Source organism: Procambarus clarkii, chromosome 28 (assembly GCF_040958095.1).
Source record: "Procambarus clarkii isolate CNS0578487 chromosome 28, FALCON_Pclarkii_2.0, whole genome shotgun sequence".
In the NCBI taxonomy this organism is placed as follows: Eukaryota; Metazoa; Arthropoda; class Malacostraca; order Decapoda; family Cambaridae; genus Procambarus; species Procambarus clarkii.
In genome coordinates this window covers 41795334-41867422 of record NC_091177.1, presented here as the reverse complement: position 1 = coordinate 41867422, position 72089 = coordinate 41795334, and the positions used below count along the sequence as shown (strand labels likewise).

General features: G+C 40.6%; 2 protein-coding genes across 9 annotated transcripts in view; both read left to right on the top strand.

Moving 5' to 3' along the window:
- Positions 1–1053, top strand: part of LOC123755066 (deoxynucleoside triphosphate triphosphohydrolase SAMHD1) — a 134884-nt gene extending 133831 nt beyond the window's left edge. For all 8 annotated transcript variants that reach the window (XM_045737537.2, XM_069332952.1, XM_069332950.1 and 5 more), the window contains 2 exons: positions 23–137; positions 562–1053. In XM_045737537.2, the coding sequence (XP_045593493.1) occupies positions 23–137; positions 562–645 (199 nt within the window). In that variant the 3' untranslated portion in view covers positions 646–1053. The remainder of the gene's footprint in view (positions 1–22; positions 138–561) is intronic.
- A 43514-nt stretch (positions 1054–44567) lies between these two features.
- On the top strand, positions 44568–45266 carry LOC138369466 (uncharacterized). The gene has a single exon (XM_069332720.1). It carries the CDS (start codon positions 44568–44570, stop codon positions 45264–45266), a length of 699 nt encoding a protein of 232 aa, XP_069188821.1.
- The last annotated feature ends 26823 nt before the right edge of the window (positions 45267–72089 follow it).

The following is a 72089-nucleotide window of genomic DNA, read 5'->3' as shown; positions in this document are numbered from 1 at the left end:
AAGTAATATTCCATTTTTACAGATTTCAAGAAAGACGATTTCGTTTGATTTACAAGAGTTATCAGGAAAAAGAATTTAATGATGCTGAAAAAGCTTTCAAAGATGCTTGCCAGAAACTAAATATGCAGGAGCCTTCTGTAAGTATTTTGCTATTAATGTATCAAGTTAACTTCACAGTACAGAATTTATTGTATCCTAACCTTTCCCTTGTCTTCTTTCATCAGTCATCTTTCAGAAAGTCATCTTTCATTTGTTTAATTTTACCCCCATTGTCTTCTAGATTATAATGTACTACATATTATATTTCCCAAATGACATGAGTGCTCTTACCCAGGGAAGGAGGTACTAAATGTAAAACGTTTCTTCTTTCCTGGTGAATATCAACTGCAGCATGATTGGAACATCCTCTTCCTCATTCTCATGGCCTGTTTTAACATTCATTTAAAAGCATGTGTGCAGTTGTGTATACACTATCCATGTCTAGATAGTGTGTTTTTTGTGAGTGTTTTATCATGGTAAATAATGTTCTCACATAAGTATTAATCATATTTCTCATTTCAGGTTGACTCTTGGCCCAGTCACCTGCCACACATGATGCACCATCACACCAGCGGCTCTGTTGCTCTGAATGGCATTGGGGTATAAATACTTTGTAGATTTATTATTTTCAATTTTTTTTATTTTTTAAAATTTGAGACAATCATTTATTTTAATGATTTTTTTTTATTTGGGACTGTTTTTGGTTGCAATTATCAATTAACTGCATTATAAAACTGGTTTACAAAATTGTATACTGTTGCATTGTAAATTAATTAAATGTTATGGTCCCTGAGTAATCAAGTGGATCATAATAGTTTTGTTATTTTCTTACGATTGCAAAATCAGAATCTGCTTTTTCTAGGATTATAATTTGCTTTTTATTTGAATTATAGTACAGTACTGTTATTTTTTAAATATAATATTTATATCTGTAGTACATTTTTCTTTTGTTTTATCCAAGATGCATATTTTCCTGTATTATCTCTCCAACTTGCAATAAAAATAACAAATCCAGCATTTAATATAATTTACACAACTTTCTGGTGGGTCCCTTCAGTAGTTCCCCATACAACCTGCCTGGCCAGCTCCAAGCATAAAGTACACCACCAGGCCCTTGTAATAAGTGTCTTGTGCAGGAATAGGTTAAAAATTTGGCTTCCTCAGTTGAGGTGAGGATGTATGGAGATATAGGATCATCTCAGGCCAAAGGAGAAAACCACCAGAAAGGCACTGTGCCTAAAAACAAACCGCATGGTAACAGAGGCAACTTTGACAAACTATGACAACGCTGATTATCCAGAGCCAAAGTGTAGATAGATACTGATCATCAGGTGGCAGGCATGGCAACTTGTGCCCTTTGCTGGCTGCACACCTCGGTCATACCCAACCCAAGCCCTGAAACCCCTGGAATGAGGAAAAGGTAGGAGGTAGAAGGAAGACCTACCTACCTACCTACCTACCTCAAGAAGGTAGGAACAGGGAACCACCAAAAAAAAAAAGAGGCATATAATTATTTTCAACACTGCTTTTTTGGGATGGCTTCTCTTGATGGCTAAATGAGCTCTCACACTATGGAGAACAAGGAAAAGAGGGCTTACCAGGGCTAAGAGGTGCATCAAAGGGAAGCAGGGCCAGGACACACGTCATTAACCCCCAGTCAAAGGAACCAGGACAATACCCAAAGGAACCAGGACAATACCCAAAGTATGCCGGTCGGCCGAGCGGACAGCACGTTGGACTCGTGATCCTGTGGTCCTGGGTTCGATTCCAGGCGCCAGCGAGAAACAATGGGCAGAGTTTCTTTCACCCTATGCCCCTGTTACCTAGCAGTAAAATAGGTACCTGGGTGTTAGTCAGCTGTCACGGGCTGCTTCCTGGGGGTGGAGGCCTGGTCGAGGACCGGGCCGCGGGGACACTAAAAAGCCCCGAAATTATCTCAAGATAACCTCAAGATATCCCTCTGAAGCCCCACTGTTGCAACCAGAGCCAAGAAGGATGCATTGTGGACAAAGGAATTGACCCAAAGACAACCACCAGACTGAATGGGACAAACAAAAAGAAAGGAACATGATCTAAAGACCAGGAAGGCTCAGGAGGAGGAATAATTGACCAGAGATTAAAGACGGCACCAGATCACTTATAAAATGGCAAAGACATAAACCAAAGAAAGCAACAGTATTAGGCATCAGATGGTGGTCAACAAACAGCCTAGAATGAAAAGATAACCAGGACAGACACCAAATGCAAGTGACAAAGAATAATTAAAAACTGCCAGGCAATCCCCCCATACTGCCAGAGGGAAGAAAAACAAAAATGTAACTCCATCAGACATAACCTGGACATAATACAGATTGTTAAACCAGACTCATTACAAATGTGAAGATCAGCAGAGAACCTTGAACTATCGAGGAACATCAATAGCAGCATCTTCTGACCTGTCCTCTAAAACAAGTGGAGCTATGAAAAATGCACTGGCTCAAACACCAAGCTAGAAGAATTAGCCGAGCCATAGCCGAGCTGCCCACTATAGAGGCAAAAGACCACCTTACCAGTAAACCTTGCAGTTTTCAAAATGTCTGAAATGTCGGAAATTTGACTCCTGAGCGTGATTTTTTATCCGAATTCTGACTCTCTGCACCTATTTTCAGTTTCAAATTACGACTTTTTATACCGAAAATATGCCAATTACTGAAAACAGAGATGGTTCATATTTTGCCCAAACCCCCCTGCAGTTTTCAAAATGTCTGAAATGTCGGAAATTTGACTCCTGAGCGTGATTTTTTATCCGAATTCTGACTCTCTGCACCTATTTTCAGTTTCAAATTACGACGTTTCATACCGAAAATATGCCAATTACTGTAAATGGCGATGGGTCATATTTTGCCCAACCCCCCATGCAATTTTAAAAATGTCTGAAATGTCGAAAATTTGACTCCTGAGCGTGATTTTTTATCCGAATTCTGACTCTCTGCACCTATTTTCAGTTTAAAATTACGACGTTTCATACCGAAAATATGCCAATTACTGAAAACGGCGATGGGTCATATTTTGCCCAAACCCCCCTGCAGTTTTCAAAATGTCTGAAATGCCGGAAATTTGACCCCTGAGCGTGATTTTTGAGCCGAATTCTGACTCTCTGCACCTTTTTTCAGTTTCAAATTACGACGTTTCATACCGAAAATATGCCAATTACTGAAAACGGCGATGGGTCATATTTTGCACAAACCCCCCTGCAGTTTTTAAAATGTCTGAAATGTCGAAAATTTGACTCCTGAGCGTGATTTTTTATCCGAATTCTGACTCTCTGCACCTATTTTCAGTTTCAAATTACGACTTTTTATACCAAAAATATGCCAATTACTGAAAACGGCGATTGGTCATATTTTGCCCAAACCCCGCTGCAGTTTTCAAAATGTCTTTAATGTCGAATATTTGACTCCTGAGCGTGATTTTTTATCCGAATTCTGACTCTCTGCACCTATTTACAGTTTCAAATTACGAATTTTTATACCGAAAATATGCCAATTACTGAAAACGGCGATGGGTCATATTTTGCCCAAAGCCCCCTGCAGTTTTCAAAATGTCTGAAATGTCGGAAATTTGACTCCTGAGCGTGATTTTTGAGCCAAATTCTGACTCTCTGCACCTATTTTCAGTTTCAAATTACGACGTTTCATACCGAAAATATGCCAATTACTGTAAACGGCGATGGGTCATATTTTGCCCAAACCCCCCTGCAGTTTTCAAAATGTCTGAAATGTCGGAAATTTGACTCCTGAGCGTGATTTTTTATCCGAATTCTGACTCTGCACCTATTTTCAGTTTCAAATTACGAAGTTTCATACCGAAAATATGCCAATTACTGAAAACGGCGATGGGTCATATTTTGCCCAAACCCCCCTGCTGTTTTCAATGTCTGAAATGTCGGAAATTTGACTCCTAAGCGTGATTTTCGAGCCAAATTCTGACTCTCTGCACCTATTTTCAGTTTCAAATTACGACGTTTCATACCGAAAATATGCCAATTACTGTAAACGGCGATGGGTCGATCATATTTTGCCCAAACCCCCCTGCAGTTTTCAAATTGTCTGAAATGTCGGAAATTTGACTCCTGAGCGTGATTTTTTATCCGAATTCTGACTCTGCACCTTTTTTCAGTTTCAAATTACGACTTTTTATACCGAAAATATGCTAATTACTGAAAACAGCGATGGTTCATATTTTGCCCAAACCCCCCTGCAGTTTTCAAAATGTCTGAAATGTCGGAAATTTGACTCCTGAGCGTGATTTTTTATCCGAATTCTGACTTTCTGCACCTATTTTCAGTTTCAAATTACGATTTTTTATACCGAAATGAAGCCAATTAATGAAAACGGCAATGGGTCATATTTTGCCAAAACCCCCCTGCAGTTTTCAAAATGTCTGGAATGTCGGAAATTTGACTCCTGAGCGTGATTTTTGAGCCGAATTCTGACTCTCTGCACCTATTTTCAGTTTCAAATTACGACGTTTCATACCGAAAATATGCCCATTACTGAAAACGGCGATGGGTCATATTTTGCACAAACCCCCCTGCACTTTTTAAAATGTCTGAAATGCCGGAAATTTGACTCCTGAGCATGATTTTTGAGCCGAATTCTGACTCTCTGCACCTATTTTCAGTTTCAAATTACGATGTTTCATACCGAAAATATGCCAATTACTCTAAACGGCGATGGGTCATATTTTGCCCAAACCCCCCCTGCAGTTTTTAAAATGTCTGAAATGTCGGAAATTTGTCTCCTGAGCGTGATTTTTTATCCGAATTCTGACTCTGCACCTATTTTCAGTTTCAAATTACGACTTTTTATACCGAAAATATGCCAATTACTGAAAACGGCGATTGGTCATATTTTGCCCAAACCCCGCTGCAGTTTTCAAAATGTCTGTAATGTCGAAAATTTGACTCCTGAGCGTGATTTTTGAGCCGAATTCTGACTCTGCACCTATTTTCAGTTTCAAATTACGACGTTTCATACCGAAAATATGCCAATTACTGTAAACGGCGATGGGTCATATTTTGCCCAAACCCCCCTGCAGTTTTCAAAATGTCTGAAATGTCGGAAATTTGACTCCTGAGCGTGATTTTTTATCCGAATTCTGACTCTCTGCACCTATTTTCAGTTTCAAATTACGACGTTTCATACCGAAAATATGCCAATTACTGAAAACGGCAATGGGTCATATTTTGCCCAAACCCCCCTGCAGTTTTCAAAATGTCTGAAATGTCGGAAATTTGACTCCTGAGCGTGATTTTTTATCCGAATTCTGACTCTCTGCACCTATTTTCAGTTTAAAATTACGACTTTTATACCGAAAATATGCCAATTACTGAAAACGGCGATGGGTCATATTTTGCCCAAACCCCTCTGCAGTTTTCAAAATGTCTGAAATGTCGGAAATTTGACTCCTGAGCGTGATTTTTGAGCTGAATTCTGACTCTCTGCACCTATTTTCAGTTTTAAATTACGACGTTTCATACCGAAAATATGCCAATTACTGAAAACGGCGATGGGTCATATTTTGCCCAAACCCCCTTGCAGTTTTTAAAATGTCTGATATGTCGGAAATTTGACTCCTGAGCGTGATTTTTGAGCCGAATTCTGACTCTCTGCACCTATTTTCAGTTTCAAATTACGACGTTTCATACCGAAAATATGCCAATTACTGTAAACGGCGATGGGTCATATTTTGCCCAAACCCCCCAGCAGTTTTCAAAATGTCTGAAATGTCGGAAATTTGACTCCTGAGTGTGATTTTTTATCCGAGTTCTGACTCTCTGCACCTATTTTCAGTTTCAAATTACGACTTTTTATACCGAAAATATGCCAATTACTGAAAACGGCGATGGGTCATATTTTGCCCAAACCCCCCTGCAGTTTTCAAAATGTCTGAAATGTCGGAAATTTGACTCCTGAGCGTGATTTTTGAGCTGAATTCTGACTCTCTGTACCTATTTTCAGTTTCAAATTACGACGTTTTATACCGAAAATATACCAATTACTGAAAACGGCGATGGGTCATATTTGGCCCAAACCCCCCTGCAGTTTTCAAAATGTCTGAAATGTCGAAAATTTGACTCCTGAGCGTGATTCTTGAGCCGAATTCTGACTCTCTGCACCTATTTTCAGTTTCAAATTACGACGTTTCATACCGAAAATATGCCAATTACTGAAAACGGCGATGGGTCATATTTTGCACAAACCCCCCTGTAGTTTTTAAAATTTCTGAAATGTCGGAAATTTGACTCCAGGGCGTGATTTTTGAGCCGAATTCTGACTCTCTGCACCTATTTTCAGTTTCAAATTACGACGTTTCATACCGAAAATATGCCAATTACTGTTAACAACGATGGGTCATATTTTGCCCAAACCCCCCTGCAGTTTTCAAAATGTCTGAAATGTCGGAAATTTGACTCCTGAGCGTGATTTTTGAGCCAAATTCTGACTCTCTGCACCTATTTTCAGTTTCAAATTACGACGTTTCATACTGAAAATATGCCAATTACTGTAAACGGCGATGGGTCATATTTTGCCCAAACCCCCCTGCAGTTTTCAAATTGTCTGAAATGTCGGAAATTTGACTCCTGAGCGTGATTTTTTATCCGAATTCTGACTCTGCACCTTTTTTCAGTTTCAAATTACGACTTTTTATACCGAAAATATGCTAATTACTGAAAACAGCGATGGTTCATATTTTGCCCAAACCCCCCTGCAGTTTTCAAAATGTCTGAAATGTCGGAAATTTGACTCCTGAGTGTGATTTTTTATCCGAATTCTGACTTTCTGCACCTATTTTCAGTTTCAAATTACGATTTTTTATACCGAAATGAAGCCAATTACTGAAAACGGCAATGGGTCATATTTTGCCAAAACCCCCCTGCAGTTTTCAAAATGTCTGGAATGTCGGAAATTTGACTCCTGAGCGTGATTTTTGAGCCGAATTCTGACTCTCTGCACCTATTTTTAGTTTCAAATTACGACGTTTCATACCGAAAATATGCCCATTACTGAAAACGGCGATGGGTCATATTTTGCACAAACCCCCCTGCACTCTTTAAAATGTCTGAAATGCCGGAAATTTGACTCCTGAGCGTGATTTTTGAGCCGAATTCTGACTCTCTGCACCTATTTTCAGTTTCAAATTACGATGTTTCATACCGAAAATATGCCAATTACTGTAAACGGCGATGGGTCATATTTTGCCCAAACCCTCCCTGCAGTTTTTAAAATGTCTGAAATGTCGGAAATTTGTCTCCTGAGCGTGATTTTTTATCCGAATTCTGACTCGCTGCACCTATTTTCAGTTTCAAATTACGACTTTTTATACCGAAAATATGCCAATTACTGAAAACGGCGATTGGTCATATTTTGCCCAAACCCCGCTGCAGTTTTCAAAATGTCTGTAATGTCGAAAATTTGACTCCTGAGCATGATTTTTGAGCCGAATTCTGACTCTGCACCTATTTTCAGTTTCAAATTACGACGTTTCATACCGAAAATATGCCAATTACTGTAAACGGCGATGGGTCATATTTTGCCCAAACCCCCCTGCAGTTTTCAAAATGTCTGAAATGTCGGAAATTTGACTCCTGAGCGTGATTTTTTATCCGAATTCTGACTCTCTGCACCTATTTTCAGTTTCAAATTACGACTTTTATACCGAAAATATGCCAACTACTGAAAACGGCGATGGGTCATATTTTGCCCAAACCCCCCCTGCAGTTTTCAAAATGTTTGAAATGTCGGAAATTTGACTCCTGAGCGTGATTTTTTAGCCGAATTCTGACTCTCTGCACCTATTTTCAGTTTCAACTTACGACGTTTCATACCGAAAATATGCCAATTACTGTAAACGGCGATGGGTCATATTTTGCCCAAACCCCTCTGCAGTTTTCAAAATGTCTGAAATGTCGGAAATTTGACTCCTGAGCATGATTTTTGAGCTGAATTCTGACTCTCTGCACCTATTTTCAGTTTTAAATTACGACGTTTCATACCGAAAATATGCCAATTACTGAAAACGGTGATGGGTCATATTTTGCCCAAACCCCCTTGCAGTTTTTAAAATGTCTGAAATGTCGGAAATTTGACTCCTGAGCGTGATTTTTGAGCCGAATTCTGACTCTCTGCACCTATTTTCAGTTTCAAATTACGACGTTTCATACCGAAAATATGCCAATTACTGTAAACGGCGATGGGTCATATTTTGCCCAAACCCCCCAGCAGTTTTCAAAATGTCTGAAATGTCGGAAATTTGACTCCTGAGCGTGATTTTTTATCCGAATTCTGACTCTCTGCACCTATTTTCAGTTTCAAATTACGACTTTTTATACCGAAAATATGCCAATTACTGAAAACAGCGATGGGTCATATTTTGCCCAAAATCCCCTGCAGTTTTCAATATGTCTGAAATGTCGGAAATTTGACTCCCGAGCGTGATTTTTGAGCCGAATTCTGACTCTCTGTACCCATTTTCAGTTTCAAATTACGACGTTTTATACCGAAAATATGCCAATTACTGAAAACGGCGATGGGTCATATTTGGCCCAAAACCCCCTGCACTTTTCAAAATGTCTGAAATGTCGAAAATTTGACTCCTGAGCGTGATTCTTGAGCCGAATTCTGACTCTCTGCACCTATTTTCAGTTTCAAATTACGACGTTTCATACCGAAAATATCCCAATTACTGTTAACAACGATGGGTCATATTTTGCCCAAACCCCCCTGCAGTTTTCAAAATGTCTGAAATGTCGGAAATTTGACTCCTGAGCGTGATTTTTTATCCGAATTCTGACTCTCTGCACCTATTTTCAGTTTCAAATTACGACGTTTAATCATACCGAAAATATGCCAATTACTGTAAACGGCGATGGGTCATATTTTGCCCAAACCCCCCTGCAGTTTTCAAAATGTCTGAAATGTCGGAAATTTGACTCCTGAGCGTGATTTTTGAGCCGAATTCTGACTCTCTGCACCTATTTTCAGCTTCAAATTACGACTTTTTATACCGAAAATATGCCAATTACTGAAAACGGCGATGGGTCATATTTTGCCCAAACCCCCCTGCAGTTTTCAAAATGTCTGAAATGTCGGAAATTTGACTCCTGAGCGTGATTTTTTATCCGAATTCTGACTCTCTGCACCTATTTACAGTTTCAAATTACGAATTTTTATACCGAAAATATTCCAATTACTGAAAACAGAGATGGTTCATATTTTGCCCAAACCCCCCTGCAGTTTTCAAAATGTCTGAAATGTCGGAAATTTGACTCCTGAGCGTGATTTTTTATCCGAATTCTGACTCTCTGCACCTATTTTCAGTTTCAAATTACGACTTTTTATACCGAAAATATGCCAATTACTGAAAACGGCGATGGGTCATATTTTGCCCAAAGCCTCCTGCAGTTTTCAAAATGTCGGAAATGTCGGAAATTTAACTCCTGAGCGTGATTTTTGAGCCGAATTCTGACTCTCTGCACCTATTTTCAGTTTCAAATTACGACGTTTCATACCGAAAATATGCCAATTACTGTAAATGGCGATGGGTCATATTTTGCCCAACCCCCCATGCAATTTTAAAAATGTCTGAAATGTCGAAAATTTGACTCCTGAGCGTGATTTTTTATCCGAATTCTGACTCTCTGCACCTATTTTCAGTTTAAAATTACGACGTTTCATACCGAAAATATGCCAATTACTAAAAACGGCGATGGGTCATATTTTGCCCAAACCCCCCTGCAGTTTTCAAAATGTCTGAAATGCCGGAAATTTGACCCCTGAGCGTGATTTTTGAGCCGAATTCTGACTCTCTGCACCTTTTTTCAGTTTCAAATTACGACGTTTCATACCGAAAATATGCCAATTATTGAAAACGGCGATGGGTCATATTTTGCACAAACCCCCCTGCAGTTTTTAAAATGTCTGAAATGTCGGAAATTTGACTCCTGAGCGTGATTTTTGAGCCGAATTCTGACTCTCTGCACCTATTTTCAGTTTCAAATTACGACGTTTCATACCGAAAATATGCCAATTACTGAAAACGGCGATGGGTCATATTTTGCCCAAACCCCCCTGCAGTTTTCAAAATGTCTGAAATGTCGGAAATATGACTGCTGAGCGTGATTTTTTAGCCGAATTCTGACTCTCTGCACCTATTTTCAGTTTCAAATTACGACGTTTCATACCGAAAATATGCCAATTACTGTAAACGGCGATGGGTCATATTTTGCCCAAACCCCCCTGCAGTTTTTAAAATGTCTGAAATGTCGGAAATTTGACTCCTGAGCGTGATTTTTTATCCGAATTCTGACTCTCTGCACCTATTTTCAGTTTCAAATTACGACTTTTTATACCAAAAATATGCCAATTACTGAAAACGGCGATTGGTCATATTTTGCCCAAACCCCGCTGCAGTTTTCAAAATGTCTGTAATGTCGAAAATTTGACTCCTGAGCGTGATTTTTTATCCGAATTCTGACTCTCTGCACCTATTTACAGTTTCAAATTACGAATTTTTATACCGAAAATATGCCAATTACTGAAAACGGCAATGGGTCATATTTTGCCCAAAGCCCCCTGCAGTTTTCAAAATGTCTGAAATGTCGGAAATTTGACTCCTGAGCGTGATTTTTGAGCCAAATTCTGACTCTCTGCACCTATTTTCAGTTTCAAATTACGACGTTTCATACCGAAAATATGCCAATTACTGAAAACGGCGATGGGTCATATTTTGCCCAAACCCCCCCTGCAGTTTTCAAAATGTTTGAAATGTCGGAAATTTGACTCCTGAGCGTGATTTTTGAGCCGAATTCTGACTCTCTGCACCTATTTTCAGTTTCAACTTACGACGTTTCATACCGAAAATATGCCAATTACTGTAAACGGCGATAAGTCATATTTTGCCCAAACCCCTCTGCAGTTTTCAAAATGTCTGAAATGTCGGAAATTTGACTCCTGAGCGTGATTTTTGAGCTGAATTCTGACTCTCTGCACCTATTTTCAGTTTTAAATTACGACGTTTTATACCGAAAATATGCCAATTACTGAAAACGGCGATGGGTCATATTTGGCCCAAACCCCCCTGCACTTTTCAAAATGTCTGAAATGTCGAAAATTTGACTCCTGAGCGTGATTCTTGAGCCGAATTCTGACTCTCTGCACCTATTTTCAGTTTCAAATTACGACGTTTGATACCGAAAATATGCCAATTACTGAAAACGGCGATGGGTCATATTTTGCACAAACCTCCCTGTAGTTTTTAAAATTTCTGAAATGTCGGAAATTTGACTCCAGGGCGTGATTTTTGAGCCGAATTCTGACTCTCTGCACCTATTTTCAGTTTCAAATTACGACGTTTCATACCGAAAATATCCCAATTACTGTTAACAACGATGGGTCATACTTTGCCCAAACCCCCCTGCAGTTTTCAAAATGTCTGAAATGTCGGAAATTTGACTCCTGAGCGTGATTTTTTATCCGAATTCTGACTCTCTGCACCTATTTTCAGTTTCAAATTACGACGTTTAATCATACCGAAAATATGCCAATTACTGTAAACGGCGATGGGTCATATTTTGCCCAAACCCCCCTGCAGTTTTCAAAATGTCTGAAATGTCGGAAATTTGACTCCTGAGCGTGATTTTTGAGCCGAATTCTGACTCTCTGCACCTATTTTCAGCTTCAAATTACGACTTTTTATACCGAAAATATGCCAATTACTGAAAACGGCGATGGGTCATATTTTGCCCAAACCCCCCTGCAGTTTTCAAAATGTCTGAAATGTCGGAAATTTGACTCCTGAGCGTGATTTTTTATCCGAATTCTGACTCTCTGCACCTATTTACAGTTTCAAATTACGAATTTTTATACCGAAAATATTCCAATTACTGAAAACAGAGATGGTTCATATTTTGCCCAAACCCCCCTGCAGTTTTCAAAATGTCTGAAATGTCGGAAATTTGACTCCTGAGCGTGATTTTTTATCCGAATTCTGACTCTCTGCACCTATTTTCAGTTTCAAATTACGACTTTTTATACCGAAAATATGCCAATTACTGAAAACGGCGATGGGTCATATTTTGCCCAAAGCCTCCTGCAGTTTTCAAAATGTCGGAAATGTCGGAAATTTAACTCCTGAGCGTGATTTTTGAGCCGAATTCTGACTCTCTGCACCTATTTTCAGTTTCAAATTACGACGTTTCATACCGAAAATATGCCAATTACTGTAAATGGCGATGGGTCATATTTTGCCCAACCCCCCATGCAATTTTAAAAATGTCTGAAATGTCGAAAATTTGACTCCTGAGCGTGATTTTTTATCCGAATTCTGACTCTCTGCACCTATTTTCAGTTTAAAATTACGACGTTTCATACCGAAAATATGCCAATTACTAAAAACGGCGATGGGTCATATTTTGCCCAAACCCCCCTGCAGTTTTCAAAATGTCTGAAATGCCGGAAATTTGACCCCTGAGCGTGATTTTTGAGCCGAATTCTGACTCTCTGCACCTTTTTTCAGTTTCAAATTACGACGTTTCATACCGAAAATATGCCAATTATTGAAAACGGCGATGGGTCATATTTTGCACAAACCCCCCTGCAGTTTTTAAAATGTCTGAAATGTCGGAAATTTGACTCCTGAGCGTGATTTTTGAGCCGAATTCTGACTCTCTGCACCTATTTTCAGTTTCAAATTACGACGTTTCATACCGAAAATATGCCAATTACTGTAAACGGCGATGGGTCATATTTTGCCCAAACCCCCCTGCAGTTTTTAAAATGTCTGAAATGTCGGAAATTTGACTCCTGAGCGTGATTTTTTATCCGAATTCTGACTCTCTGCACCTATTTTCAGTTTCAAATTACGACTTTTTATACCAAAAATATGCCAATTACTGAAAACGGCGATTGGTCATATTTTGCCCAAACCCCGCTGCAGTTTTCAAAATGTCTGTAATGTCGAAAATTTGACTCCTGAGCGTGATTTTTTATCCGAATTCTGACTCTCTGCACCTATTTACAGTTTCAAATTACGAATTTTTATACCGAAAATATGCCAATTACTGAAAACGGCAATGGGTCATATTTTGCCCAAAGCCCCCTGCAGTTTTCAAAATGTCTGAAATGTCGGAAATTTGACTCCTGAGCGTGATTTTTGAGCCAAATTCTGACTCTCTGCACCTATTTTCAGTTTCAAATTACGACGTTTCATACCGAAAATATGCCAATTACTGTAAACGGCGATGGGTCATATTTTGCCCAAACCCCCCTGCAGTTTTTAAAATGTCTGAAATGTCGGAAATTTGACTCCTGAGCGTGATTTTTTATCCGAATTCTGACTCTCTGCACCTATTTTCAGTTTCAAATTACGACTTTTTATACCAAAAATATGCCAATTACTGAAAACGGCGATTGGTCATATTTTGCCCAAACCCCGCTGCAGTTTTCAAAATGTCTGTAATGTCGAAAATTTGACTCCTGAGCGTGATTTTTTATCCGAATTCTGACTCTCTGCACCTATTTACAGTTTCAAATTACGAATTTTTATACCGAAAATATGCCAATTACTGAAAACGGCAATGGGTCATATTTTGCCCAAAGCCCCCTGCAGTTTTCAAAATGTCTGAAATGTCGGAAATTTGACTCCTGAGCGTGATTTTTGAGCCAAATTCTGACTCTCTGCACCTATTTTCAGTTTCAAATTACGACGTTTCATACCGAAAATATGCCAATTACTGAAAACGGCGATGGGTCATATTTTGCCCAAACCCCCCCTGCAGTTTTCAAAATGTTTGAAATGTCGGAAATTTGACTCCTGAGCGTGATTTTTGAGCCGAATTCTGACTCTCTGCACCTATTTTCAGTTTCAACTTACGACGTTTCATACCGAAAATATGCCAATTACTGTAAACGGCGATAAGTCATATTTTGCCCAAACCCCTCTGCAGTTTTCAAAATGTCTGAAATGTCGGAAATTTGACTCCTGAGCGTGATTTTTGAGCTGAATTCTGACTCTCTGCACCTATTTTCAGTTTTAAATTACGACGTTTCATACCGAAAATATGCCAATTACTGAAAACGGCGATGGGTCATATTTTGCCCAAACCCCCTTGCAGTTTTTAAAATGTCTGAAATGTCGGAAATTTGACTCCTGAGCGTGATTTTTGAGCCGAATTCTGACTCTCTGCACCTATTTTCAGTTTCAAATTACGACGTTTCATACCGAAAATATGCCAATTACTGTAAACGGCGATGGGTCATATTTTGCACAAACCCCCCAGCAGTTTTCAAAATGTCTGAAATGTCGGAAATTTGACTCCTGAGCGTGATTTTTTATCCGAATTCTGACTCTCTGCACCTATTTTCAGTTTCAAATTACGACTTTTTATACCGAAAATATGCCAATTACTGAAAACGGCGATTGGTCATATTTTGCCCAAACCCCCCTGCAGTTTTCAATATGTCTGAAATGTCGGAAATTTGACTCCTGAGCGTGATTTTTGAGCCGAATTCTGACTCTCTGTACCTATTTTCAGTTTCAAATTACGACGTTTTATACCGAAAATATGCCAATTACTGAAAACGGCGATGGGTCATATTTGGCCCAAACCCCCCTGCACTTTTCAAAATGTCTGAAATGTCGAAAATTTGACTCCTGAGCGTGATTCTTGAGCCGAATTCTGACTCTCTGCACCTATTTTCAGTTTCAAATTACGACGTTTGATACCGAAAATATGCCAATTACTGAAAACGGCGATGGGTCATATTTTGCACAAACCTCCCTGTAGTTTTTAAAATTTCTGAAATGTCGGAAATTTGACTCCAGGGCGTGATTTTTGAGCCGAATTCTGACTCTCTGCACCTATTTTCAGTTTCAAATTACGACGTTTCATACCGAAAATATGCCAATTACTGTTAACAACGATGGGTCATATTTTGCCCAAACCCCCCTGCAGTTTTCAAAATGTCTGAAATGTCGGAAATTTGACTCCTGAGCGTGATTTTTTATCCGAATTCTGACTCTCTGCACCTATTTTCAGTTTCAAATTACGACGTTTAATCATACCGAAAATATGCCAATTACTGTAAACGGCGATGGGTCATATTTTGCCCAAACCCCCCTGCAGTTTTCAAAATGTCTGAAATGTCGGAAATTTGACTCCTGAGCGTGATTTTTGAGCCGAATTCTGACTCTCTGCACCTATTTTCAGCTTCAAATTACGACTTTTTATACCGAAAATATGCCAATTACTGAAAACGGCGATGGGTCATATTTTGCCCAAACCCCCCTGCAGTTTTCAAAATGTCTGAAATGTCGGAAATTTGACTCCTGAGCGTGATTTTTTATCCGAATTCTGACTCTCTGCACCTATTTACAGTTTCAAATTACGAATTTTTATACCGAAAATATTCCAATTACTGAAAACAGAGATGGTTCATATTTTGCCCAAACCCCCCTGCAGTTTTCAAAATGTCTGAAATGTCGGAAATTTGACTCCTGAGCGTGATTTTTTATCCGAATTCTGACTCTCTGCACCTATTTTCAGTTTCAAATTACGACTTTTTATACCGAAAATATGCCAATTACTGAAAACGGCGATGGGTCATATTTTGCCCAAAGCCTCCTGCAGTTTTCAAAATGTCGGAAATGTCGGAAATTTAACTCCTGAGCGTGATTTTTGAGCCGAATTCTGACTCTCTGCACCTATTTTCAGTTTCAAATTACGACGTTTCATACCGAAAATATGCCAATTACTGTAATTGGCGATGGGTCATATTTTGCCCAACCCCCCATGCAATTTTAAAAATGTCTGAAATGTCGAAAATTTGACTCCTGAGCGTGATTTTTTATCCGAATTCTGACTCTCTGCACCTATTTTCAGTTTAAAATTACGACGTTTCATACCGAAAATATGCCAATTACTGAAAACGGCGATGGGTCATATTTTGCCCAAACCCCCCTGCAGTTTTCAAAATGTCTGAAATGCCGGAAATTTGACCCCTGAGCGTGATTTTTGAGCCGAATTCTGACTCTCTGCACCTTTTTTCAGTTTCAAATTACGACGTTTCATACCGAAAATATGCCAATTACTGAAAACGGCGATGGGTCATATTTTGCACAAACCCCCCTGCAGTTTTTAAAATGTCTGAAATGTCGGAAATTTGACTCCTGAGCGTGATTTTTGAGCCGAATTCTGACTCTCTGCACCTATTTTCAGTTTCAAATTACGACGTTTCATACCGAAAATATGCCAATTACTGAAAACGGCGATGGGTCATATTTTGCCCAAACCCCCCTGCAGTTTTCAAAATGTCTGAAATGTCGGAAATATGACTGCTGAGCGTGATTTTTTAGCCGAATTCTGACTCTCTGCACCTATTTTCAGTTTCAAATTACGACGTTTCATACCGAAAATATGCCAATTACTGTAAACGGCGATGGGTCATATTTTGCCCAAACCCCCCTGCAGTTTTTAAAATGTCTGAAATGTCGGAAATTTGACTCCTGAGCGTGATTTTTTATCCGAATTCTGACTCTCTGCACCTATTTTCAGTTTCAAATTACGACTTTTTATACCAAAAATATGCCAATTACTGAAAACGGCGATTGGTCATATTTTGTCCAAACCCCGCTGCAGTTTTCAAAATGTCTGTAATGTCGAAAATTTGACTCCTGAGCGTGATTTTTTATCCGAATTCTGACTCTCTGCACCTATTTACAGTTTCAAATTACGAATTTTTATACCGAAAATATGCCAATTACTGAAAACGGCAGTGGGTCATATTTTGCCCAAAGCCCCCTGCAGTTTTCAAAATGTCTGAAATGTCGGAAATTTGACTCCTGAGCGTGATTTTTGAGCCAAATTCTGACTCTCTGCACCTATTTTCAGTTTCAAATTACGACGTTTCATACCGAAAATATGCCAATTACTGAAAACGGCGATGGGTCATATTTTGCCCAAACCCCCCTGCAGTTTTCAAAATGTCTGAAATGTCGGAAATATGACTGCTGAGCGTGATTATTTAGCCGAATTCTGACTCTCTGCACCTATTTTCAGTTTCAAATTACGACGTTTCATACCGAAAATATGCCAATTACTGTAAACGGCGATGGGTCATATTTTGCCCAAACCCCCCTGCAGTTTTTAAAATGTCTGAAATGTCGGAAATTTGACTCCTGAGCGTGATTTTTTATCCGAATCTGACTCTCTGCACCTATTTTCAGTTTCAAATTACGACTTTTTATACCAAAAATATGCCAATTACTGAAAACGGCGATTGGTCATATTTTGTCCAAACCCCGCTGCAGTTTTCAAAATGTCTGTAATGTCGAAAATTTGACTCCTGAGCATGATTTTTTATCCGAATTCTGACTCTCTGCACCTATTTACAGTTTCAAATTACGAATTTTTATACCGAAAATATGCCAATTACTGAAAACGGCAGTGGGTCATATTTTGCCCAAAGCCCCCTGCAGTTTTCAAAATGTCTGAAATGTCGGAAATTTGACTCCTGAGCGTGATTTTTGAGCCAAATTCTGACTCTCTGCACCTATTTTCAGTTTCAAATTACGACGTTTCATACCGAAAATATGCCAATTACTGAAAACGGCGATGGGTCATATTTTGCCCAAACCCCCCCTGCAGTTTTCAAAATGTTTGAAATGTCGGAAATTTGACTCCTGAGCGTGTTTTTTGAGCCGAATTCTGACTCTCTGCACCTATTTTCAGCTTCAAATTACGACTTTTTATACCGAAAATATGCCAATTACTGAAAACGGCGATGGGTCATATTTTGCCCAAACCCCCCTGCAGTTTTCAAAATGTCTGAAATGTCGGAAATTTGACTCCTGAGCGTGATTTTTGAGCCGAATTCTGACTCTCTGCACCTATTTACAGTTTCAAATTACGAATTTTTATACCGAAAATATTCCAATTACTGAAAACAGAGATGGTTCATATTTTGCCCAAACCCCCCTGCAGTTTTCAAAATGTCTGAAATGTCGGAAATTTGACTCCTGAGCGTGATTTTTTATCCGAATTCTGACTCTCTGCACCTATTTTCAGTTTCAAATTACGACTTTTTATACCGAAAATATGCCAATTACTGAAAACGGCGATGGGTCATATTTTGCCCAAAGCCTCCTGCAGTTTTCAAAATGTCGGAAATGTCGGAAATTTAACTCCTGAGCGTGATTTTTGAGCCGAATTCTGACTCTCTGCACCTATTTTCAGTTTCAAATTACGACGTTTCATACCGAAAATATGCCAATTACTGTAAATGGCGATGGGTCATATTTTGCCCAACCCCCCATGCAATTTTAAAAATGTCTGAAATGTCGAAAATTTGACTCCTGAGCGTGATTTTTTATCCGAATTCTGACTCTCTGCACCTATTTTCAGTTTAAAATTACGACGTTTCATACCGAAAATATGCCAATTACTGAAAACGGCGATGGGTCAAATTTTTCCCAAACCCCCCTGCAGTTTTCAAAATGTCTGAAATGCCGGAAATTTGACCCCTGAGCGTGATTTTTGAGCCGAATTCTGACTCTCTGCACCTTTTTTCAGTTTCAAATTACGACGTTTCATACCGAAAATATGCCAATTACTGAAAACGGCGATGTGTCATATTTTGCACAAACCCCCCTGCAGTTTTAAAATGTCTGAAATGTCGGAAATTTGACTCCTGAGCGTGATTTTTGAGCCGAATTCTGACTCTCTGCACCTATTTTCAGTTTCAAATTACGACGTTTCATACCGAAAATATGCCAATTACTGTAAACGGCGATGGGTCATATTTTGCCCAAACCCCCCTGCAGTTTTTAAAATGTCTGAAATGTCGGAAATTTGACTCCTGAGCGTGATTTTTTATCCGAATTCTGACTGTCTGCACCTATTTTCAGTTTCAAATTACGACTTTTTATACCAAAAATATGCCAATTACTGAAAACGGCGATTGGTCATATTTTGCCCAAACCCCGCTGCAGTTTTCAAAATGTCTGTAATGTCGAAAATTTGACTCCTGAGCGTGATTTTTTATCCGAATTCTGACTCTCTGCACCTATTTACAGTTTCAAATTACGAATTTTTATACCGAAAATATGCCAATTACTGAAAACGGCAATGGGTCATATTTTGCCCAAAGCCCCCTGCAGTTTTCAAAATGTCTGAAATGTCGGAAATTTGACTCCTGAGCGTGATTTTTGAGCCAAATTCCTGACTCTCTGCACCTATTTTCAGTTTCAAGTTACGACGTTTTCATACCGAAATTATGCCAATTACTGTAAACGGCGATGGGTCATATTTTGCCCAAACCCCCCTGCAGTTTTCAAAATGTCTGAAATGTCGGAAATTTGACTCCTGAGCGTGATTTTTTATCCGAATTCTGACTCTGCACCTATTTTCAGTTTCAAATTACGAAGTTTCATACCGAAAATATGCCAATTACTGAAAACGGCGATGGGTCATATATTGCCCAAACCCCCCTGCTGTTTTCAAATGTCCTGAAATGTCGGAAATTTGACTCCTAAGCGTGATTTTTCGAGCCAAATTCTGACTCTCTGCACCTATTTTCAGTTTCAAATTACGACGTTTCATACCGAAAATATGCCAATTACTGTAAACGGCGATGGGTCATATTTTGCCCAAACCCCCCTGCAGTATTCAAATTGTCTGAAATGTCGGAAATTTGACTCCTGAGCGTGATTTTTTATCCGAATTCTGACTCTCTGCACATATTTTCAGTTTCAAATTACGACGTTTCATACCGAAAATATGCCCATTACTGTAAAACGGCGATGGGTCATATTTTGCCCAAACCCCCCTGCACGTTTTCAAAATGTCTGAAATGTCGGAAATTTGACTCCTGAGCAGTGATTTTTTATCCGAATTCTGACTCTCTGCACCTATTTTCAGTTTCAAATTACGACTTTTTATACCGAAAATATGCCTAATTACTGAAAACAGCGATGGTTCATATTTTGCCCAAACCCCCCTGCAGTTTTCAAAATGTCTGAAATGTCGGAAATTTGACTCCTGAGTGTGATTTTTTATCCGAATTCTGACTTTCTGCACCTATTTTCAGTTTCAAATTACGAATTTTTATACCGAAATGAATGCCAATTACTGAAAACGGCGAATGGGTCATATTTTGCCAAACCCCCCTGCAGTTTTCAAAATGTCTGGAATGTCGGAAATTTGACTCCTGAGCGTGATTTTTGAGCCGAATTCTGACTCTCTGCACCTATTTTCAGTTTCAAATTACGACGTTTCATACCGAAAATATGCCCATTACTGAAAACGGCGATGGGTCATATTTTGCACAAACCCCCCTGCACTTTTTAAAATGTCTGAAATGCCGGAAATTTGACTCCTGAGCGTGATTTTTGAGCCGAATTCTGACTCTCTGCACCTATTTTCAGTTTCAAATTACGACGTTTCATACCGAAAATATGCCCATTACTGTAAACGGCGATGGGTCATATTTTGCCCAAACCCCCCTGCACTTTTTAAAATGTCTGAAATGTCGGAAATTTGACTCCTGAGCGTGATTTTTGAGCCGAATTCTGACTCTCTGCACCTATTTTCAGTTTCAAATTACGACTGTTTCATACCGAAAATATGCCAATTACTGTAAACGGCGATGGGTCATATTTTGCCCAAACCCCCCTGCAGTTTTCAAAATGTCTGAAATGTCGGAAATTTGACTCCTGAGCGTGATTTTTTATCCGAATTCTGACTCTCTGCACCTATTTTCAGTTTCAAATTACGACTTTTTATACCGAAAATATGCCAATTACTGAAAACGGCGATTGGTCATATTTTGCCCAAACCCCGCTGCAGTTTTCAAAATGTCTGTAAATGTCGAAAATTTGACTCCTGAGCGTGATTTTTGAGCCGAATTCTGACTCTGCACCTATTTTCAGTTTCAAATTACGACGTTTCATACCGAAAATATGCCAATTACTGTAAACGGCGATGGGTCATATTTTGCCCAAACCCCCCTGCAGTTTTCAAAATGTCTGAAATGTCGGAAATTTGACTCCTGAGCGTGATTTTTTATCCGAATTCTGACTCTCTGCACCTATTTTCAGTTTCAAATTACGACTTTTATACCGAAAATTTGCCAATTACTGAAAACGGCGATGGGTCATATTTTGCCCAAACCCCCCTGCAGTTTTCAAAATGTCTGAAATGTCGGAAATTTGACTCCTGAGCGTGATTTTTGAGCTGAATTCTGACTCTCTGCACCTATTTTCAGTTTCAAATTACGAAGTTTCATACCGAAAATATGCCAATTACTGTAAACGGCGATGGGTCATATTTTGCCCAAACCCCTCTGCAGTTTTCAAAATTTTCTGAAATGTCGGAAATTTGACTCCTGAGCGTGATTTTTGAGCTGAATTCTGACTCTCTGCACCTATTTTCAGTTTCAAATTACGACGTTTCATACCGAAAATATGCCAATTACTGAAAACGGCGATGGGTCATATTTTGCCCAAACCCCCTTGCAGTTTTCAAAATGTCTGAAATGTCGGAAATTTTGACTCCTGAGCGTGATTTTTGAGCCGAATTCTGACTCTCTGCACCTATTTTCAGTTTCAAATTACGACGTTTCATACCGAAAATATGCCAATTACTGTAAACGGCGATGGGTCATATTTTGCCCAAACCCCCCATGCAGTTTTCAAAATGTCTGAAATGTCGGAAATTTGACTCCTGAGCGTGATTTTTTATCCGAATTCTGACTCTCTGCACCTATTTTCAGTTTCAAATTACGACTTTTTATACCGAAAATATGCCAATTACTGAAAACGGCGATGGGTCATATTTTGCCCAAACCCCCCTGCAGTTTTCAAAATGTCTGAAATGTCGGAAATTTGACTCCTGAGCGTGATTTTTGAGCCGAATTCTGACTCTCTGCACCTATTTTCAGTTTCAAATTACGACGTTTTATACCGAAAATATGCCAATTACTGAAAACGGCGATGGGTCATATTTGGCCCGAAACCCCCCTGCAGTTTTAAAAATGTCTGAAATGTCGGAAATTTGACTCCTGAGCGTGATTTTTGAGCCGAATTCTGACTCTCTGCACCTATTTTCAGCTTCAAATTACGACTTTTTATACCGAAAATATGCCAATTACTGAAAACGGCGATGGGTCATATTTTGCCCAAACCCCCCTGCAGTTTTCAAAATGCCTGAAATGTCGGAAATTTGACTCCTGAGCGTGATTTTTTATCCGAATTCTGACTCTCTGCACCTATTTACAGTTTCAAATTACGAATTTTTATACCGAAAATATGCCAATTACTGAAAACGGCGATGGGTCATATTTTGCCCAAAGCCCCCTGCAGTTTTCAAAATGTCTGAAATGTCGGAAATTTGACTCCTGAGCGTGATTTTTGAGCCAAATTCTGACTCTCTGCACCTATTTTCAGTTTCAAATTACGACGTTTCATACCGAAAATATGCCAATTACTGTAAACGGCGATGGGTCATATTTTGCCCAAACCCCCCTGCAGTTTTCAAAATGTCTGAAATGTCGGAAATTTGACTCCTGAGCGTGATTTTTTATCCGAATTCTGACTCTGCACCTATTTTCAGTTTCAAATTACGAAGTTTCATACCGAAAATATGCCAATTACTGAAAACGGCGATGGGTCATATTTTGCCCAAACCCCCCTGCAGCTTTTCAATGTCTGAAATGTCGGAAATTTGACTCCTAAGCGTGATTTTCGAGCCAAATTCTGACTCTCTGCACCTATTTTCAGTTTCAAATTACGACGTTTCATACCGAAAATATGCCAATTACTGTAAACGGCGATGGGTCATATTTTGCCCAAACCCCCCTGCAGTTTTCAAAATGTCTGAAATGTCGGAAATTTGACTCCTGAGCGTGATTTTTTATCCGAATTCTGACTCTGCACCTTTTTTCAGTTTCAAATTACGACTTTTTACACCGAAAATATGCTAATTACTGAAAACAGCGATGGTTCATATTTTGCCCAAACCCCTCTGCAGTTTTCAAAATGTCTGAAATGTCGGAAATTTGACTCCTGAGTGTGATTTTTTATCCGAATTCTGACTTTCTGCACCTATTTTCAGTTTCAAATTACGATTTTTTATACCGAAATGAAGCCAATTACTGAAAACGGCAATGGGTCATATTTTGCCAAAACCCCCCTGCAGTTTTCAAAATGTCTGGAATGTCGGAAATTTGACTCCTGAGCGTGATTTTTGAGCCGAATTCTGACTCTCTGCACCTATTTTCAGTTTCAAATTACGACGTTTCATACCGAAAATATGCCCATTACTGAAAACGGCGATGGGTCATATTTTGCACAAACCCCCCTGCACTTTTTAAAATGTCTGAAATGCCGGAAATTTGACTCCTGAGCGTGATTTTTGAGCCGAATTCTGACTCTCTGCACCTATTTTCAGTTTCAAATTACGACGTTTCATACCGAAAATATGCCCATTACTGAAAACGGCGATGGGTCATATTTTGCACAAACCCCCCTGCACTTTTTAAAATGTCTGAAATGCCGGAAATTTGACTCCTGAGCGTGATTTTTGAGCCGAATTCTGACTCTCTGCACCTATTTTCAGTTTCAAATTACGATGTTTCATACCGAAAATATGCCAATTACTGTAAACGGCGATGGGTCATATTTTGCCCAAACCCCCCCTGCAGTTTTTAAAATGTCTGAAATGTCGGAAATTTGACTCCTGAGCGTGATTTTTTATCCGAATTCTGACTCTCTGCACCTATTTTCAGTTTCAAATTACAACTTTTTATACCGAAAATATGCCAATTACTGAAAACGGCGATTGGTCATATTTTGCCCAAACCCCGCTGCAGTTTTCAAAATGTCTGTAATGTCGAAAATTTGACTCCTGAGCGTGATTTTTGAGCCGAATTCTGACTCTGCACCTATTTTCAGTTTCAAATTACGACGTTTCATACCGAAAATATGCCAATTACTGTAAACGGCGATGGGTCATATTTTGCCCAAACCCCCCTGCAGTTTCCAAAATGTCTGAAATGTCGGAAATTTGACTCCTGAGCGTGATTTTTTATCCGAATTCTGACTCTCTGCACCTATTTTCAGTTTCAAATTACGACTTTTATACCGAAAATTTGCCAATTACTGAAAACGGCGATGGGTCATATTTTGCCCAAACCCCCCTGCAGTTTTCAAAATGTCTGAAATGTCGGAAATTTGACTCCTGAGCGTGATTTTTGAGCTGAATTCTGACTCTCTGCACCTATTTTCAGTTTCAAATTACGAAGTTTCATACCGAAAATATGCCAATTACTGTAAACGGCGATGGGTCATATTTTGCCCAAACCCCTCTGCAGTTTTCAAAATTTTCTGAAATGTCGGAAATTTGACTCCTGAGCGTGATTTTTGAGCTGAATTCTGACTCTCTGCACCTATTTTCAGTTTTAAATTACGACGTTTCATACCGAAAATATGCCAATTACTGAAAACGGCGATGGGTCATATTTTGCCCAAACCCCCTTGCAGTTTTTAAAATGTCTGAAATGTCGGAATTTTGACTCCTGAGCGTGATTTTTGAGCCGAATTCTGACTCTCTGCACCTATTTTCAGTTTCAAATTACGACGTTTCATACCGAAAATATGCCAATTACTGTAAACGGCGATGGGTCATATTTTGCCCAAACCCCCCAGCAGTTTTCAAAATGTCTGAAATGTCGGAAATTTGACTCCTGAGCGTGATTTTTTATCCGAATTCTGACTCTCTGCACCTATTTTCAGTTTCAAATTACGACTTTTTATACCGAAAATATTCCAATTACTGAAAACGGCGATGGGTCATATTTTGCCCAAACCCCCCTGCAGTTTTCAAAATGTCTGAAATGTCGGAAATTTGACTCCTGAGCGTGATTTTTGAGCCGAATTCTGACTCTCTGCACCTATTTTCAGTTTCAAATTACGACGTTTTATACCGAAAATATGCCAATTACTGAAAACGGCGATGGGTCATATTTGGCCGAAACCCCCCTGCAGTTTTAAAAATGTCTGAAATGTCGGAAATTTGACTCCTGAGCGTGATTTTTGAGCCGAATTCTGACTCTCTGCACCTATTTTCAGTTTCAAATTACGACTTTTTATACCAAAAATATGCCAATTACTGAAAACGGCGATTGGTCATATTTTGCCCAAACCCCGCTGCAGTTTTCAAAATGTCTGTAATGTCGGAAATTTGACTCCTGAGCGTGATTTTTTATCCGAATTCTGACTCTCTGCACCTATTTACAGTTTCAAATTACGAATTTTTATACCGAAAATATGCCAATTACTGAAAACGGCGATGGGTCATATTTTGCCCAAAGCCCCCTGCAGTTTTCAAAATGTCTGAAATGTCGGAAATTTGACTCCTGAGCGTGATTTTTGAGCCAAATTCTGACTCTCTGCACCTATTTTCAGTTTCAAATTACGACGTTTCATACCGAAAATATGCCAATTACTGTAAACGGCGATGGGTCATATTTTGCCCAAACCCCCCTGCAGTTTTCAAAATGTCTGAAATGTCGGAAATTTGACTCCTGAGCGTGATTTTTTATCCGAATTCTGACTCTGCACCTATTTTCAGTTTCAAATTACGAAGTTTCATACCGAAAATATGCCAATTACTGAAAACGGCGATGGGTCATATTTTGCCCAAACCCCCCTGCAGCTTTCAATGTCTGAAATGTCGGAAATTTGACTCCTAAGCGTGATTTTCGAGCCAAATTCTGACTCTCTGCACCTATTTTCAGTTTCAAATTACGACGTTTCATACCGAAAATATGCCAATTACTGTAAACGGCGATGGGTCATATTTTGCCCAAACCCCCCTGCAGTTTTCAAAATGTCTGAAATGTCGGAAATTTGACTCCTGAGCGTGATTTTTTATCCGAATTCTGACTCTGCACCTTTTTTCAGTTTCAAATTACGACTTTTTACACCGAAAATATGCTAATTACTGAAAACAGCGATGGTTCATATTTTGCCCAAACCCCTCTGCAGTTTTCAAAATGTCTGAAATGTCGGAAATTTGACTCCTGAGTGTGATTTTTTATCCGAATTCTGACTTTCTGCACCTATTTTCAGTTTCAAATTACGATTTTTTATACCGAAATGAAGCCAATTACTGAAAACGGCAATGGGTCATATTTTGCCAAAACCCCCCTGCAGTTTTCAAAATGTCTGGAATGTCGGAAATTTGACTCCTGAGCGTGATTTTTGAGCCGAATTCTGACTCTCTGCACCTATTTTCAGTTTCAAATTACGACGTTTCATACCGAAAATATGCCCATTACTGAAAACGGCGATGGGTCATATTTTGCACAAACCCCCCTGCACTTTTTAAAATGTCTGAAATGCCGGAAATTTGACTCCTGAGCGTGATTTTTGAGCCGAATTCTGACTCTCTGCACCTATTTTCAGTTTCAAATTACGACGTTTCATACCGAAAATATGCCCATTACTGAAAACGGCGATGGGTCATATTTTGCACAAACCCCCCTGCACTTTTTAAAATGTCTGAAATGCCGGAAATTTGACTCCTGAGCGTGATTTTTGAGCCGAATTCTGACTCTCTGCACCTATTTTCAGTTTCAAATTACGATGTTTCATACCGAAAATATGCCAATTACTGTAAACGGCGATGGGTCATATTTTGCCCAAACCCCCCCTGCAGTTTTTAAAATGTCTGAAATGTCGGAAATTTGACTCCTGAGCGTGATTTTTTATCCGAATTCTGACTCTCTGCACCTATTTTCAGTTTCAAATTACAACTTTTTATACCGAAAATATGCCAATTACTGAAAACGGCGATTGGTCATATTTTGCCCAAACCCCGCTGCAGTTTTCAAAATGTCTGTAATGTCGAAAATTTGACTCCTGAGCGTGATTTTTGAGCCGAATTCTGACTCTGCACCTATTTTCAGTTTCAAATTACGACGTTTCATACCGAAAATATGCCAATTACTGTAAACGGCGATGGGTCATATTTTGCCCAAACCCCCCTGCAGTTTCCAAAATGTCTGAAATGTCGGAAATTTGACTCCTGAGCGTGATTTTTTATCCGAATTCTGACTCTCTGCACCTATTTTCAGTTTCAAATTACGACTTTTATACCGAAAATTTGCCAATTACTGAAAACGGCGATGGGTCATATTTTGCCCAAACCCCCCTGCAGTTTTCAAAATGTCTGAAATGTCGGAAATTTGACTCCTGAGCGTGATTTTTGAGCTGAATTCTGACTCTCTGCACCTATTTTCAGTTTCAAATTACGAAGTTTCATACCGAAAATATGCCAATTACTGTAAACGGCGATGGGTCATATTTTGCCCAAACCCCTCTGCAGTTTTCAAAATTTTCTGAAATGTCGGAAATTTGACTCCTGAGCGTGATTTTTGAGCTGAATTCTGACTCTCTGCACCTATTTTCAGTTTTAAATTACGACGTTTCATACCGAAAATATGCCAATTACTGAAAACGGCGATGGGTCATATTTTGCCCAAACCCCCTTGCAGTTTTTAAAATGTCTGAAATGTCGGAATTTTGACTCCTGAGCGTGATTTTTGAGCCGAATTCTGACTCTCTGCACCTATTTTCAGTTTCAAATTACGACGTTTCATACCGAAAATATGCCAATTACTGTAAACGGCGATGGGTCATATTTTGCCCAAACCCCCCAGCAGTTTTCAAAATGTCTGAAATGTCGGAAATTTGACTCCTGAGCGTGATTTTTTATCCGAATTCTGACTCTCTGCACCTATTTTCAGTTTCAAATTACGACTTTTTATACCGAAAATATTCCAATTACTGAAAACGGCGATGGGTCATATTTTGCCCAAACCCCCCTGCAGTTTTCAAAATGTCTGAAATGTCGGAAATTTGACTCCTGAGCGTGATTTTTGAGCCGAATTCTGACTCTCTGCACCTATTTTCAGTTTCAAATTACGACGTTTTATACCGAAAATATGCCAATTACTGAAAACGGCGATGGGTCATATTTGGCCGAAACCCCCCTGCAGTTTTAAAAATGTCTGAAATGTCGGAAATTTGACTCCTGAGCGTGATTTTTGAGCCGAATTCTGACTCTCTGCACCTATTTTCAGCTTCAAATTACGACTTTTTATACCGAAAATATGCCAATTACTGAAAACGGCGATGGGTCATATTTTGCCCAAACCCCCCTGCAGTTTTCAAAATGCCTGAAATGTCGGAAATTTGACTCCTGAGCGTGATTTTTTATCCGAATTCTGACTCTCTGCACCTATTTACAGTTTCAAATTACGAATTTTTATACCAAAAATATGCCAATTACTGAAAACGGCGATGGGTCATATTTTGCCCAAAGCCCCCTGCAGTTTTCAAAATGTCTGAAATGTCGGAAATTTGACTCCTGAGCGTGATTTTTGAGCCAAATTCTGACTCTCTGCACCTATTTTCAGTTTCAAATTACGACGTTTCATACCGAAAATATGCCAATTACTGTAAACGGCGATGGGTCATATTTTGCCCAAACCCCCCTGCAGTTTTCAAAATGTCTGAAATGTCGGAAATTTGACTCCTGAGCGTGATTTTTTATCCGAATTCTGACTCTGCACCTATTTTCAGTTTCAAATTACGAAGTTTCATACCGAAAATATGCCAATTACTGAAAACGGCGATGGGTCATATTTTGCCCAAACCCCCCTGCAGCTTTCAATGTCTGAAATGTCGGAAATTTGACTCCTAAGCGTGATTTTCGAGCCAAATTCTGACTCTCTGCACCTATTTTCAGTTTCAAATTACGACGTTTCATACCGAAAATATGCCAATTACTGTAAACGGCGATGGGTCATATTTTGCCCAAACCCCCCTGCAGTTTTCAAAATGTCTGAAATGTCGGAAATTTGACTCCTGAGCGTGATTTTTTATCCGAATTCTGACTCTGCACCTTTTTTCAGTTTCAAATTACGACTTTTTACACCGAAAATATGCTAATTACTGAAAACAGCGATGGTTCATATTTTGCCCAAACCCCTCTGCAGTTTTCAAAATGTCTGAAATGTCGGAAATTTGACTCCTGAGCGTGATTTTTTATCCGAATTCTGACTCTCTGCACCAATTTTCAGTTTCAAATTACGACTTTTTATACCAAAAATATGCCAATTACTGAAAACGGCGATTGGTCATATTTTGCCCAAACCCCGCTGCAGTTTTCAAAATGTCTGTAATGTCGAAAATTTGACTCCTGAGCGTGATTTTTTATCCGAATTCTGACTCTCTGCACCTATTTACAGTTTCAAATTACGAATTTTTATACCGAAAATATGCCAATTACTGAAAACGGCGATGGGTCATATTTTGCCCAAAGCCCCCTGCAGTTTTCAAAATGTCTGAAATGTCGGAAATTTGACTCCTGAGCGTGATTTTTGAGCCAAATTCTGACTCTCTGCACCTATTTTCAGTTTCAAATTACGACGTTTCATACCGAAAATATGCCAATTACTGTAAACGGCGATGGGTCATATTTTGCCCAAACCCCCCTGCATTTTTCAAAATGTCTGAAATGTCGGAAATTTGACTCCTGAGCGTGATTTTTTATCCGAATTCTGACTCTGCACCTATTTTCAGTTTCAAATTACGAAGTTTCATACCGAAAATATGCCAATTACTGAAAACGGCGATGGGTCATATTTTGCCCAAACCCCCCTGCTGTTTTCAATGTCTGAAATGTCGGAAATTTGACTCCTAAGCGTGATTTTCGAGCCAAATTCTGAGTCTCTGCACCTATTTTCAGTTTCAAATTACGACGTTTCATACCGAAAATATGCCAATTACTGTAAACGGCGATGGGTCATATTTTGCCCAAACCCCCCTGCAGTTTTCAAAATGTCTGAAATGTCGGAAATTTGACTCCTGAGCGTGATTTTTTATCCGAATTCTGACTCTGCACCTTTTTTCAGTTTCAAATTACGACTTTTTATACCGAAAATATGCTAATTACTGAAAACAGCGATGGTTCATATTTTGCCCAAACCCCCCTGCAGTTTTCAAAATGTCTGAAATGTCGGAAATTTGACTCCTGAGTGTGATTTTTTATCCGAATTCTGACTTTCTGCACCTATTTTCAGTTTCAAATTACGATTTTTTATACCGAAATGAAGCCAATTACTGAAAACGGCAATGGGTCATATTTTGCCAAAACCCCCCTGCAGTTTTCAAAATGTCTGGAATGTCGGAAATTTGACTCCTGAGCGTGATTTTTGAGCCGAATTCTGACTCTCTGCACCTATTTTCAGTTTCAAATTACGACGTTTCATACCGAAAATATGCCCATTACTGAAAACGGTGATGGGTCATATTTTGCACAAACCCCCCTGCACTTTTTAAAATGTCTGAAATGCCGGAAATTTGACTCCTGAGCGTGATTTTTGAGCCGAATTCTGACTCTCTGCACCTATTTTCAGTTTCAAATTACGACGTTTCATACCGAAAATATGCCCATTACTGAAAACGGCGATGGGTCATATTTTGCACAAACCCCCCTGCACTTTTTAAAATGTCTGAAATGCCGGAAATTTGACTCCTGAGCGTGATTTTTGAGCCGAATTCTGACTCTCTGCACCTATTTTCAGTTTCAAATTACGATGTTTCATACCGAAAATATGCCAATTACTGTAAACGGCGATGGGTCATATTTTGCCCAAACCCCCCCTGCAGTTTTTAAAATGTCTGAAATGTCGGAAATTTGACTCCTGAGCGTGATTTTTTATCCGAATTCTGACTCTCTGCACCTATTTTCAGTTTCAAATTACAACTTTTTATACCGAAAATATGCCAATTACTGAAAACGGCGATTGGTCATATTTTGCCCAAACCCCGCTGCAGTTTTCAAAATGTCTGTAATGTCGAAAATTTGACTCCTGAGCGTGATTTTTGAGCCGAATTCTGACTCTGCACCTATTTTCAGTTTCAAATTACGACGTTTCATACCGAAAATATGCCAATTACTGTAAACGGCGATGGGTCATATTTTGCCCAAACCCCCCTGCAGTTTCCAAAATGTCTGAAATGTCGGAAATTTGACTCCTGAGCGTGATTTTTTATCCGAATTCTGACTCTCTGCACCTATTTTCAGTTTCAAATTACGACTTTTATACCGAAAATTTGCCAATTACTGAAAACGGCGATGGGTCATATTTTGCCCAAACCCCCCTGCAGTTTTCAAAATGTCTGAAATGTCGGAAATTTGACTCCTGAGCGTGATTTTTGAGCTGAATTCTGACTCTCTGCACCTATTTTCAGTTTCAAATTACGACGTTTCATACCGAAAATATGCCAATTACTGTAAACGGCGATGGGTCATATTTTGCCCAAACCCCTCTGCAGTTTTCAAAATTTTCTGAAATGTCGGAAATTTGACTCCTGAGCGTGATTTTTGAGCTGAATTCTGACTCTCTGCACCTATTTTCAGTTTTAAATTACGACGTTTCATACCGAAAATATGCCAATTACTGAAAACGGCGATGGGTCATATTTTGCCCAAACCCCCTTGCAGTTTTTAAAATGTCTGAAATGTCGGAATTTTGACTCCTGAGCGTGATTTTTGAGCCGAATTCTGACTCTCTGCACCTATTTTCAGTTTCAAATTACGACGTTTCATACCGAAAATATGCCAATTACTGTAAACGGCGATGGGTCATATTTTGCCCAAACCCCCCAGCAGTTTTCAAAATGTCTGAAATGTCGGAAATTTGACTCCTGAGCGTGATTTTTTATCCGAATTCTGACTCTCTGCACCTATTTTCAGTTTCAAATTACGACTTTTTATACCGAAAATATTCCAATTACTGAAAACGGCGATGGGTCATATTTTGCCCAAACCCCCCTGCAGTTTTCAAAATGTCTGAAATGTCGGAAATTTGACTCCTGAGCGTGATTTTTGAGCCGAATTCTGACTCTCTGCACCTATTTTCAGTTTCAAATTACGACGTTTTATACCGAAAATATGCCAATTACTGAAAACGGCGATGGGTCATATTTGGCCGAAACCCCCCTGCAGTTTTAAAAATGTCTGAAATGTCGAAAATTTGACTCCTGAGCGTGATTCTTGAGCCGAATTCTGACTCTCTGCACCTATTTTCAGTTTCAAATTACGACGTTTGATACCGAAAATATGCCAATTACTGAAAACGGCGATGGGTAATATTTTGCACAAACCCCCCTGTAGTTTTTAAAATATCTGAAATGTCGGAAATTTGACTCCAGGGCGTGATTTTTGAGCCGAATTCTGACTCTCTGCACCTATTTTCAGTTTCAAATTACGACGTTTCATACCGAAAATATGCCAATTACTGTTAACAACGATGGGTCATATTTTGCCCAAACCCCCCTGCAGTTTTCAAAATGTCTGAAATGTCGGAAATTTGACTCTTGAGCGTGATTTTTTATCCGAATGCTGACTCTCTGCACCTATTTTCAGTTTCAAATTACGACGTTTAATCATACCGAAAATATGCCAATTACTGTAAACGGCGATGGGTCATATTTTGCCCAAACCCCCCTGCAGTTTTCAAAATGTCTGAAATGTCGGAAATTTGACTCCTGAGCGTGATTTTTGAGCCGAATTCTGACTCTCTGCACCTATTTTCAGCTTCAAATTACGACTTTTTATACCGAAAATATGCCAATTACTGAAAACGGCGATGGGTCATATTTTGCCCAAACCCCCCTGCAGTTTTCAAAATGTCTGAAATGTCGGAAATTTGACTCCTGAGCGTGATTTTTTATCCGAATTCTGACTCTCTGCACCTATTTACAGTTTCAAATTACGAATTTTTATACCGAAAATATGCCAATTACTGAAAACGGCGATGGGTCATATTTTGCCCAAAGCCCCCTGCAGTTTTCAAAATGTCTGAAATGTCGGAAATTTGACTCCTGAGCGTGATTTTTGAGCCAAATTCTGACTCTCTGCACCTATTTTCAGTTTCAAATTACGACGTTTCGTACCGAAAATATGCCAATTACTGTAAACGGCGATGGGTCATATTTTGCCCAAACCCCCCTGCAGTTTTCAAAATGTCTGAAATGTCGGAAATTTGACTCCTGAGCGTGATTTTTTATCCGAATTCTGACTCTGCACCTATTTTCAGTTTCAAATTACGAAGTTTCATACCGAAAATATGCCAATTACTGAAAACGGCGATGGGTCATATTTTGCCCAAACCCCCCTGCAGCTTTCAATGTCTGAAATGTCGGAAATTTGACTCCTAAGCGTGATTTTCGAGCCAAATTCTGACTCTCTGCACCTATTTTCAGTTTCAAATTACGACGTTTCATACCGAAAATATGCCAATTATTGTAAACGGCGATGGGTCATATTTTGCCCAAACCCCCCTGCAGTTTTCAAAATGTCTGAAATGTCGGAAATTTGACTCCTGAGCGTGATTTTTTATCCGAATTCTGACTCTGCACCTTTTTTCAGTTTCAAATTACGACTTTTTACACCGAAAATATGCTAATTACTGAAAACAGCGATGGTTCATATTTTGCCCAAACCCCTCTGCAGTTTTCAAAATGTCTGAAATGTCGGAAATTTGACTCCTGAGCGTGATTTTTTATCCGAATTCTGACTCTCTGCACCAATTTTCAGTTTCAAATTACGACTTTTTATACCAAAAATATGCCAATTACTGAAAACGGCGATTGGTCATATTTTGCCCAAACCCCGCTGCAGTTTTCAAAATGTCTGTAATGTCGAAAATTTGACTCCTGAGCGTGATTTTTTATCCGAATTCTGACTCTCTGCACCTATTTACAGTTTCAAATTACGAATTTTTATACCGAAAATATGCCAATTACTGAAAACGGCGATGGGTCATATTTTGCCCAAAGCCCCCTGCAGTTTTCAAAATGTCTGAAATGTCGGAAATTTGACTCCTGAGCGTGATTTTTGAGCCAAATTCTGACTCTCTGCACCTATTTTCAGTTTCAAATTACGACGTTTCATACCGAAAATATGCCAATTACTGTAAACGGCGATGGGTCATATTTTGCCCAAACCCCCCTGCATTTTTCAAAATGTCTGAAATGTCGGAAATTTGACTCCTGAGCGTGATTTTTTATCCGAATTCTGACTCTGCACCTATTTTCAGTTTCAAATTACGAAGTTTCATACCGAAAATATGCCAATTACTGAAAACGGCGATGGGTCATATTTTGCCCAAACCCCCCTGCTGTTTTCAATGTCTGAAATGTCGGAAATTTGACTCCTAAGCGTGATTTTCGAGCCAAATTCTGAGTCTCTGCACCTATTTTCAGTTTCAAATTACGACGTTTCATACCGAAAATATGCCAATTACTGTAAACGGCGATGGGTCATATTTTGCCCAAACCCCCCTGCAGTTTTCAAAATGTCTGAAATGTCGGAAATTTGACTCCTGAGCGTGATTTTTTATCCGAATTCTGACTCTGCACCTTTTTTCAGTTTCAAATTACGACTTTTTATACCGAAAATATGCTAATTACTGAAAACAGCGATGGTTCATATTTTGCCCAAACCCCCCTGCAGTTTTCAAAATGTCTGAAATGTCGGAAATTTGACTCCTGAGTGTGATTTTTTATCCGATTTCTGACTTTCTGCACCTATTTTCAGTTTCAAATTACGACGTTTCATACCGAAAATATGCCCATTACTGAAAACGGCGATGGGTCATATTTTGCACAAACCCCCCTGCACTTTTTAAAATGTCTGAAATGCCGGAAATTTGACTCCTGAGCGTGATTTTTGAGCCGAATTCTGACTCTCTGCACCTATTTTCAGTTTCAAATTACGACGTTTCATACCGAAAATATGCCCATTACTGAAAACGGCGATGGGTCATATTTTGCACAAACCCCCCTGCACTTTTTAAAATGTCTGAAATGCCGGAAATTTGACTCCTGAGCGTGATTTTTGAGCCGAATTCTGACTCTCTGCACCTATTTTCAGTTTCAAATTACGATGTTTCATACCGAAAATATGCCAATTACTGTAAACGGCGATGGGTCATATTTTGCCCAAACCCCCCCTGCAGTTTTTAAAATGTCTGAAATGTCGGAAATTTGACTCCTGAGCGTGATTTTTTATCCGAATTCTGACTCTCTGCACCTATTTTCAGTTTCAAATTACAACTTTTTATACCGAAAATATGCCAATTACTGAAAACGGCGATTGGTCATATTTTGCCCAAACCCCGCTGCAGTTTTCAAAATGTCTGTAATGTCGAAAATTTGACTCCTGAGCGTGATTTTTGAGCCGAATTCTGACTCTGCACCTATTTTCAGTTTCAAATTACGACGTTTCATACCGAAAATATGCCAATTACTGTAAACGGCGATGGGTCATATTTTGCCCAAACCCCCCTGCAGTTTCCAAAATGTCTGAAATGTCGGAAATTTGACTCCTGAGCGTGATTTTTTATCCGAATTCTGACTCTCTGCACCTATTTTCAGTTTCAAATTACGACTTTTATACCGAAAATTTGCCAATTACTGAAAACGGCGATGGGTCATATTTTGCCCAAACCCCCCTGCAGTTTTCAAAATGTCTGAAATGTCGGAAATTTGACTCCTGAGCGTGATTTTTGAGCTGAATTCTGACTCTCTGCACCTATTTTCAGTTTCAAATTACGACGTTTCATACCGAAAATATGCCAATTACTGTAAACGGCGATGGGTCATATTTTGCCCAAACCCCTCTGCAGTTTTCAAAATTTTCTGAAATGTCGGAAATTTGACTCCTGAGCGTGATTTTTGAGCTGAATTCTGACTCTCTGCACCTATTTTCAGTTTTAAATTACGACGTTTCATACCGAAAATATGCCAATTACTGAAAACGGCGATGGGTCATATTTTGCCCAAACCCCCTTGCAGTTTTTAAAATGTCGGAATTTTGACTCCTGAGCGTGATTTTTGAGCCGAATTCTGACTCTCTGCACCTATTTTCAGTTTCAAATTACGACGTTTCATACCGAAAATATGCCAATTACTGTAAACGGCGATGGGTCATATTTTGCCCAAACCCCCCAGCAGTTTTCAAAATGTCTGAAATGTCGGAAATTTGACTCCTGAGCGTGATTTTTTATCCGAATTCTGACTCTCTGCACCTATTTTCAGTTTCAAATTACGACTTTTTATACCGAAAATATTCCAATTACTGAAAACGGCGATGGGTCATATTTTGCCCAAACCCCCCTGCAGTTTTCAAAATGTCTGAAATGTCGGAAATTTGACTCCTGAGCGTGATTTTTGAGCCGAATTCTGACTCTCTGCACCTATTTTCAGTTTCAAATTGCGACGTTTTATACCGAAAATATGCCAATTACTGAAAACGGCGATGGGTCATATTTGGCCGAAACCCCCCTGCAGTTTTAAAAATGTCTGAAATGTCGAAAATTTGACTCCTGAGCGTGATTCTTGAGCCGAATTCTGACTCTCTGCACCTATTTTCATTTTCAAATTACGACGTTTGATACCGAAAATATGCCAATTACTGAAAACGGCGATGGGTCATATTTTGCACAAACCCCCCTGTAGTTTTTAAAATATCTGAAATGTCGGAAATTTGACTCCAGGGCGTGATTTTTGAGCCGAATTCTGACTCTCTGCACCTATTTTCAGTTTCAAATTACGACGTTTCATTCCGAAAATATGCCAATTACTGTTAACAACGATGGGTCATATTTTGCCCAAACCCCCCTGCAGTTTTCAAAATGTCTGAAATGTCTGAAATTTGACGCTTGAGCGTGATTTTTTATCCGAATGCTGACTCTCTGCACCTATTTTCAGTTTCAAATTACGACGTTTAATCATACCGAAAATATGCCAATTATGTAAAGGCGATGGGTCATATTTTGCCCAAACCCCCCTGCAGTTTTCAAAATGTCTGAAATGTCGGAAATTTGACTCCTGAGCGTGATTTTTGAGCCGAATTCTGACTCTCTGCACCTATTTTCAGCTTCAAATTACGACTTTTTATACCGAAAATATGCCAATTACTGAAAACGGCGATGGGTCATATTTTGCCCAAACCCCCCTGCAGTTTTCAAAATGTCTGAAATGTCGGAAATTTGACTCCTGAGCGTGATTTTTTATCCGAATTCTGACTCTCTGCACCTATTTACAGTTTCAAATTACGAATTTTTATACCGAAAATATGCCAATTACTGAAAACGGCGATGGGTCATATTTTGCCCAAAGCCCCCTGCAGTTTTCAAAATGTCTGAAATGTCGGAAATTTGACTCCTGAGCGTGATTTTTGAGCCAAATTCTGACTCTCTGCACCTATTTTCAGTTTCAAATTACGACGTTTCGTACCGAAAATATGCCAATTACTGTAAACGGCGATGGGTCATATTTTGCCCAAACCCCCCTGCAGTTTTCAAAATGTCTGAAATGTCGGAAATTTGACTCCTCAGCGTGATTTTTTATCCGAATTCTGACTCTGCACCTATTTTCAGTTTCAAATTACGAAGTTTCATACCGAAAATTAATTCGGAGGAGGACTCACTATCACTTCAAGTTGATCTAGATAGGGTTTTGAAATGGTCAAAGGATTGGCAGATGCAGTTTAATGCTGATAAATGTAAAGTTCTGAGGTTAGGTAATGATGATAGAGTTACAAGATACGAGCTAGATGGTGTTGTGATTGCGAAGTCGGATTGCGAAAGGGATCTGGGAGTTATGATTAGTAAGAATTTAAAACAAAAGGATCAATGCATAAATGTTCGTAATAAGGCAAATCGGACACTTGGATTTATTAATCGCAGCGTTAGTAACAAGACACCTGGTGTGGTTCTCAAGCTATATCTTGCTCTAGTTAGGCCCCATTTAGATTATGCAGTTCAGTTTTGGTCGCCATATTATAGAATGGATATAAATTCACTTGAACGTGTCCAGCGTAGGATGACTAAGTTAATTCCCCAAATTAGAAATCTTTCATATGAAGAAAGATTAACAAAGCTTAAGTTGCATTCACTGGAAAGGCGAAGAGTTAGGGGTGACATGATAGAGGTTTACAAGTGGATGAATGGACATAACCGGGGGGATATTAATAGGGTATTAAAAGTATCAACACAGGACAGAACACGAAACAATGGATATAAATTGGATAAGTTTAGATTTAGGAAAGACTTGGGTAAATACTGGTTCAGTAACAGGGTTGTTGATTTGTGGAACCAATTGCCGCGTAACATTGTGGAGGTGGGGTCCCTCGATTGTTTCAAGCACGGGTTGGACAAGTATATGAGTGGGATTGGGTGGTTATAGAATAGGAGCCGCCTCGTATGGGCCAATAGGCCTTCTGCAGTTACCTTTCTTCTTATGTTCTTATGTTCTTAAATATGCCAATTACTGAAAACGGCGATGGGTCATATTTTGCCCAAACCCCCCTGCAGTTTTCAATGTCTGAAATGTCGGAAATTTGACTCCTAAGCGTGATTTTCGAGCCAAATTCTGACTCTCTGCACCTATTTTCAGTTTCAAATTACGACGTTTCATACCGAAAATATGCCAATTTCTGTAAACGGCGATGGGTCATATTTTGCCCAAACCCCCCTGCAGTTTTCAAAATGTCTGAAATGTCGGAAATTTGACTCCTGAGCGTGATTTTTTATCCGAATTCTGACTCTGCACCTTTTTTCAGTTTCAAATTACGACTTTTTACACCGAAAATATGCTAATTACTGAAAACAGCGATGGTTCATATTTTGCCCAAACCCCCCTGCAGTTTTCAAAATGTCTGAAATGTCGGAAATTTGACTCCTGAGCTTGATTTTTTATCCGAATTCTGACTTCTGCACCTATTTTCAGTTTCAAATTACGATTTTTTATACCGAAAAGAAGCCAATTACTGAAAACGGCAATGGGTCATATTTTGCCCAAACCCCCCTGCAGTTTTCAAAATGTCTGGAATGTCAGAAATTTGACTCCTGAGCGTGATTTTTGAGCCGAATTCTGACTCTCTGCACCTATTTTCAGTTTCAAATTACGACGTTTCATACCGAAAATATGCCCATTACTGAAAACGGCGATGGGTCATATTTTGCACAAACCACCCTGCACTTTTTAAAATGTCTGAAATGCCGGAAATTTGACTCCTGAGCGTGATTTTTTATCCGAATTCTGACTCTCTGCACCTATTTTCAGTTTCAAATTACGACGTTTCATACCGAAAATATGCCAATTACTGAAAACGGCGATGGGTCATATTTTGCCCAAACCCCCCTGCAGTTTTCAAAATGTCTGAAATGTCGGAAATTTGACTCCGAAGCGTGATTTTTGAGCTGAATTCTGACTCTCTGCACCTATTTTCAGTTTTAAATTACGACGTTTCATACCGAAAATATGCCAATTACTGAAAACGGCGATGGGTCATATTTTGCCCAAACCCCCTTGCAGTTTTTAAAATGTCTGAAATGTCGGAAATTTGACTCCTGAGCGTGATTTTTGAGCCGAATTCTGAGTTTCTGCACCTATTTTCAGTTTCAAATTACGACGTTTCATACCGAAAATATGCCAATTACTGTAAACGGCGATGGGTCATATTTTGCCCAAACCCCCCAGCAGTTTTCAAAATGTCTGAAATGTCGGAAATTTGACTCCTGAGCGTGATTTTTTATCCAAATTCTGACTCTCTGCACCTATTTTCAGTTTCAAATTACGACTTTTTATACCGAAAATATGCCAATTACTGAAAACGGCGATGGGTCATATTTTGCCCAAATCCCCCTGCAGTTTTCAAAATGTCTGAAATGTCGGAAATTTGACTCCTGAGCGTGATTTTTGAACCGAATTCTGACTCTCTGTACCTATTTTCAGTTTCAAATTACGACGTTTTATACCGAAAATATGCCAATTACTGAAAACGGCGATGGGTCATATTTGGCCCAAACCCCCCTGCAGTTTTCAAAATGTCTGAAATGTCGAAAATTTGACTCCTGAGCGTGATTCTTGAGCCGAATTCTGACTCTCTGCACCTATTTTCAGTTTCAAATTACGACGTTTGATACCGAAAATATGCCAATTACTGAAAACGGCGATGGGTCATATTTTCACAAACCCCCCTGTAGTTTTTAAAGTTTCTGAAATGTCGGAAATTTGACTCCAGGGCGTGATTTTTGAGCCGAATTCTGACTCTCTGCACCTATTTTCAGTTTCAAATTACGACGTTTCATACCGAAAATATGCCAATTACTGTTAACAACGATGGGTCATATTTTGCCCAAACCCCCCTGCAGTTTTCAAAATGTCTGAAATGTCGGAAATTTGACTCCTGAGCGTGTTTTTTTATCCGAATTCTGACTCTCTGCACCTATTTTCAGTTTCAAATTACGACTTTTATACCGAAAATATGCCAATTTTTAATAACAGGAACCCGGGTTCACCTCTAATCCTTGCTTGTAAGCAGTCATGATGAAAATCGTTAACCAGGCTGTCAGAGTAGAGCAGAGCTTCGATGTGTCACGATGTCTCGCGTTGGTAGTGTGTTTTGAGTGGCGTTGAAGAGGGTAGCATGGTGACAGGACAGGTGGGCCCTGCCTCAGCTCCTGGGCGACGTCGTCTACCGGACGTTTACTTGTTATCCCGGTACTACTGGGCCGGTACACCTTCCGTGCAACCCCTCGTGCAGCTGAGCTTGGGCCGAAGTACAGGGTTGTACCTCATCTGGCGATTCAGCAGCACTCTGTACGGGTAGTGCTGTTCGTACCCGGGACCACCGTGTTGCATCTTGGTTTCCACAGACGACGCAACCGCAGGTTTTGAGAGAGCTGACAAGTCGTTGCAATTAACGTTCTTCTTCGTAGACCACTCGTCTTCCACTTCCGGTTTTCCCGCAGTCTTCACTATGTGGCTGGTGAGCTTGGTTGGTGACCTTGAGACAACTTGCCCACGGTGATGTGACGTTGACTCTGTACTCTGCTCCGTGAAGACAGCATAACTGGACCGGGACAACCTCGTTAGTGACATGAGGTGTCGGCCGGGTGACTGCTCCAGTCACCCTTTCCGGATAACCGATTGGCGAGTTACCCAATCCGCCGTATAGTTTAGTTTAGTTTTAGTTAAGTTTTATTCATTGTCTTTAAAATAAAAACCCTTCATTTGTTGCTTCCCCCCCCCCTCATTTAGTATCTCAGTTTTGATATTAGCGGGTAGGTCAGTGAGGGGTCACTGATTCTGCAAGTAGTGTTAAGCTGAGGTGTTGGGTGGGGTAAAGGTATAAAGCAAGGACGGGTTATTATACCTGCGTGCATCTTGTGGACCCACACATGGATGGGATGTCCCAGCAGCCCTGTACAGACCGCCCCAGCAATCATCTGGGCAGCACACACTGGGGTGGGATATCCCAGCAGCCCTGCACAGACCGCCCCAGCAATCATCTGGGCAGCACACACTGGGGTGGGATATCCCAGCAGCCCTGCACAGACCGCCCCAGCAATTATCTGGGCAGCACACACTGGGGTGGGATATCCCAGCAGCCCTGCACAGACCGCCCCAGCAATCATCTGGGCAGCACACACTGGGGTGGGATATCCCAGCAGCCCTGCACAGACCGCCCCAGCAATTATCTGGGCAGCACACACTGGGGTGGGATATCCCAGCAGCCCTGTACAGATCGCCCTAGCTATAATCCCTAGCCCCACACGGCATGTTTGCCTCAATATTGATTTGCTTAAAGTTTCTTAGTTCGTTGGGGCGGGGCGAGGTTCCCGGCGATGATTGGCCAGTGAACTGGAGTGTAGCCATTTTACGCTGTTTATCTGGATTTTATCGGCTAACTGGTCTCCATTTGTGCAATGACTGCATGTGCATAAATTGTGATGGGATAGCATGATATTTTGGTTGGTTTTCGAACTCTTGGAGGAATGAGATTGGCTCATTATCATAGTTCATTGAATTATTGATTAGCTTTAGGCTAAACAGGTACATATGTTGGTGCCAAATGTGTGGATACTAGTAGGTAAGAATAGTTACCGGAAGGAGCAGTAGTTATGACCAGTTTGGATAATATATGAATACATGAGAGGTTATAATTGTAATTGAGATAGTTACTACCGATAACTAGTAAAGACAATAATTATAATATTATTGTGAGGTTTATGAAAGACCTAAAACCTGTGTAAGTGTACGGCAATATTTCTGGAGGAAACATACATTCTTAATCAAGGTTCTGTAAACAATGTCCTGAACAAGATTGATTGATGAGGATTAAGCCACCAAAGAGGTGGCACGGGCATGAGTAGCCTGCAAATGGTAGATTTTTTGGAGTGAATGTGATCTTTGGTCGTGAAAGGATATACTGCGTGTTGAGCGTGCATTTAAACTGTCAGTCCTTACTATGTGGTTGCTATCGTGGGGGGAGGATACTGCTTGACAGTATTTATGAGGGTGTCCAGCTGCTGAACGCTGTCACGCAGGGAGCAGTCGCACCTCCACAGATCTTCAGTATCATCTATTGATACTGGTAATGGCTTAAAAGGGCCTCCACTTACGGGCTATTCATGCCCGTGCCACCTTTTGGGTGGCTTAATCTTCATCAATCAATCAATGCTGAACGCATTTTTTGATCAGAAGAGTGGCAGTGCTGATGGCTTCAGGGTGGTTACAACAAGATTCAGGGACTGTTAATTCTCTTCTAAGGTCGTTGGTTGCTTCACATTCCAGGAGATAGTGAAGTAGTGGCTTTCCTGTGATTGTTTGGCAGAATATGCATTCCCACTCTCTTAGTTCACTAATTTCCCAGTTGCATCTGTAACCAATACGGCGTCTATAAAACAGAACTGCTATTTTCCTGTGGATTTCTTTCCGGATATTAAACTGTCTAACTGGGTGGCCTGAAGATACCATATTGCAGAGGGCGAACCTTCTTCTACTCTTTGGTGTAGATGGGCTTTGTTGAGACGTGCGAGTTTCTTGGTGATGGTGTTTGTTATGTACTCCTGGCTGGGTTGGATTGTTTTGTGGATCACTGGATGGCGATTTGCCAATTTAGCAGTTTCATCAGCTTTCCTCAATTAATGGGATTCGAACATGGGATGGGATCCAGTTTAGCGTTCCGCGAGCGCTATGTCATGGGTTCGTATCCTGGCCGGGGAGGATTTACTGGGCGCAATTAACTGTAGCCTCTGTTTAACGCAACAGTAAAATGTGTACTTGGATGTAACAACGATTCTTCGCGGCGGGGATCGTATTCCAGGGACCTGCCCGAAACGCTACGCGTACTAGTGGCTGTACAAGAATGTAACAACTCTTGTATATATCTCTCTCTCAAAAAAAAAAGGATGATGTTGAGTCCTTTGCATTTAGCGACTGCTCCAAGATACAAAATGGTGGTAATTATTCATGGGTGAAAAAACATCACCTGTTCTCAGTCATACATTGTGACTTGTTGAGCTCGAAACCGATGCTCCTTGTCTGTGTTTCATCTGACCATCTGAAGAAATTTTCCAGATCAACATATTCCAAGCTGTTCAGTATTTTAAAAGTTTCGATGAGATCCCCCTTGTCATGCCTGGTTTGCAGTGCTTGCTCTGTGGTCCTGAACCGTTCTCGATATGAGAGATGACTTATGAGATAATTTTTGTTGGCCGGTGTTTCACCTAGTCCAGAGCAGCTATGTCCTTCTCATGATGAGAGTTCCGTGCTTGGATACAGTAATCCAAGTGGAGGCGCACTAGAGATTTGTACAATTGAATCACTACCTTCTTTTCCTTGAAGTCGAAGTATTCTTGATTATTCCAAGAGTTTGATTAACTTTTTTTGACTGCTGCACCCACCTGTTGAGCAACTATCGCTGAGTGGTGGATGTTGACTCCAAGGTCTTTTTCTTCACCAATCTGCTGTAAAGTAATGTATTATTTTGGTAGTTGTGGCATTGGTTGTTATGCCCCACATGCAGGGTCTTGCATTTGTCAATATTTTAAAGCATTTGCCAGTCATCTGTCTATTTGTAGAGTTCCTGCAGGTCTCTCTGTACGGCTTGAACATCATTATCATTCCCCACGTTCCCATATATCTTCGTGTCATCTGCAAATTTGCTGATGTGGTTTGTAATGTTCTCATCTGTGTCATTGATGTATATGACAAATAGGGTTGGCCCCAAAATGGACCCCTGGGGCACCCCACTTACCACATTTCTCCATCATTCACAATCAGCACCACTCTTTGTTTTCTTTGTTTTAACCATTGTTTTATCCATTCTAGTATTCTTACCTATATTCCATGTGCCTGTAATTCCATTGCCAATCTTTCATCTGGTACCTTATTAAAGGCTTCAGCAAAATCCACGAATTCTTCATTAACTGGAAATCCTGTGTCTGAGTGACTGGTTACCGTTTCCGAAGACATGAGCAGGTTAGTAAGGCAGGATATATCCTTAAACTCGGCACAACATACCCATGTTGTGTCGCGTTTACAACATTGTTCACTGAAAGATGGTGAATGATTCACCCTCGCCTGCTCTCACCCTCGTCCACTCTCACCCTCGTCCACTCTCACCCTCGCCCACTCTCACCCTCGCCCACTCTCATCCTCGCCTGCTCTCACCCTCGTCCACTCTCACCCTCGTCCACTCTCACCCTCGTCCACTCTCACCCTCGTCCACTCTCACCCTCGCCCACTCTCACCCTCGCCCACTCTCATCCTCGCCTGCTCTCACCCTCGCCAGCTCTCACCCTCGCCTGCTCTCACCCTCGCCTACTCTCACCCTCGCCTACTCTCACTCTCGCCCACTCTCACCCTCGTCCACTCTCACCCTCGCCTGCTCTCACCCTCGCCTGCTCTCACCCTCGCCCACTCTCACCCTCGTCTACTCTCATCCTCGTCCACTCTCACCCTCGTCCGCTCTCACCCTCGCCCACTCTCACCCTCGCCTGCTCTCACCCTCGTCCGCTCTCACCTTCGCCAGCTCTCACCCTCGCCTGCTCTCACCCTCGCCTACTCTCACCCTCGCCTACTCTCACTCTCGCCCACTCTCACCCTCGTCCACTCTCACCCTCGCCTGCTCTCACCCTCGCCTGCTCTCACCCTCGTCCACTCTCACCCTCGTCCACTCTCACCCTCACCCACTCTCACCCTCGCCCACTCTCACCCTCACCCACTCTCACCCTCGCCTCTTGTCACTCCCCGGGTGACAAAAGTTGAAAATTAGCATTGAGTTGCCGGTGACATTTTGTTCAGACTAGAAGCGGAGCATCAGCGGTTGCATTAACATTTGATAACAAGGAAAAGGGCGCCGGAAGTGACCAAAGAAGACGAAGCTTTTGTTTAAAGTTTGTTCTTTGGTAAAATATAAAGTTGTGTTATTATATCGGCGAGGCCGCGTCCAGGTGGGGTCACCGTGTCAGTGTAGGAGTCACCTCGCAACCTTCACACCTCCTGGAGGAGAGTCTTCGCATAGTCTACACTCATCCTGAAGGAGAGTTTCCGTGCATTCTTGATTGTTTCTTACGAAGAGTCTTCGAGCACTCTTCCTGAAGGCGAGTCTACGAGCAGTCTTGACTGTTCCTGAAGGCGAGTGTTCAAGCAGTCTTGACTGTTCCTGAAGGCGAGTGTTCAAGCAGTCTTGACTGTTCCTGAAGGCGAGTCTTCAAGCAGTCTTGACTGTTCCTGAAGGCGAGTCTACGAGCAGTCTTGACTGTTCCTGAAGGCGAGTCTTCAAGCAGTCTTGACTGTTCCTGAAGGCGAGTCTTCAAGCAGTCTTGACTGTTCCTGAAGGCGAGTCTTCAAGCAGTCTTGACTGTTCCTGAAGGCGAGTCTACGAGCAGTCTTGACTGTTCCTGAAGGCGAGTGTTCGAGCAGTCTTGACTGTTCCTGAAGGCGAGTGTTCGAGCAGTCTTGACTGTTCCTGAAGGCGAGTGTTCGAGCAGTCTTGACTGTTCCTGAAGGCGAATGTTCGAGCAGTCTTGACTGTTCCTGAAGGCGAGTGTTCGAGCAGTCTTGACTGTTCCTGAAGGCGAGTCTTCAAGCAGTCTTGACTGTTCCTGAAGGCGAGTCTTCAAGCAGTCTTGACTGTTCCTGAAGGCGAGTCTTCAAGCAGTCTTGACTGTTCCTGAAGGCGAGTCTACGAGCAGTCTTGACTGTTCCTGAAGGCGAGTCTTCAAGCAGTCTTGACTGTTCCTGAAGGCCAGTCTTCAAGCAGTCTTGACTGTTCCTGAAGGCGAGTCTTCAAGCAGTCTTGACTGTTCCTGAAGGCGAGTCTTCAAACAGTCTTGACTGTTCCTGAAGGCCAGTCTTCAAGCAGTCTTGACTGTTCCTGAAGGCCAGTCTTCAAGCAGTCTTGACTGTTCCTGAAGGCGAGTCTTCAAGCAGTCTTGACTGTTCCTGAAGGGGAGTCTTCAAGCAGTCTTGACTGTTCCTGAAGGCAAGTCTTCGAGCAGTCTTGACTGTTCCTGAAGGCGAGTCTTCAAGCAGTCTTGACTGTTCCTGAAGGCGAGTCTTCAAGCAGTCTTGACTGTTCCTGAAGGCGAGTCTTCGAGCAGTCTTGACTGTTCCTGAAGGCCAGTCTTCAAGCAGTCTTGACTGTTCCTGAAGGCGAGTCTTCAAGCAGTCTTGACTGTTCCTGAAGGCCAGTCTTCAAGCAGTCTTGACTGTTCCTGAAGGCGAGTCTTCAAGCAGTATTGACTGTTCCTGAAGGCGAGTCTTCAAGCAGTCTTGACTGTTCCTGAAGGCGAGTCTTCAAGCAGTCTTGACTGTTCCTGAAGGCCAGTCTTCAAGCAGTCTTGACTGTTCCTGAAGGCGAGTCTTCAAGCAGTCTTGACTGTTCCTGAAGGCGAGTCTTCAAGCAGTCTTGACTGTTCCTGAAGGCCAGTCTTCAAGCAGTCTTGACTGTTCCTGAAGGCGAGTCTTCAAGCAGTCTTGACTGTTCCTGAAGGCGAGTCTTCAAGCAGTCTTGACTGTTCCTGAAGGGGAGTCTTCAAGCAGTCTTGACTGTTCCTGAAGGCAAGTCTTCGAGCAGTCTTGACTGTTCCTGAAGGCGAGTCTTCAAGCAGTCTTGACTGTTCCTGAAGGCGAGTCTTCAAGCAGTCTTGACTGTTCCTGAAGGCGAGTCTTCAAGAAGTCTTGACTGTTCCTGAAGGCGAGTCTTCAAGAAGTCTTGACTGTTCCTGAAGGCGAGTCTTCAAGCAGTCTTGACTGTTCCTGAAGGTGAGTCTTCAAGAAGTCTTGACTGTTCCTGAAGAATCTTCACTGCAGTGAAAATTAATATATTTGCAACCTTCTATTTTTTCTCTATATTTATTGTTTGACATCATATTCTATTAAAAAAAGTTGTTTATGTAGCCAGTGACATAAACAGGAAGAGGGCCTCCACCCACACCACACAATACGGCCGGTGAAGTACCTCACTACAAGGTTCTTGAATATGTCCAAATTTGAAGTAGTTCAAATCCTATTTCTTGATACTTTTGAGTTTTTTCTTCTCTCCGCCTCCAGTGTGAATGTTGTTGCTAATGGTGTGTGTGCCGAGGACTGTGGCGGCTTGTTGTTGCTAATGGTGTGTGTGCCGAGGACTGTGGCGGCTTGTTGTTGCTAATGGTGTGTGTGCCGAGGACTGTGGCGGCTTGTTGTTGCTAATGGTGTGTGTGCCGAGGACTGTGGCGGCTTGTTGTTGCTAATGGTGTGTGTGCCGAGGACTGTGGCGGCTTGTTGTTGCTAATGGTGTGTGCCGAGGACTGTGGCGGCTTGTTGCTAATGGTGTGTGTTCCGAGGACTGTGGCGGCTTGTTGTTGCTAATGGTGTGTGCCGAGGACTGTGGCGGCTTGTTGTTGCTAATGGTGCGTGCCGAGGACTGTGGCGGCTCTGAACCATTGATCAGCTCCCCGTTGTTAAGTCAAGTACACATATTACTATTGTTACTATTATCATTTGTTATGTTATCTTCTGTAGTACTAAAGAAATGCAAAATATTCTTTTGCTTCTAATAACTCATTATGGGTTTACTGCATTCCAATCTGAAGCCAAACAAGGAATGATAGTTATTAAAAAAAAGTTACATACAGTACACAGTTACATACAGTACACAGTTACATACAGTACACAGTTACATACAGTACACAGTTACATACAGTACACAGTTACATACAGTACACAGTTACATACAGTACACAGTTACATACAGTACACAGTTACATACAGTACACAGTTACATACAGTACACAGTTACATACAGTACACAGTTACATACAGTACACAGTTATATACAGTACACAGTGACATACAGTACACAGTTACATACAGTACACAGTTACATACAGTACACAGTTGCATACAGTACACAGTTACATACAGTACACAGTTACATACAGTACACAGTTACATACAGTACACAGTTACATACAGTACACAGTTACATACAGTACACAGTTACATACAGTACACAGTTACATACAGTACACAGTTACATACAGTACACAGTCACATACAGTACACAGTTACATACAGTACACAGTTACATACAGTACACAGTTACATACAGTACACAGTCACATACAGTACACAGTCACATACAGTACACAGTTACATACAGTACACAGTTACATACAGTACACAGTTACATACAGTACACAGTTACATACAGTACACAGTTACATACAGTACACAGTTACATACAGTACACAGTTACATACAGTACACAGTTACATACAGTACACAGTTACATACAGTACACAGTCACATACAGTACACAGTTACATACAGTACACAGTTACATACAGTACACAGTTACATACAATACACATTTACATACAATACACAGTTACATACAGTACACAGTTACATACAGTACACAGTTACATACAGTACACAGTTACATACAGTACACAGTCACATACAGTACACAGTTACATACAGTACACAGTTACATACAGTACACAGTTACATACAGTACACAGTTACATACAGTACACAGTTACATACAGTACACAGTGACATACAGTACACAGTTACATACAATACACAGTTACATACAGTACACAGTTACATACAATACACAGTTACATACAGTACACAGTTACATACAATACACAGTTACATACAGTACACAGTTACATACAGTACACAGTTACATACAATACACAGTTACATACAGTACACAGTTACATACAATACACAGTTACATACAGTACACAGTTACATACAATACACAGTTACATACAGTACACAGTTACATACAATACACAGTTACATACAGTACACAGTTACATACAATACACAGTTACATACAATACACAGTTACATACAATACACAGTGACATACAGTACACAGTGACATACAGTACACAGTTACATACAATACACAGTTACATACAATACACAGTTACATACAATACACAGTTACATACAATACACAGTTACATACAATACACAGTTACATACAGTACACAGTGACATACAGTACACAGTTACATACAATACACAGTTACATACAATACACAGTTACATACAATACACAGTTACATACAATACACAGTTACATACAATACACAGTTACATACAATACACAGTTACATACAGTACACAGTGACATACAGTACACAGTTACATACAATACACAGTTACATACAATACACAGTTACATACAGTACACAGTTACATACAATACACAGTTACATACAATACACAGTTACATACAGTACACAGTTACATACAGTACACAGTCACATACAGTACACAGTTACATACAGTACACAGTTACATACAGTACACAGTCACATACAATACACAGTTACATACAGTACACAGTTACATACAATACACAGTTACATACAATACACAGTTACATACAGTACACAGTTACATACAGTACACAGTCACATACAGTACACAGTTACATACAGTACACAGTTACATACAGTACACAGTCACATACAATACACAGTTACATACAATACACAGTTACATACAATACACAGTTACATACAGTACACAGTCACATACAGTACACAGTTACATACAGTACACAGTTACATACAATACACAGTTACATACAGTACACAGTCACATACAGTACACAGTTACATACAGTACACAGTTACATACAATACACAGTCACATACAGTACACAGTCACATACAGTGCACAGTTACATACAGTACACAGTCACATACAGTACACAGTTACATACAGTACACAGTTACATACAGTACACAGTTACATACAGTACACAGTTACATACAGTACACAGTCACATACAGTACACAGTCACATACAGTACACAGTCACATACAGTACACAGTCACATACAGTACACAGTTACATACAGTACACAGTCACATACAGTACACAGTTACATACAGTACACAGTCACATACAGTACACAGTCACATACAGTACACAGTTACATACAGTACACAGTTACATACAGTACACAGTCACATACAGTACACAGTCACATACAGTACACAGTCACATACAATACACAGTTACATACAGTACACAGTCACATACAGTACACAGTCACATACAATACACAGTCACATACAGTACACAGTCACATACAGTACACAGTCACATACAGTACACAGTTACATACAGTACACAGTTACATACAGTACACAGTCACATACAGTACACAGTGACATACAGTACACAGTGACATACAGTACACAGTCACATACAGTACACAGTCACATACAGTACACAGTGACATACAGTACACAGTCACATACAGTACACAGTCACATACAGTACACAGTCACATACAATACACAGTTACATACAGTACACAGTGACATACAGTACACAGTCACATACAGTACACAGTCACATACAGTACACAGTCACATACAGTACACAGTGACATACAGTACACAGTCACATACAGTACACAGTCACATACAATACACAGTTACATACAGTACACAGTCACATACAGTACACAGTCACATACAATACACAGTCACATACAGTACACAGTCACATACAGTACACAGTCACATACAGTACACAGTTACATACAGTACACAGTTACATACAGTACACAGTCACATACAGTACACAGTGACATACAGTACACAGTGACATACAGTACACAGTCACATACAGTACACAGTCACATACAGTACACAGTGACATACAGTACACAGTCACATACAGTACACAGTCACATACAGTACACAGTCACATACAATACACAGTTACATACAGTACACAGTGACATACAGTACACAGTCACATACAGTACACAGTCACATACAGTACACAGTCACATACAGTACACAGTGACATACAGTACACAGTCACATACAGTACACAGTCACATACAGTACACAGTCACATACAGTACACAGTCACATACAGTACACAGTTACATACAGTACACAGTCACATACAGTACACAGTCACATACAGTACACAGTCACATACAGTACACAGTCACATACAGTACACAGTCACATACAGTACACAGTCACATACAGTACACAGTCACATACAGTACACAGTCACATACAGTACACAGTCACATACAGTACACAGTCACATACAGTACACAGTGACATACAGTACACAGTCACATACAGTACACAGTCACATACAGTACACAGTCACATACAGTACACAGTCACATACAGTACACAGTCACATACAATACACAGTTACATACAGTACACAGTCACATACAGTACACAGTCACATACAGTACACAGTCACATACAGTACACAGTCACATACAGTACACAGTCACATACAGTACACAGTCACATACAGTACACAGTCACATACAGTACACAGTCACATACAATACACAGTTACATACAGTACACAGTCACATACAGTACACAGTCACATACAGTACACAGTCACATACAATACACAGTTACATACAGTACACAGTCACATACAGTACACAGTCACATACAATACACAGTCACATACAGTACACAGTCACATACAGTACACAGTCACATACAGTACACAGTTACATACAGTACACAGTTACATACAGTACACAGTCACATACAGTACACAGTGACATACAGTACACAGTGACATACAGTACACAGTCACATACAGTACACAGTCACATACAGTACACAGTGACATACAGTACACAGTCACATACAGTACACAGTCACATACAGTACACAGTCACATACAATACACAGTTACATACAGTACACAGTGACATACAGTACACAGTCACATACAGTACACAGTCACATACAGTACACAGTCACATACAGTACACAGTGACATACAGTACACAGTCACATACAGTACACAGTCACATACAGTACACAGTCACATACAGTACACAGTCACATACAGTACACAGTTACATACAGTACACAGTCACATACAGTACACAGTCACATACAGTACACAGTCACATACAGTACACAGTCACATACAGTACACAGTCACATACAGTACACAGTCACATACAGTACACAGTCACATACAGTACACAGTCACATACAGTACACAGTCACATACAGTACACAGTCACATACAGTACACAGTGACATACAGTACACAGTCACATACAGTACACAGTCACATACAGTACACAGTCACATACAGTACACAGTCACATACAGTACACAGTCACATACAATACACAGTTACATACAGTACACAGTCACATACAGTACACAGTCACATACAGTACACAGTCACATACAGTACACAGTCACATACAGTACACAGTCACATACAGTACACAGTCACATACAGTACACAGTCACATACAGTACACAGTCACATACAATACACAGTTACATACAGTACACAGTCACATACAGTACACAGTTACATACAATACACAGTCACATACAGTACACAGTTACATACAGTACACAGTCACATACAGTACACAGTCACATACAGTACACAGTTACATACAGTACACAGTTACATACAGTACACAGTTACATACAGTACACAGTCACATACAGTACACAGTTACATACAATACACAGTCACATACAGTACACAGTTACATACAATACACAGTTACATACAGTACACAGTTACATACAGTACACAGTTACAAACAATACACAGTTACATACAGTACACAGTCACATACAGTACACAGTCACATACAGTACACAGTTACATACAGTACACAATTACATACAGTACACAGTTACATACAATACACAGTTACATACAGTACACAGTTACATACAGTACACAGTTACATACAATACACAGTTACATACAGTACACAGTCACATACAGTACACAGTCACATACAGTACACAGTTACATACAGTACACAGTTACATACAGTACACAGTTACATACAATACACAGTTACATACAGTACACAGTTACATACAATACACAGTCACATACAGTACACAGTGACATACAGTACACAGTGACATACAGTACACAGTTACATACAGTACACAGTTACATACAGTACACAGTCACATACAGTACACAGTGACATACAGTACACAGTTACATACAGTACACAGTCACATACAGTACACAGTGACATACAGTACACAGTCACATACAGTACACAGTGACATACAGTACACAGTCACATACAATACACAGTTACATACAGTACACAGTCACATACAGTACACAGTCACATACAGTACACAGTTACATACAGTACACAGTCACATACAGTACACAGTGACATACAGTACACAGTGACATACAGTACACAGTTACATACAGTACACAGTTACATACAGTACACAGTTACATACAGTACACAGTCACATACAGTACACAGTCACATACAGTACACAGTCACATACAGTACACAGTCACATACAGTACACAGTCACATACAGTACACAGTTACATACAGTACACAGTCACATACAGTACACAGTCACATACAATACACAGTTACATACAGTACACAGTCACATACAGTACACAGTCACATACAGTACACAGTCACATACAATACACAGTCACATACAGTACACAGTTACATACAGTACACAGTCACATACAGTACACAGTGACATACAGTACACAGTGACATACAATACACAGTCACATACAATACACAGTCACATACAATACACAGTCACATACAATACACAGTCACATACAGTACACAGTCACATACAGTACACAGTCACATACAGTACACAGTCACATACAATACACAGTCACATACAGTACACAGTCACATACAATACACAGTCACATACAATACACAGTCACATACAGTACACAGTGACATACAATACACAGTCACATACAATACACAGTCACATACAATACACAGTCACATACAGTACACCGTCACATACAGTACACAGTCACATACAATACACAGTCACATACAATACACAGTCACATACAGTACACAGTCACATACAGTACACAGTCACATACAGTACACAGTCACATACAGTACACAGTCACATACAGTACACAGTCACATACAGTACACAGTCACATACAGTACACAGTCACATACAGTACACAGTCACATACAGTACACAGTCACATACAGTACACAGTCACATACAGTACACAGTCACATACAGTACACAGTCACATACAGTACACAGTCACATACAGTACACAGTCACATACAGTACACAGTCACATACAGTACACAGTTACATACAGTACACAGTCACATACAGTACACAGTCACATACAGTACACAGTCACATACAGTACACAGTCACATACAGTACACAGTCACATACAGTACACAGTCACATACAGTACACAGTCACATACAGTACACAGTCACATACAGTACACAGTCACATACAGTACACAGTCACATACAGTACACAGTCACATACAGTACACAGTCACATACAGTACACAGTCACATACAGTACACAGTCACATACAGTACACAGTTACATACAGTACACAGTCACATACAGTACACAGTTACATACAGTACACAGTTACATACAGTACACAGTCACATACAGTACACAGTCACATACAGTACACAGTCACATACAGTACACAGTTACATACAGTACACAGTCACATACAGTACACAGTCACATACAGTACACAGTTACATACAGTACACAGTCACATACAGTACACAGTTACATACAGTACACAGTTACATACAGTACACAGTCACATACAGTACACAGTAAACATGACCATCCAGTACACAGTCACATACAGTACACAGTCACATACAGTACACAGTACATACAGTACACAGTCACATACAGTACACAGTCACATACAGTACACAGTCACATACAGTACACAGTCACATACAAGTACACAGTCACATACAGTACACAGTCACATTACAGTACACAGTCACATACAGTACACAGTCACATACAGTACACAGTCACATACAGTACACAGTCACATACAGTACACAGTCACATACAGTACACAGTCACATACAGTACACAGTCACATACAGTACACAGTCACATACAGTACACAGTCACATACAGTACACAGTCACAATACACGGTACTACAGTCAAGTACATACAGTACACAGTCACATACAGTACACAGTCACATACAGTACACAGTCACATACAGTACACAGTCACATACAGTACACAGTCACATACAGTACACAGTTCACATACAGTACACAGTCACATACAGTACACAGTCACATACAGTACACAGTCACATACAGTACCAGTCACATACAGTACACAGTCACATACAGTACACAGTCACATACAGTACACAGTCACATACAGTACACAGTCACATACAGTACACAGTCACATACAGTACACAGTCACATACAGTACACAGTCACATACAGTACACAGTCACATACAGTACACAGTCACATACAGTACACAGTCACATACAGTACACAGTCACATACAGTACACAGTCACATACAGTACACAGTCACATACAGTACACAGTCACATACAGTACACAGTCACATACAGTACACAGTCACATACAGTACACAGTCACATACAGTACACAGTCACATACAGTACACAGTCACATACAGTACACAGTCACATACAGTACACAGTCACATACAGTACACAGTCACATACAGTACACAGTCACATACAGTACACAGTCACATACAGTACACAGTCACATACAGTACACAGTCACATACAGTACACAGTCACATACAGTACACAGTCACATACAGTACACAGTCACATACAGTACACAGTCACATACAGTACACAGTCACATACAGTACACAGTCACATACAGTACACAGTCACATACAGTACACAGTCACATACAGTACACAGTCACATACAGTACACAGTTACATACAATACACAGTCACATACAGTACACAGTCACATACAATACACAGTTACATACAGTACACAGTCACATACAGTACACAGTTACATACAGTACACAGTCACATACAGTACACAGTCACATACAGTACACAGTCACATACAGTACACAGTCACATACAGTACACAGTCACACACAGTACACAGTCACATACAGTACACAGTCACATACAGTACACAGTCACATACAGTACACAGTCACATACAGTACACAGTCACATACAGTACACAGTCACATACAGTACACAGTCACACACAGTACACAGTCACACACAGTACACAGTCACATACAGTACACAGTCACATACAGTACACAGTCACATACAGTACACAGTCACACACAGTACACAGTCACATACAGTACACAGTCACATACAGTACACAGTCACATACAGTACACAGTCACATACAGTACACAGTCACATACAGTACACAGTCACACACAGTACACAGTCACATACAGTACACAGTCACACACAGTACAGTCACACACAGTACACAGTCACATACAGTACACAGTCACATACAGTACACAGTCACATACAGTACACAGTCACATACAGTACACAGTCACATACAGTACACAGTCACATACAGTACACAGTCACATACAGTACACAGTCACATACAGTACACAGTCACATACAGTACACAGTCACATACAGTACACAGTCACATACAGTACACAGTCACATACAGTACACAGTCACATACAGTACACAGTCACATACAGTACACAGTCACATACAGTACACAGTCACATACAGTACACAGTCACATACAGTACACAGTCACATACAGTACACAGTCACATACAGTACACAGTCACATACAGTACACAGTCACATACAGTACACAGTCACATACAGTACACAGTCACATACAGTACACAGTCACATACAGTACACAGTCACATACAGTACACAGTCACATACAGTACACAGTCACATACAGTACACAGTCACATACAGTACACAGTCACATACAGTACACAGTCACATACAGTACACAGTCACATACAGTACACAGTCACATACAGTACACAGTCACATACAGTACACAGTCACATACAGTACACAGTCACATACAGTACACAGTCACATACAGTACACAGTCACATACAGTACACAGTCACATACAGTACACAGTCACATACAGTACACAGTCACATACAGTACACAGTCACATACAGTACACAGTCACACACAGTACACAGTCACATACAGTACACAGTCACATACAGTACACAGTCACATACAGTACACAGTCACATACAGTACACAGTCACATACAGTACACAGTCACATACAGTACACAGTCACATACAGTACACAGTCACATACAGTACACAGTCACATACAGTACACAGTCACATACAGTACACAGTCACATACAGTACACAGTCACATACAGTACACAGTCACATACAGTACACAGTCACATACAGTACACAGTCACATACAGTACACAGTCACATACAGTACACAGTCACATACAGTACACAGTCACATACAGTACACAGTCACATACAGTACACAGTCACATACAGTACACAGTCACATACAGTACACAGTCACATACAGTACACAGTCACATACAGTACACAGTCACATACAGTACACAGTCACATACAGTACACAGTCACATACAGTACACAGTCACATACAGTACACAGTCACATACAGTACACAGTCACATACAGTACACAGTCACATACAGTACACAGTCACATACAGTACACAGTCACATACAGTACACAGTCACATACAGTACACAGTCACATACAGTACACAGTCACATACAGTACACAGTCACATACAGTACACAGTCACATACAGTACACAGTCACATACAGTACACAGTCACATACAGTACACAGTCACATACAGTACACAGTCACATACAGTACACAGTCACATACAGTACACAGTCACATACAGTACACAGTCACATACAGTACACAGTCACATACAGTACACAGTCACATACAGTACACAGTCACATACAGTACACAGTCACATACAGTACACAGTCACATACAGTACACAGTCACATACAGTACACAGTCACACAGTACACAGTCACATACAGTACACAGTCACATACAGTACACAGTCACATACAGTACACAGTCACATACAGTACACAGTCACATACAGTACACAGTCACATACAGTACACAGTCACATACAGTACACAGTCACATACAGTACACAGTCACATACAGTACACAGTCACATACAGTACACAGTCACATACAGTACACAGTCACATACAGTACACAGTCACATACAGTACACAGTCACATACAGTACACAGTCACATACAGTACACAGTCACATACAGTACACAGTCACATACAGTACACAGTCACATACAGTACACAGTCACATACAGTACACAGTCACATACAGTACACAGTCACATACAGTACACAGTCACATACAGTACACAGTCACATACAGTACACAGTCACATACAGTACACAGTCACATACAGTACACAGTCACATACAGTACACAGTCACATACAGTACACAGTCACATACAGTACACAGTCACATACAGTACACAGTCACATACAGTACACAGTCACATACAGTACACAGTCACATACAGTACACAGTCACATACAGTACACAGTCACATACAGTACACAGTCACATACAGTACACAGTCACATACAGTACACAGTCACATACAGTACACAGTCCATACAGTACAACAGTCACATACAGTACACAGTCACATACAGTACACAGTCACACACAGTACACAGTCACATACAGTACACAGTCACATACAGTACACAGTCACATACAGTACACAGTCACATACAGTACACAGTCACATACAGTACACAGTCACATACAGTACACAGTCACACACAGTACACAGTCACACACAGTACAACAGTCACATACAGTACACAGTCACATACAGTACACAGTCACATACAGTACACAGTCACATACAGTACACAGTCACATACAGTACACAGTCACATCACAGTACACAGTCACATACAGTACACAGTCACATACAGTACACAGTCACATACAGTACACAGTCACATACAGTACACAGTCACATACAGTACACAGTCACATACAGTACACAGTCACATACAGTACACAGTCACATACAGTACACAGTCATACACAGTACACAGTCACATACAGTACACAGTCACATACAGTACACAGTCACATACAGTACACAGTCACATACAGTACACAGTCACATACAGTACACAGTCACACACAGTACACAGTCACATACAGTACACAGTCACATACAGTACACAGTCACATACAGTACACAGTCACATACAGTACACAGTCACATACAGTACACAGTCACATACAGTACACAGTCACATACAGTACACAGTCACATACAGTACACAGTCACACACAGTACACAGTCACATACAGTACACAGTCACATACAGTACACAGTCACATACAGTACACAGTCACATACAGTACACAGTCACATACAGTACACAGTCACATACAGTACACAGTCACATACAGTACACAGTCACATACAGTACACAGTCACATACAGTACACAGTCACATACAGTACACAGTCACATACAGTACACAGTCACATACAGTACACAGTCACATACAGTACACAGTCACATACAGTACACAGTCACACACAGTACACAGTCACATACAGTACACAGTCACATACAGTACACAGTCACATACAGTACACAGTCACATACAGTACACAGTCACATACAGTACACAGTCACATACAGTACACAGTCACACACAGTACACAGTCACATACAGTACACAGTCACATACAGTACACAGTCACACACAGTACACAGTCACATACAGTACACAGTCACATACAGTACACAGTCACACACAGTACACAGTCACACACAGTACACAGTCACACACAGTACACAGTCACACACAGTACACAGTCACACACAGTACACAGTCACACACAGTACACAGTCACATACAGTACACAGTCACACACAGTACACAGTCACATACAGTACACAGTCACACACAGTACACAGTCACACACAGTACACAGTCACACACAGTACACAGTCACACACAGTACACAGTCACACACAGTACACAGTCACACACAGTACACAGTCACACACAGTACACAGTCACACACAGTACACAGTCACACACAGTACACAGTCACACACAGTACACAGTCACACACAGTACACAGTCACATACAGTACACAGTCACACACAGTACACAGTCACATACAGTACACAGTCACATACAGTACACAGTCACACACAGTACACAGTCACACACAGTACACAGTCACACACAGTACACAGTCACATACAGTACACAGTCACGTACAGTACACAGTCACATACAGTACACAGTCACATACAGTACACAGTCACACACAGTACACAGTCACATACAGTACACAGTCACATACAGTACACAGTCACATACAGTACACAGTCACATACAGTACACAGTCACATACAGTACACAGTCACATACAGTACACAGTCACATACAGTACACAGTCACATACAGTACACAGTCACATACAGTACACAGTCACATACAGTACACAGTCACATACAGTACACAGTCACATACAGTACACAGTCACACACAGTACACAGTCACATACAGTACACAGTCACATACAGTACACAGTCACATACAATACACAAGTAAAATGCAAAATTTAGATTATAAGAATTTCTTAAAATATTATTTTTGTATAATTATTAATAAAACATAAAATATGCAAAATAATGTCTAGATTTTTCTGCGGACCACCAGTGGACCACCAGTGGACCACCAGTGGACCACCAGTGGACCACCAGTGGACCACCAGTGGACCACCAGTGGACCACCAGTGGACCGCGGACCACCAGTGGACCACCAGTGGACCACCAGTGGACCACCAGTGGACCACCAGTGGACCGCGGACCACCAGTGGACCGCGGACCACCAGTGGACCGCGGACCACCAGTGGACCGCGGACCACCAGTGGACCGCGGACCACCAGTGGACCAATAGTGGACCGCGGACCACCAGTGGACCAATAGTGGACCGCGGACCACCAGTGGACCGCGGACCACCAGTGGACCAATAGTGGACCGCGGACCACCAGTGGACCGCGGACCACCAGTGGACCAATAGTGGACCGCGGACCACCAGTGGACCGCGGACCACCAGTGGACCAATAGTGGACCGCGGACCACCAGTGGACCAATAGTGGACCGCGGACCACCAGTGGACCGCGGACCACCAGTGGACCAATAGTGGACCGCGGACCACCAGTGGACCGCGGACCACCAGTGGACCAATAGTGGACCGCGGACCACCAGTGGACCGCGGACCACCAGTGGACCAATAGTGGACCGCGGACCACCAGTGGACCGCGGACCACCAGTGGACCAATAGTGGACCGCGGACCACCAGTGGACCGCGGACCACCAGTGGACCAATAGTGGACCGCGGACCACCAGTGGACCGCGGACCACCAGTGGACCAATAGTGGACCGCGGACCACCAGTGGACCGCGGACCACCAGTGGACCGCGGACCACCAGTGGACCGCGGACCACCAGTGGACCAATAGTGGACCGCGGACCACCAGTGGACCGCGGACCACCAGTGGACCAATAGTGGACCGCGGACCACCAGTGGACCGCGGACCACCAGTGGACCAATAGTGGACCGCGGACCACCAGTGGACCGCGGACCACCAGTGGACCAATAGTGGACCGCGGACCACCAGTGGACCGCGGACCACCAGTGGACCGCGGACCACCAGTGGACCGCGGACCACCAGTGGACCAATAGTGGACCGCGGACCACCAGTGGACCGCGGACCACCAGTGGACCAATAGTGGACCGCGGACCACCAGTGGACCGCGGACCACCAGTGGACCAATAGTGGACCGCGGACCACCAGTGGACCGCGGACCACCAGTGGACCGCGGACCACCAGTGGACCGCGGACCACCAGTGGACCGCGGACCACCAGTGGACCGTGGACCACCAGTGGACCGGGGACCACCAGTGGACCGCGGACCACCAGTGGACCAATAGTGGACCGCGGACCACCAGTGGACCGCGGACCACCAGTGGACCGTGGACCACCAGTGGACCGCGGACCACCAGTGGACCGTGGATCACTAGTGGACCGTGGACCACCAGTGGACCACCAGTGGACCACCAGTGGACCACCAGTGGACCACCAGTGGACCGCGGACCACCAGTGGACCAATAGTGGACCGCGGACCACCAGTGGACCGCGGACCACCAGTGGATCACCAGTGGACCGTGTACCACCAGTGGACCGGGGACCACCAGTGGACCGGGGACCACCAGTGAACCGTGGACCACCACTGGACCGGGGACCATCAGTGGACCGTGGACCACCAGTGAACCGGGGACCACCAGTGGACCGTGGACCACCAGTGGACAGCGGACCACCAGTGGACCGTGGACCACCATTGGACCGGGGACTACCAGTGGACCGTGGACCACCAGTGGACCGTGGACCACTAGTGGACCGTGGACCACCAGTGGACCGGGGACCATCAGTGGACCTTGGACCACCAGTGGACCGGAGACCACCAGTGGACCGGAGACCACCAGTGGACCGTGGATCACTAGTGGACCGTGGACCTAAGACCACCAGTGGACCGGGGACCACCAGTGGACCGTGGACCACCAGTGGACCGGGGACCATCAGTGTACCTTGGACCACCAGTGGACCGGAGACCACCAGTGGACTGTGGACCACCAGTGGACCGTGGACCACCAGTGGACCGCGGACCACCAGTGAACCGCGGACCACCAGTGAACCGTGAACCACCAATGGATCGTGCAGACCTGACAACAGCCACAAACGCCCAGATGGAGTCACCCTGCAGCCGTGGAGGGAAGGTAAACAGGTCGTGTGGGACTACACGTGTGCATCCACATTGGCTGATACCTATCTACCTTACAGCGCAGCTGAGGGAGGCGGGGCGGCCACCTTCAGGGAGACCCAGAAAACTAACAAGTACAGGAACCTAGAACGTTGTTACAGGTTCGTGCTGATAGGCTCGGAGACTCTGGGCGCCTGGGGTAAATGTGCACTCAAGTTCATAAAGGAGGTGGGTGAAGACCTCATTAGGAAAACTAGTGACACAGGAGCGGTCAGTTTCCTAGTCCAGCGCCTCAGTGTTGCGGTTCAGAGGGGAAAAGCGTACTGTATCTTGGGCACGCACCCAACCTACGAACGATTATTATTACTGATTATTATTACCACTGATTATTATATTTATGGGAATGTATTGTCTGCAAACTGTAGCCACTGAAAACTCACACCCCAGAATTTCTGGGGTGTGAGTTTTCAGTGGCATATATGCCTGGAGACCATTCAGGCTTGTTCGCTTTTGTGTTCCTCACGTGTGTCCCAAAGAATGAGGTAATTTGATAAAATGCTATGCCCAAGATTACCATCCGAGTGCCGGCGGAGGGATGGGGAAATAGCCTCGGCTACCATCCTCTTCTGTCCGGTCGTGTTGGTCGAGTGGTTAATGTGTCCTGTAAGCCAGATGCACAGTGCTCCTGGAAGTATTGGTTCGAGTCACTTCTGAGGTGTGAGTTTTCAGTGGCATATATGCCTGGAGACCATTTAGGCTTGTTCGCATATATATATATATATATATATATATATATATATATATATATATATATATATATATATATATATATATATATATATATATATATATATATATATATATATATATATATATATATATATATATACATTAGTATATTTTGGTAGCAGTCTTTCCTGTAGACATATATTATTAAATATGACCGAAAAAGTAAGATTAATAATTCTAACACGAATTTTCTCAATCTTTCGTACATTACGCTTCACTGTTGGAGGTAAATCAAAAATCACTTCTCCAAAATTCATTTTTATTTCTAGTCTGACGCGACACGGGCGCGTTTCGTAAAACTTATTACATTTTCAAAGACTTCACAAATACACAACTGATTAGAACGTATCTCTGATTTTATATCTACATTTGAGTGAGGTGGGAAGGGTGATGTGGCATTAACACAAGACAGAACAGGAGGGCATATTAATAGGGTATTAAAAGTATCAACACAAGACAGAACACAAACAATGGGTATTGAATAGAAGTGTTTGTAGAAAGCCTATTGGTCCATATTTCTTGATGCTTCTATATTGGAGCGGAGTCTTGAGGTGGGTAGAATATAGTTGTGCAATAATTGGCTGTTGATTGCTGGTGTTGACTTCTTGATGTGTAGTGCCTCGCAAACGTCAAGCCGCCTGCTATCGCTGTATCTATCGATGATTTCTGTGTTGTTTACTAGGATTTCTCTGGCGATGGTTTGGTTATGGGAAGAGATTATATGTTCCTTAATGGAGCCCTGTTGCTTGTGCATCGTTAAACGCCTAGAAAGAGATGTTGTTGTCTTGCCTATATACTGGGTTTTTTGGAGCTTACAGTCCCCAAGTGGGCATTTGAAGGCATAGACGACATTAGTCTCTTTTAAAGCGTTCTGTTTTGTGTCTGGAGAGTTTCTCATGAGTAGGCTGGCCGTTTTTCTGGTTTTATAGTAAATCGTCAGTTGTATCCTCTGATTTTTGTCTGTAGGGATAACGTTTCTATTAACAATATCTTTCAGGGCCCTTTCCTCCGTTTTATGAGCTGTGGAAAAGAAGTTCCTGTAAAATAGTCTAATAGGGGGTATAGGTGTTGTGTTAGTTGTCTCTTCAGAGGACAACTGCCTCTGAAGAGACAACTAACACAACACCTATACCCCCTATTAGACTATTTTACAGGAACTTCTTTTCCATGCACAGCTCATAAAACGGAGGAAAGGGTCCTGAAAGATATTGTTAATAGAAACGTTATCCCTACAGACAAAAATCAGAGGATACAACTGACGATTTACTATAAAACCAGAAAAACGGCCAGCCTACTCATGAGAAACTCTCCAGACACAAAACAGAACGCTTTAAAAGAGACTAATGTCGTCTATGCCTTCAAATGCCTACTTGGGGACTGTAAGCTCCAAAAAACCCAGTATATAGGCAAGACAACAACATCTCTTTCTAGGCGTTTAACGATGCATAAGCAACAGGGCTCCATTAAGGAACATATAATCTCTTCCCATAACCAAACCATCGCCAGAGAAATCCTAGTAAACAACACAGAAATCATCGATAGATACAGCGATAGCAGGCGGCTTGACGTTTGCGAGGCACTACACATCAAGAAGTCAACACCAGCAATCAACAGCCAATTATTGCACAACTATATTCTACCCACCTCAAGACTCCGCTCCAATATAGAAGCATCAAGAAATATGGACCAATAGGCTTTCTACAAACACTTCTATTCAATACCCATTGTTTCTGTTCTGTCTTGTGTTGATACTTTTAATACCCTATTAATATCCCCTCCTGTTCTGTCTTGTGTTAATGCCACATCACCCTTCCCACCTCACTCAAATGTAGATATAAAATCAGAGATACGTTCTAATCAGTTGTGTATTTGTGAAGTCTTTGAAAATGTAATAAGTTTTACGAAACGCGCCCGTGTCGCGTCAGACTAGAAATAAAAATGAATTTTGGAGAAGTGATTTTTGATTTACCTCCAACAGTGAAGCGTAATGTACGAAAGATTGAGAAAATTCGTGTTAGAATTATTAATCTTACTTTTTCGGTCATATTTAATAATATATATATATATATATATATATATATATATATATATATATATATATATATATATATATATATATATATATATTTATATATATATATATATATATATATATATATATATATATATATATATATATATATATACATATATATATATATATTATTAAATATGACCGAAAAAGTAAGATTAATAATTCTAACACGAATTTTCTCAATCTTTCGTACATTACGCTTCACTGTTGGAGGTAAATCAAAAATCAATTCTCCAAAATTCATTTTTATTTCTAGTCTGACGCGACACGGGCGCGTTTCGTAAAACTTATTACATTTTCAAAGACTTTAGTTCACAAATACACAACTGAATCGTATCTCCGATTTTATATCTACATTTGAGTGAGGTGGGAGGGGTGATGTGGCATTAACACAAGACAGAACAAGAGGGGATATTAATAGGGTATTAAAAGTATCAACACAAGACAGAACACAAACAATGGGTATTGAATAGAAGTGTTTGTAGAAAGCCTATTGGTCCATATTTCTTGATGCTTCTATATTGGAGCGGAGTCTTGAGGTGGGTAGAATATAGTTGTGCAATAATTGGCTGTTGATTGCTGGTGTTGACTTCTTGATGTGTAGTGCCTCGCAAACGTCAAGCCGCCTGCTATCGCTGTATCTATCGATGATTTCTGTGTTGTTTACTAGGATTTCTCTGGCGATGGTTTGGTTGTGGGAAGAGATTATATGTTCCTTAATGGAGCCCTGTTGCTTATGCATCGTTAAACGCCTAGAAAGAGATGTTGTTGTCTTGCCTATATACTGGTTTTTTTTGGAGCTTACAGTCCCCAAGTGGGCATTTGAAGGCATAGACGACGTTAGTCTCTTTTAAAGCGTTCTGTTTTGTGTCTGGAGAGTTTCTCATGAGAAGGCTGGCCGTTTTTCTGGTTTTATAGTAAATCGTCAGTTATATCCTCTGATTTTTGTCTGTAGGGATAACGTTTCTATTAACAATATCTTTCAGGACCCTTTCCTCCGTTTTATGAGCTGTGGAAAAGAAGTTCCTGTAAAATAGTCTAATAGGGGGTATAGGTGTTGTGTTAGTTGTCTCTTCAGAGGTTGCATGGCTTTTCACTTTCCTTCTTATGATGTCTTCGATGAAACCATTGGAGAAGCCGTTATTGACTAGGACCTGCCTTACCCTACAGAGTTCTTCGTCGACTTGCTTCCATTCTGAGCTGTGGCTGAGAGCACGGTCGACATATGCGTTAACAACACTCCTCTTGTACCTGTCAGGGCAGTCGCTGTTGGCATTTAGGCACATTCCTATGTTTGTTTCCTTAGTGTAGACTGCAGTGTGGAAACCTCCGCCCTTTTCCATGACTGTTACATCTAGAAAGGGCAGCTTCCCATCCTTTTCCATCTCGTAAGTGAAACGCAGCACGGAACTCTGCTCAAATGCCTCCTTCAGCTCCTGCAGATGTCTGACATTAGGTACCTGTGTAAAAATGTCGTCAACATACCTGCAGTATATGGCCGGTTTCAAGTTCATTGGCTTCTCCAATGGTTTCATCGAAGACATCATAAGAAGGAAAGTGAAAAGCCATGCAACCTCTGAAGAGACAACTAACACAACACCTATACCCCCTATTAGACTATTTTACAGGAACTTCTTTTCCACAGCTCATAAAACGGAGGAAAGGGTCCTGAAAGATATTGTTAATAGAAACGTTATCCCTACAGACAAAAATCAGAGGATACAACTGACGATTTACTATAAAACCAGAAAAACGGCCAGCCTTCTCATGAGAAACTCTCCAGACACAAAACAGAACGCTTTAAAAGAGACTAACGTCGTCTATGCCTTCAAATGCCCACTTGGGGACTGTAAGCTCCAAAAAAAAACCAGTATATAGGCAAGACAACAACATCTCTTTCTAGGCGTTTAACGATGCATAAGCAACAGGGCTCCATTAAGGAACATATAATCTCTTCCCACAACCAAACCATCGCCAGAGAAATCCTAGTAAACAACACAGAAATCATCGATAGATACAGCGATAGCAGGCGGCTTGACGTTTGCGAGGCACTACACATCAAGAAGTCAACACCAGCAATCAACAGCCAATTATTGCACAACTATATTCTACCCACCTCAAGACTCCGCTCCAATATAGAAGCATCAAGAAATATGGACCAATAGGCTTTCTACAAACACTTCTATTCAATACCCATTGTTTGTGTTCTGTCTTGTGTTGATACTTTTAATACCCTATTAATATCCCCTCTTGTTCTGTCTTGTGTTAATGCCACATCACCCCTCCCACCTCACTCAAATGTAGATATAAAATCGGAGATACGATTCAGTTGTGTATTTGTGAACTAAAGTCTTTGAAAATGTAATAAGTTTTACGAAACGCGCCCGTGTCGCGTCAGACTAGAAATAAAAATGAATTTTGGAGAATTGATTTTTGATTTACCTCCAACAGTGAAGCGTAATGTACGAAAGATTGAGAAAATTCGTGTTAGAATTATTAATCTTACTTTTTCGGTCATATTTAATAATATATGTCTACAGGAAAGACTGCTACCAAAATATACTAATATATATATATATATATATATATATATATATATATATATATATATATATATATATATATATATATATATATATATATATATATATATATATATATATATATATATATATATATATATATGTCGTACCTAATAGCCAGAACGCACTTCTCAGCCTACTATTCAAGGCCCGATTTGCCTAATAAGCCAAGTTTTCATGAATTAATGTTTTTTCGTCTACCTAACCTACCTAACCTAACCTAACCTAGCTTTTTTTGGCTACCTAACCTAACCTTACCTATAAATATAGGTTAGGTTAGGTTAGGTAGGGTTGGTTAGGTTCGGTCATATATCTACGTTAATTTTAACTCCAATAAAAAAAATTGACCTCATACATAGAGAAAAGGGTTGCTTTATCATTTCATAAGAAAAAAATTATAGTAAATATATTAATTCAGGAAAACTTGGCTTATTAGGCAAATCGGGCCTTGAATAGTAGGCTGAGAAGTGAGTTCTGGCTACTAGGTACGACATATATATATATATGTCGTACCTAGTAGCCAGAACTCACTTTTTGGCCTACTATTCAAGGCCCGATTTGCCTAATAAGCCAAGTCTTCCTGAATTAATATATTTTTTCTAATTTTTTTCTTATGAAATGATAAAGCTACCCATTTCATTATGTATGAGGTCAGTTTTTTTTATTGGAGTTAAAATTAACGTAGATATATGACCGAACCTAACCAACCCTACCTAACCTAACCTAACCTATCTTTATAGGTTAGGTTTGGTTAGGTAGCCGAAAAAGTTAGGTTAGGTTAGGTTAGGTAGGTTAGGTAGTCGAAAAACAATTAATTCATGAAAACTTGGCTTATTAGGCAAATCGGGCCTTGAATAGTAGGCCAAAAAGTGAGTTCTGGCTACTAGGTACGACATATATATATATATATATATATATATATATATATATATATATATATATATATATATATATATATATATGTCGTACCTAATAGCCAGAACGCACTTCTCAGCCTACTATTCAAGGCCCGATTTGCCTAATAAGCCAAGTTTTCATGAATTAATGTTTTTTCGTCTACCTAACCTACCTAACCTAACCTAACCTAGCTTTTTTTGGCTACCTAACCTAACCTTACCTATAAATATAGGTTAGGTTAGGTTAGGTAGGGTTGGTTAGGTTCGGTCATATATCTACGTTAATTTTAACTCCAATAAAAAAAATTGACCTCATACATAGAGAAAAGGGTTGCTTTATCATTTCATAAGAAAAAAATTATAGTAAATATATTAATTCAGGAAAACTTGGCTTATTAGGCAAATCGGGCCTTGAATAGTAGGCTGAGAAGTGAGTTCTGGCTACTAGGTACGACATATATATATATATATATATATATATATATATATATATATATATATATATATATATATATATATATATATGTCGTACCTAATAGCCAGAACGCACTTCTCAGCCAACTATGCATGGCCCAATTTGCCTAATAAGCCAAGTTTTCATGAATTAATGTTTTTTCGACTACCTAACCTACCTAACCTAACCTAACCTAACTTTTTCTGCTACCTAACCTAACCTAACCTATAGAGATAGGTTAGGTTAGGTTAGGTAGGGTTGGTTAGGTTCGGTCATATATCTACGTTAATTTTAACTCCAATAAAAAAAATTGACCTCATACATAATGAAATGGGTAGCTTTATCATTTCATAAGAAAAAAATTAGAAAAAATATATAAATTCAGGAAAACTTGGCTTATTAGGCAAATCGGGCCTTGCATAGTAGGCTGAGAAGTGCGTTCTGGCTATTAGGTACGACATATATATATATATATATATATATATATATATATATATATATATATATATGTCGTACCTAGTAGCCAGAACTCACTTCTCAGCCTACTATGCAAGGCCCGATTTGCCTAATAAGCCAAGTTTTCATGAATTAATTGTTTTTCGACAACCTAACCTACCTAACCTAACCTAACCTACCTTTTTGGGCTACCTAACCTAACCTAACCTATAAAGATAGGTTAGGTTAGGTTAGGTAGGGTTGGTTAGGTTCGGTCATATATCTACGTTAATTTTAACTCCAATAAAAAAAAATTGACCTCATACATAATGAAATGGGTAGCTTTATCATTTCATAAGAAAAAAATTAGAGAAAATATATTAATTCATGAAAACTTGGTTTATTAGGCAAATCGGGCCATGCGTAGTAGGCTGAAAAGTGCGTTCTGGCTACTAGGTACGACATATATATATATATATATATATATATATATATGTCGTACCTAGTAGCCAGAACTCACTTCTCAGCCTAATATGCATGGCCCGATTTGCCTAATAAGCCAAGTTTTCCTGAATTAATATATTTTCTCTAAATTTTTTCTTATGAAATGATAAAGCTACCCATTTCATTATGTATGAGGTCAATTTTTTTTCATTGGAGTTAAAATTAACGTAGATATATGACCGAACCTAACCAACCCTACCTAACCTAACCTAATGTATCTCTATAGGTTAGGTTGGGTTATGTAGCCGAAAAAGTTAGGTTAGGTTATGTTAGGTAGGTTAGGTAGTCGAAAAATAAATAATTCATGAAAACTTGGCTTATTAGGCAAATTGGGCCTTGCATAGTAGGCTGAGAAGTGCGTTCTGGCTACTAGGTACGACATATATATATATATATATATATATATATATATATATATATATATATATATGTCGTACCTAATAGCCAGAACGCACTTCTCAGCCTACTATTCAAGGCCCGATTTGCCTAATAAGCCAAGTTTTCATGAATTAATGTTTTTTCGTCTACCTAACCTACCTAACCTAACCTAACCTAGATTTTTTTGGCTACCTAACCTAACCTTACCTATAAATATAGGTTAGGTTAGGTTAGGTAGGGTTGGTTAGGTTCGGTCATATATCTACGTTAATTTTAACTCCAATAAAAAAAATTGACCTCATACATAATGAAATGGGTAGCTTTATCATTTCATAAGAAAAAAATTATAGTAAATATATTAATTCAGGAAAACTTGGCTTATTAGGCAAATCGGGCCTTGAATAGTAGGCTGAGAAGTGAGTTCTGGCTACTAGGTACGACATATATATATATATATATATATATATATATATATATATATATATATATATATATATATATATATATATATATGTCGTACCTAGTAGCCAGAACGCACTTCTATGCCTACTATTCAAGGCCCGATTTGCCTAATAAGCCAAGTTTTCATGAATTAATTGTTTTTCGACTACCTAACCTACCTAACCTAACCTAACCTAACGTTTTCGGCTACCTAACCTAACCTAACCGATAAAGATAGGTTAGGTTAG

Bases quoted from the DNA above. Each gene is read 5' to 3' on its own strand.
- LOC138369466 (XM_069332720.1), top strand. From the start codon at position 44,568: ATGGTGAATGATTCACCCTCGCCTGCTCTCACCCTCGTCCACTCTCAC.